General features: G+C 39.8%; 1 protein-coding gene across 1 annotated transcript; it reads right to left on the reverse strand.

Moving 5' to 3' along the window:
• Positions 1 to 53301: 53301 nt before the first annotated feature.
• On the reverse strand, positions 53302 to 56913 carry LOC104557220 (lymphotactin). Its single transcript, XM_010201364.2, has 3 exons — positions 56813 to 56913; positions 54223 to 54340; positions 53302 to 53607 (listed from the first exon to the last, which is right to left on the reverse strand). Exons 1-3 carry the CDS (start codon positions 56880 to 56882, stop codon positions 53502 to 53504), a joined length of 294 nt encoding a protein of 97 aa, XP_010199666.1. The 5' UTR covers positions 56883 to 56913; the 3' UTR covers positions 53302 to 53501.
• Positions 56914 to 72089: the final 15176 nt, after the last annotated feature.

Below are 72089 nucleotides of genomic sequence, written 5' to 3' on the forward strand. Positions count from 1 at the left end.
AAAAGAGCTCGTCTGTGTCAGGTAGAGCAGGTTGTCATTCTACATCTATATTATTAACCTGAAGAAATGATGGGATCATTGGTGCTGGAAATGTTTGTACTTCTGACTGTCTGGGGACAACTGCTCAATTAAGCTTTGCCCCTTGCTTGCAACTCCTTGGCTCCTATCCTTCTAATTAAGCTACAGCTCTTCTGCTTGTGAGGTACAGAGCAGGTAATGGCATATGCAGAGAACCTACACATCAAAGGCATGTCTGCAGGTTTTCCTGCTTCTGCTGCCTTCTTTTAGCTCTGGTGAGCCCTAGGTAAAGGTCACGTACCAGCTGTCTGAACCTCTGCTCGCAGTTCAGGTGCATGACCCATTATACAGTGTCATATGCCACGGAGAATGCAGAGCTCTGTCTTATCTCAGGGCTTCAGTTTTCTCTGCTTTGGTTTCCTCTGACTTCACAGCAGGAAATGCTTTCTGACTTGTACCTGATGTTATGGGGGGAGGCTATGAACATGATCTATTGTTATACTCTTACAGCCTTTTAAAATTTCCTTTTTATCTTAATGTACACCTTCAGAGACCCCAGGGAAATGATTAGTTGGCAAACTCAATGTGATAAATCCAGAATACATTTGTAGCAGGAGGTCTCCTTGTAAATGGAGCTGGGATGAAGAAGGCTTAAAGAAGGAAACTTTACAAATAGGCTTACTGATTACAAGCCGTAACATGCATGCCCTGTAGATTTATGTGTAGGACAGGTTTACTGGTGGACTTGGCAGTGTTAGGTTTACAGCTAGACTGAATCTTAAAGGTCTTTTTCAACATAAATGATTCTGTGAAGTCTGTTATACACTGCCACTGTGAACTTACTCTGACTGGAGTTTGCTTTCAGAGTTAAGGGCATCAAAACTGTAAAGAAGAGTGCTTAGCAGGTCTTGCTGAAACAGCACCTGAATGGATTTCCCCACAGTCTTGTTACTTATTGCTTCTTTATCTTACAGCATACTGACCACATAAGAAAACCTGCAACTTGACAGAAATGTAAGATTCTGTCTGCTGTCATGCTAGTTATAATGACTAACTCTAAGTGAATTAGAGAAAGGCTGCTTGATATCCTCATGTTTCTTTTGTAGCACCAGTTGAATTACATCATGAGAAACAGAGTTCTTCCCTTTTCATCCTCCTCCAAATTCCAAGAATTACTTCTTACCTGGAAAGTGCCCAGAATAACAGATATCCTGTCCAGGCAGCAGAATCAATGGCCTTAGAAACAAAGAGGGAAGGGCCAAAGTACAAATGTGAGATGGATGCCATTCAGAATGATGTGGAATGACGTGGCATAGCTCATGGACAAAGTGTAACTTCACCTACATAAATTGCTTTGGGAATTAGGAATACTGTGATGCCTGGTGAAACATACAGTATTAGTTTAGTCCCTTTCAATTTCTATTACTTGGCAACATTGTTTGAAAAAAATACATGTTTATATGCTTTTACAAAAATGTTCCATAATATAAAAACATTAAGTGGAGGATAAACCATTTCATATACACAGAGATCGTGATTAGAGGAAAACTCTTGTGCTGTTTCTGTTGTGTTTTTTTCACCTAGGATCTGGCATTGAAGAATTCTGCTAGTCCCAAATTTTCAGTCTCTCTCTCTTCTTAAACAGATGTAGGATCAATTTAGAAACAAGTTTTAGCTCTTACTCACAAGGCGATGAAATTACCAGATATTTGTATTTTAATAAGTCTTGGTGCTTTGAGACAATCAATATTCTCGGGGGAAATTACTGAATGCAGAGGTCATTTTGGAAAAATTCTCACGTAATAAGTTGTGGAATGGTGAAGAATTATGCCAACAGAGTGAATCTGAAATATAATGATTGCTCAGTCATACTGAACATGTGAATTGGCTAAGTCCAGAACTGATATCAGATACTGGCTGTTATATTAAGGATGTGGAAGTCTCTTTTGGGTGCTGGAAAAATCTTAAAAAACTAATTTAATATAAAGTTACAAAACAAACATCTGCTTTTTACAATTAGATTTAGTTTTTTAAGGTCTGATCTTATTATATGTCAGTCAAGGGAACTATTTTGAAAGTCTATATAGAGCAACTGAACTCAGTGCCAGATTTGCAGGGTGTGAACAGTATAGTGTTGGGGCTGTGGTCAGGGAGGAAGAGGTATTCCCAAGTCCTTGTGTACAGAAGAGCCTGATTTTTCTCTTTTGTTTTGTAGTGTTAATGCAGAATGGCCAATACTGTGAATTCACACCATTAATTGTGGTATGGAGCTTTGCAGCTTTTCTTTCTGTCTCTTTTGAGTGTAGAGGCTGCTCTCTACACATCAACTGAGAATATACTAAACAGCTGAAATGTTTATATTCTCAACTAAGAATATACTAAACATCTGAAACCCAAATTTGATAGAATATAGGAATAACTGTACAGGGTCAAATGCCCATCTAACCTAGTATCTGTTTCTGACAATGACCAAAAATGAATGCTAAGTGAAGTACAGAACAGATCTTGCATGGGTGGCAATTGGCACAGGATACTGTCTCAGACTTGGCATTGGATTACATGTATTCTAGTAGTCCTCATTTATCTTCTTTGAATTTGGTTAACCTCATCTTGAACCCACATGAACTTGTTCCATCTAGAGCACCTTGCGAAGTGGGGTTGAGTTGCATGCACAGCAGAGAGTCATCGCCTTGGGATTGTTTCCAGTCTGTCTCCTATCAGTTTCCTTTGGTGTCTGCAAATCTTTATCCTGGAAGACACAAGACAGAGCTGAATCTCTTCTACACAATCTTCACACAACCTAGGGATTTTACAGATCTCTATCACATTCTCTCCTTAGACGTCTCTTTCCCAAACTTTATTCCTGTCACAAATCTCTCCTCTGACTTGCAGTGTGATGTATTCCCAATACTATACTGTAAAAACAGAAGTGAACTAGGTTGCTAGGGCTGAATCTGTCTCCATATAGTGTGGCAGTAAAAGCCGTAAAAGCACTGATGATTCCTGAGAGGGGAGATATTATTCCCTGTTTCCAGGTGGTGGAAAGGTGATACTACCACCTGCTGTACTATACAGGCAGGTCTTGTTGGTTCCATTTGTGCTCTGGGTTGCCCAGAAGAATGCTATCTTACATCATCGTGATAGGTAGTGCTTAGCCAAAGATAATGTAACCCTGTCTCTGAGGGACTTTTAAGCTAGGACTGTGCATTGTGCTAAAGTGACTATGCAGCTTCTGGAAATAAGCTGGTTTATAACTGACTGGGTCAGGGGTTGTTGATAGCGTGTAACACACCCCATCCTGCACAAAGCTGTGCTAGCATGTCCCAAGTGATCTGCTGATTTCCACAGTCTGGTAGAGAAGCAGAATAAACTGTCTGTAGAGCAGTGGTCTACCGTTAGCCTCCTATTTTATATAGAGTTGGCCTATCTAGCACACTGCTGAAACACAGCTACTCTCATACCAATGTTACCTGAAAAGTGAAGTGGTTTACCTGGTGTATGAGATGCCAATATACACACACAGAACAGAGGTATTGCACGTTTGCACAAAGATGGGTGCTGGGCGTTTATCCACAAACCTAGAATGCCACACAAAAGAGCTTTCACATATTTATTCTGTTACATGATTAGCAAAATCGTGCCTAAACTTATACTTGTTGGGTAGTAATTACCATTTCTTCAGTTATTGGTTAGCTAAATTAGCCTTGCTTGCCGTGTAAATTAGCATGCATGCTCCTTACAGGGCTGGGAGGTGGTCAAGTCGTTTTTGTCCTGAGTTGAGTTGGCAATTGAGATCTTCCCCTGCCACCCTTTACCTTTCCCCCAGTTAATGCAAATGTTTGCCGACTTCATGCTAATTAGCCTTTGTGCCTCCTGAGGCAGGAGGTTCCCTCCTTATCAGTCTTTTGTCCCTCTTCAAGGAAACAAAATAGTTGGGTTCACATAATGAAGCTGTTGATTTATGGTCATCCTGACCTAAAGCATGTTACTGTAGCCTCGGCATTAACTTCTTCTAACTGCCAGATCCTGTTTCAAGAAATACTGAACTCCAAGTCCTTGATTAAAAGAAAATTGCATTCTATAAAGTACATTATCAGCTGCTTTGTTGCAACACAGACACATCCTGCTGCTCATGTCTTTGCAAGCAAAGCCAAGACAACTGTAAAATTAACTCCTGATTTTGAGTGGATAAACATTTGTGGCTTCAGTGCTGATTTTCATTACAAGTGCACAGCTCCTTTGGGCAGTAGATGTCCAGGGAAAACAAAATGGTCACAGCACTGTTGCTCCAGCCAAAGCCCTGAAAACCTCGTCACAGTGGCTGCTGCCTGAAAGTGAGACTGTGTGGGACAGTAGCCGCTGATGAGTGGACAGGAGCAGTGACATCTTTCAGCAGCAACCCCTGCTCACCTTAGATTTCTGATATCCTTGAAAGCAATGGAAAGAGTAAGTCTGTTCTATGGAGCTATGTGATGTTTCATTGGGTCCTTTCTCCCTCCTTTCTCTGCCTCTCTGCTTTCTGTCATAGTAGGGGCCTAGCTCTTCATCTTGGAAACAGAAAATAAATCACTTTTCCCTCTGCTGCTGTGGAGGATTTGCTGGAAAGGAGGATTTGTTTCTCCTTTTTGCTGTACTTTTGGTATTCTTCAAATGGTAGATATTGCTGAAAAAAAGAGTAAGAGCTGTGTGAACAGGAGGTTTCTCTGTCTTATGTGTAAATTAAATAAATGTAATCTAAAGAATATCTGTTTTCCACCTGCAATTGTATCCAGTCCTTGTTTCTCCCTTCTTTACCTCAGAAAAAAAGTTTGAGGGGCATTATGTATTCTTCAGCTACTTCTGACTTGAGCACCATCCAGCAGAAGGGATGCTGGATACTGCAGTAATACAAAGATCTTGCCAGTGGATTGATCTTTATTTTCAAGCTTCCTCCTTCCACCCAGAGAAATGGCTTGCAAAATTAAATGCTTGCTAGACATTCTCCATGGTCTCAGATAATCACTGCTCAAGGAAAGTAGGGAAGGACACTTGCAGACTCCTGGTCAGCTCAAGGAGAGAGCATGTGGCATTGCAGAGAAGTGGTGTCTACTCAAAGCTAGAGAGCTCTTTCTGCTGTTGTAGTAGCGTAGGTGGAAATCAGACACACACAGACGACAGGGCAATACTTAGCTTCAACCAAGGTGCCCAAGGGCACTTTGCTACCAGTGAGATGCTGGATGTGCTCCATTCTTTTTAGTGCCTATAGGCAGCAAGGGCTTCAGCTGCTGTTTGATACTTTCTGGGCTCTTAAAAACAGCATTAACTAGAACATGTGTGACTGCTATGACATTATGAGAGGAACATTGTTAGGTTTCAGTCTGGTGATATTTTTTAAAGGTTAATGTTACCTATGTTGTAATTGGACAAGAAGCTATTGCAGAGCTGTTTGCTGAGCAAGGCTGCTACAGGAATGCCAATGAGCAGTGGTCTGCTTTTTGTTGAGGGTGTAGAGAGCTATTGGTAAGCTGGAAGGAATTCATGGGAAAGAAAGGAAAGTGATATAGGAGTCTGGAAGGTTTAATATATAGGGATGGTTAAAGTGCTCAGTCTGTCAGACTAGAATAAGTGATAGCTGAGAAGGGACAAAACAAATGGTTTTGTAGATATGCTAAGAAAGAATTACTTAGGGCCCACTTTAAGGGTAGAAAAAGGGAGGTGAAGTACTGAAACAAGGAAAAAGAAAGGTACATTGGATACTGGGAATAACTTATAAACAGGACTGGATATCCCAATGAAGATTTCAGTGTTCACTTGGATATATGGTAGTGGTCTCATACTTGGGAAACTGCAGTTTTGGATGGACATCATTGCTGTTAAATCCCAGGCTGCTATTCTGCAGCAGCTCTTATGGAGTAGAACTGACATTTGTAGGGATCTATCAGAGCCTGCTTGTTCTGGACATTCCCAGTAAAAATATGCCTAGGTGACAGTGTAGGTAAAATGGAAGGTCAGACATTAAGAGAGGTAGTGATGTACCCAGACTCATATGACAAGCTGTTGATGATTTATGCAACAAATTAGGCCCCTAATACCAAACGTGGTGCTTTGCCTTTTGGGTCACCTACTCTTTTCAGTTTGGGATGACCTGTCTCCAAGACTATGAAATCACTACAGGAAGGTATGCTATTAGTTTAGTGAGAGACATCCCTTCCCTGGGCATCTTTGATACTACTTTGACACTACTATCCTTGTCTTCAAGTACTAAAAAAAAACCCCCACAATTACACTTTCTCACCAGGTGCTTGATTTGCTCAATTCTCTTCCCTTCTCTTTTCATTGTTGTGTCTTGGTCATGAATTTACACTTCTGGAAGAAGAATTTACTGGCATCCTTCTGTTAGTCTCTTTTCTGATTGGACTTTCATGTAACCTCTTTCAAGGTGAAAGCTCTCAGGATGTCAATGCTTTATAAATATTGAGGTGAGAGACGTACCAGATAATCTAATCCACTTTTCAGGTATTGACAAATTCTTTCCTAATGAGATGTCTGATTTAGTTTTGACATTTTCAAAGCAATGGACTTCTTGCTGTTTCAGTGGTCAGCAAGGCTTTTTTTTTGGTCTTTTTTTTTTTTTGTTCAGTTTTTCTTTTTGCTGTCACCTTGTTGTTTTTCAACGGTCCCTTGTGTGATGCTTGTCCATTTGCTTTCTTTCTTTCTTGGCTTTATACTTTCAAAAAACATGTTTGGATGTGGGATATTTCAATATGAGTTCAGTATTGGCATTCCCAGTTTAGAGATGAAGAAACTGAAATGCAGAAAGGAAACAAAATCACCAAAAGGCCAGTGACTGAAGTCCCCAAATCTTGTTGCCAATCTGATGTTGCTCACCTGGGTCTGCTTGTTCTGAAACAGTTGCTCAACAGTTGATAGGTATATTGATTGAATCAGCCCCTTTGACTTTACTGTCACTAATGCTGGATTCACCTGCTGTCTCTATCAGCTGATGTGAAGATTGAATGTGTCAAAGTATAAGCTTTCTCAGGAGGCTAGGCCACATCTTCTTGATAGAGGAGATGGAGAATCGTGGTGGATTGTGTGTCTATGCCATGGTAAGCGAAGCTGAGTCCTGATCAGGTTTATGCTGCACATTGCCATCTTCTAATTCCAAGTTCTGCTTCTCTATGATTATGTCAACTAGCATTGCATGATCTTATTACTATTTGTTTTACAATAACACCTGGAAATCCATCTGAGATGCCTCTTAGACCTGGCAAGTCAGCTGTCCCATCCAATATACCCTTTCCTGTGTGCAAGAAAGGCACACACAGTCACAGAGAACTTAATCTCTTGCTGCAGACCAGAGCATGGGCTGCAGTTTCAGGCTGGACTTGTATCACGGTTACTTGTCACCATCTCTGAATAGGAATTCAAAGCTGACTGTTTATCCTGCCAGCTACAGTGATCCCTTTCATGCTGTCACTTCTAGAAGTGGGTGTGACTTGTCTGCTTTTACCTGAAGAAGCACTGCTTAACAGTCTGGTTAATTATCTGACTTCCAGTAGTACCTAAAAACTGCAGTGAAGGACTACTGTGCAGTTATGTTTGTTGTCATATGAAAATGAGCACAGTGAACTTGTCTGTATTGACAAATTTGTCTTTGCCACCAGTGCAGTGAAAAAGCTAGAACCAGAATTCAAACACAGCTTGATCTTTTCCTTCAGTATCGTTTGTGCAAATTTCAGTCTGACTTTATGCTGGCAGAACATTGTTATCCAACTTGGTCTCTGTCCAGTGTGGCAGAGATAATGCACATTTCCAATGGACAGCTTAAAATGTATTATCCTATTCTGTGTGCCTGCTATTTTCTTCCTTCCCAGACAGGAGTAACCTTGCAAGTGACTGTGATTAGCACAGATGGCTGTGTCTCTGTTGTTCCAGCCCTCCCAGCAGCCTGCTCTGATCTCAACAGATGGAGTGGGCTTGGTGCTCCAGTGTTAGGAGCTGCAGAGGATGTGTATGCTTGGTGGAAGCAGCAGACTATGTCACTCAAATATTTATGGTGTTCTTCCTGTTGAAAAGATTACTGTGGAAGTGAAAAGTGCAGACAAAAAAAGCTACCCTAGAGAAGTAATTGTGGTTTGCAACATACAAACAGCAAAACTGTGGAGATTGATCTATGGAGAAAAAAAAGAAGGAATTCTGCAGAGCTCAGCTAAATTATGACAACTGTGAGGCCATGAGGAAGACAAGCCACTGTTTAAAATGGGTCATGAGTGCACAGCCAAATTCAAAGGAATGAAAACAAGCATGTAAAATGCTGTCTGAACGTTGCAAAAACACTCTGGGCAGTGACACTTTTCTTCCGCTTCCTGAGGGGAACAGGTAACAGCCCCAGCACTCTGGATAAATTGGATGTGTAGTGAATAAAACAAGGCTACATCATGTGTTAGAACTTGATGGCTGTGCAGGGATGTAACAAGGGCGGAGATACAGCCTGTTCAGACCTCAGATCTGTCTGTGCAAAGGCAAGTACTTGCTTCTCTGGTGTGGAACAGGGGTGTGAAGAGCAGCAGGTAGATGCTGCAATTCTTTGTCCTAAAGCATCCCCCTCTCCTTCTCCCTCTTTTGATGAAATCAGGGAATTGTGGTAACTGGCTCTTTTGTGAATCTCTCTTTTTCTTTCCTTACAGCCTGAGCTAATACTGGCTTGTATAACTTGCTGGTTCTTCTTTGAAGCTTCTGAAGGGATTAAGGTTAAACTGGAGCCAGGTGCTTGGGTTTTCTAAACATGACAGATTGACTTGGAGATTTGGAAGGTAAGGCATGTGATATACACTTTAGGAACAAATTGAGGGATCTAGAGTAAAGTTACCCCATGTGCACATGCCTGTGACTCTGAGATGGTAAGGATCATACTCCTTTAGTTTAGTTCACTCACTGCTAGGAAATCTCCCCATCCCCGGTTTCCTTGGAAGAGCTTCAGCTCTATCCTTTCCCACAAGGTAATTGGTGCAGTCGTATTGATTCACTGAGTGAAACGGGCTTTGAATATCAGGTAATGTACCACCCAGGTGGAAATCAGTAGCAATATAAATCAAGTCAAAAGTTTGTTGAGTTTGAAAGCAGTAGGAAAGTGGCATGAGACACAACCATTTAACAATGAGGCATTTATGATTTTTTGAAATATCTTTTCCTTCCTGGGAAGCATCCTAAAGCAATATCTGATAGATCAAAAAAAACCCCAAACCCAAAATTCCAGAAGACAAGATTTTAGAGAGTAATGTGCACAGGGAAATCTTAGTCTTATTCAAACACTTCTTTCAAGTTTGGTTTTTCCCCCTTTACTGTAGCCTATATCCTAGCTCCCTTAATGTTGCCTTCTGGATAGTCTGACTTCTTGCTTTCTGTTAAACAAATCAGCCCAGTAGATGAAGAATCTGGACATACTTCCAGGTATCCTCCTTGTTCTTTACTGGTTCTTGCATAGGAAGTAAACCATTCACGTTCAGCATCCATGCCAAAATCTGCAGTTAGATGCTGTAGTGCTCTCTTACCATTCTAGAACATATTTTCTCGGGGAATAGCAAAGCCATGATGAATATCACCAAATTCTGATTGTGCAGGTACAGAAGCAGGCTGTATGATCTGTGTGTGTCCTGTGTGCAGCAGCTCTGCACAGATCTATTGTGAAGAGCAGAACAGCTGCCTCCTGCAAGGGCTGATGCATGTTCCTTAGAAGGAGGTGTAAAAATCACTTCTCTGTTTTTATGACCCAGATTGGATCATTGAATAACATTTCTTTCGTACTTTGTTTGGAGTGCAGCTTTGTTGTCTGAAGTAGGAGAATGGAGAGTAAACTAGCATTTTGTTGTTACTGGTGTAACAATACATACTGTACTTCATCACTTGGTGATCTCTAACCTTTTGTTGGCTTTTATAAAATTACTGTGCTATACGTACTGCAGTCATATCCCATAGCAATCCGTTTTCTATTTTTCTCTTCCCAGACTCTGTAATGTGTAAGGATTACTCCAGTTCCTGCCATTTAATCTGGACTTGGAACTAGATGAAATGTCACAGTTTTAGCCTGTGGAGGACTTAGAATGTCATATTGGTGAATCGGACTTTTTCTTTTATTGTTCTGTAAAGTATTTCTCTAGTTCACTTACCCTCTTTTCCAGAGGATGCTAACACTTGGAAACAGAATTGTATGGGCAACAAGCCCTTGTTACCTGCCCTGTATAGGTAACAAGAGACTATCTACCCTCCTACTCTTCATAATGTCACAAAAAGTTTGCAACTGGGCTTTGCCAACTGATGAGAGGCTGAGACACAAAGTATAGAATTACGAGGATAAATACTTATTCATGTGCATGGGATTTCCAAGGCAAACTGGGATGCCTCAAACGTAGTTTTACACAGGGTTCTTATACCCTTCAAGCACAACATGATTTGACTCTTCATGAACACACACATACACACACACACACACACACTACTACTAATCATAGTAATACTTGATAAAGCAACTATATTTCTGCTTCTTGGCTATTAATTCAGATGTCTCTGGAGTCAGTTTTGTTGTATTTATTTATCTATGACGACAGACAACACTAGGAGGATTTCAAAGATGTGTTAGAGGAGCTAGGATGCTGGTGTTGTCTTAGTTGTCCAGGGGTATCTTTTATCCTTCATGGAAAGTTCTAATATTCTAAGAAGCAAAGTCTTTGTTTCCAGTGCCAGGATGTACTTTGTTTTACATAAGCATGAACACTACCAAAGCCTCTAGTAAAATTCGACTACCTCATTGCATTGCAGTGTATACTGTGAACTAATATATATTAACAAAGTTAATACACTGTCATACTATACAGAGACTGATTGATCTTACAGTTAAGTGAGTTTTCCTAGCAACAAATAATTGTAGATTTTTTTTTGAGAAACTTTTCTGATGAATTGACTTTCATTTTCCTATCAGCTGCTGTGGCAGGTTTTTGTGACTCTAATCCATGATGATAGTATTGAAAATTTGTGTTTTAATATTTATATTTGTCTTTCTACCTAGCACCTAATATGGTCTTTCTTTTTACATGACAGGTAGAATTATTTACGTAGAGTCATAGAAGGGTTTGAGACCCTATTAGTTTTTCTGTAGGCCTACTTTAAGAACTGGAAGGTGGCTCTAAGTTCCTCCTGGAATCTTCTCTTCTATAAGCTGAGTAGCCCCAACTCTCTCAGTCTGTCTTTATATAAGAGACGCACCAGCCCCTGACCTACGTTTGATGAGTGCCTTTGAAATAATGCTAACTATATATTTTGTCTTTCTGTTCTTGATAAATGAGCTATTTTATCAGGTTTCATGTGTGAGCAGGAGTCACTCCCATTGACAGAATTATAGAATGGTAGGGTTGGAAGGGACCTTTAGAGATCATCTAGTCTAAACATCCTGCAGAAGCAGGTCAAACTAAATCAGATCACATAGGAACATGTCCGGGCAGGTCTTGAAGACCTCCAAGGAAGGACACTTCACTCCCCTCCTCTGGGCAGCCCGTGCCAGGGCTCCCTCACCTGAACAGTGAAATAGTTTTTTCTTATATTTAAGTGGGACTTTTTGTGTTACAGCTTCATCCCATTACCCCTTGTCCTGTTGCTAGCTATAAGAGAAAAAAGGGATGCCTCAACCTCCTGACACCCATCATTTAGATATTTGGAAGGCCTCCAGATGAGGCCTCACCAGGGCAGAGTAGAGGGGGAGCAGAACCTCCCTCGACCTGCTGGCCACACTCTTCTTGAGTATTGAACAGATCTTGCCAATATAAAGAAAAGCAACACAATCTAGATATAATGGAATATTACAAATCCTATTTCTTACTTACCTGTAACGATCACCTGTGGATGGTGACTCAGTCCATAGAGAAAACAGTAGAGTTGTTACATGCTCTTGCTATATTCCATCCGTACCTGAAGACCACTGGCTAATGTCCCCATCCCCAACATGTTCAGTGGTGCAGAGTTCTTAGGGGCTTGGTTATTTTTGCTAATAGCTCATAATATATGATCATCTCCCAGAGATTTGTCTCTTCTTACCTGCTTCTAAAGGTCTTGCAGGAACTTCTCAGCTTTTTTTGCAAGAAGGTGCCTGCTGATTTGTCAGTAGTCAGAAACCAGCCGTGTGGTTGGCATGTGAGTGCATTCTTCTGAATTTGCCTTTTGCACATAGTGATCGTTTCATTATAATGGAGTAACGTGTACCTTCCCTTGATACTACACTTGGGCAGGTCTTCTATCTTTGACAGCTTTACTATGAGGCTTCTTCCCCAGTGGCTTCTCTTTCTTGTTCTATGTCTTATTTCAAAGTGCAAGGAAACTCTGGAGGGTTTTTCTGTCACTTACCTGAAGCACTTCTCCAGTAATAGTTTCCTCTGTAGTCGCTTTCCCAATTTTATGTTTAATAATGGAGTTTCCTCTCAGTGTTACCAGTTAATTATACAGAAGCTCTAAATATTTCAGTCTGTTACTGCTTTGCTGTCATCTCTTCTGAGCCCTCTCTTGAGCTTGCATGGGCGGAGAATAAGAGATGGTTTCTCTCTGTCCTTCTGTTTTGGGTGCTTGTTTTATCTGTCACTTGTTTGAGGAGTTGTCACTCATTTGAAGAGTAATTGCTCATTTTAATCCCCAAGCTATATGATATTAACCTTCAGCACTATTTGTAATCAGAAGTAAAAATAATGATTTTTTTTTTTCCCCTATGGTGACTTTTCCAGCCTTTGCCACATTAAAACATGGACCTTAAACACCCACATTTGTCATCTATGCTCTGGTGTTGCTATACTTAGCCCTTGTAGCAAGGCTGCTGCTGTTGCAAGGCTGTGGAACCCCACACAAACATGAAGGACTTTGTTCTCCATTCAAATCAAGGCAGCAACCACCCTTGTTCATGGAATTCTCACAGCTGCTTTCCCTGACAGCAGTGATGGCCAAGGACCTGGGGTACTACAGCAGTGATGTCTGAGGCTTGTGGTATTTGGAGGTCAGGAGACAGGTTGTTCACCTTCCTCTCTCACCACAAACCAGTTTTCAGGCATCAGTGCAAAAGCCACTTCTTCCACTATGCTATCCCTACATCAGTCTCTCCACAGGCAAACAAAACCAAGACAGTCCTTGGATGTGTAGCCAGCATTTTCTCCCAGCAGGTGAGCTAGGGAGGAGTGAGAGAGAAGAAAGAGCATGAAAACTTGGGAGATAACTGTATCTATGTAAGAAGGCCTGAGTGCATTCTTGCGGTGGCTTTTTTTGGGTGACTTGAAACCTGAGGAATCAGCGGGCCAGTAAGACACAGCTGATACGATGGAGCATGGTGCAGGACAACCAAATCATGTTGCAGATTCGTGGGCCCTGACCAGCAGGACAGAAGTGATCAGCAAAAATACACTTCTTTGTCTGCCTTCAGATGTGCCAATGCAGAGGACCTGACTTTGGTCCCTAAAGCCCATTTGATCACCCATTCTTCCTACCCACAGCAGATAGGTGGTGCAGAATTTGGTATCCTTTGATGAGCAGTTCTGCCCTGGACACCTTGGAAAGGATGTTTTTCAGGTGGGAGCTCAGTGCAGCAGAGATGTTACCTGGGAGCTCCTTCTCCTGGCTGCTGGATGTGCTGGAGGGTCCATCCTGGCAGTCATGGGAGGGCAGTGCCGTGACATACAGCTCATGGCCTCTTGCTGTAACCCAGAGCAGGGCAGGCAGGAGCAGTGCTGAGTGTGTTGAAAAACAGGGGCTGAAAATCCCAAACACCGGGCTTTGTCTTTACCTCAATAAAATCATCAATAAAAGGCAAGCACAGTCACAGTATTGGATTTTCAGTCTTGGTGATGCACGCTGTTGCAGTTGACTATCTGTGTTCCATTGGCCAGGGCTAATCAGCGTCTTGCCTTGATGCTTTGTGATGAGAAGCATCATAATTTCTGTCTCATGCTCCTTCATACTTAAGATAGGGCAGAGGAAAACATCTCTGACATCTCTCACCTTCCATACCAACCATTCAGTCTTGCCTTTCTGGGTTCATTCTGTGCTTTGTGTACTTGTTGTTCTGATAGCGACTCAGTGTCTGTAAGATGTTCTGTGAAACAAAATGGCCTGGGAACAGACCAAGTTACTGCATCTGTGATGTTTAATGGGTGTATTTTTTCCTGCTTTTGCTTCTTGCTGTGTATGACTGCAATCTCCATGTTGTTTTCAATTAATTGACAGAGCAAGAGACTTAAAAGAGCTAGTAATACATTAATTTTGAATGCCACCAAAACAAGTAATTTCACCACTGATAATTTTAAAACACGATGGAGAAAAGCTTGTTGATGTGAGGGTAGAGCTGATCATTTCTGGCAGAGTAACAGTGTAGATCTGTTGAGAAGGATAATTAGGAGGAGATTTGTTACATAAGGGTGGAGGGAATATTGACCAGGATAGCCCTGTGTGTATGGAAGTTGATTGGTTTTAGAAAGACAAAATGTGTCTGTGATCATGACAGAAAAAAAAATGGGAAGATGATGATTTTTGAGGAATGTCATGATAATAGGAATCTTGTATGACTAAGGATAGGACATGACTGTTTTGAAGGGATGTGTATGTCCAAAGAGTTGAAGAAGCTTACTGAAAAGATAGGTGCCAGATGACATCCTGATGCTGAGAGCAATGACATCTCTGGTGAGCATGATGTGATAGGAGTACAGTGCTAGAAATTTTTTCTATGTGGATATGCTTCTGAAATATGTGTGAAGTGTCATAAAGTAGAGTGGGGTAGCCACAAGAATCACAGGAATGAGCCACTCCGTGGCTTGACTATTTGTTCAGGAAAAGTATTCTATGGTGCTTTTTCTTGCTTAAGTTGCTCATGATAAATGGATGACCTAAAGAAACAACAAGATATCTTTCAATATAATAAAACAACAGAAACCTTGGATCAGGTAAGGGGCAGCACCAAAATAACACTAGCTGCTGTATCTTATGTGATATTGGGTCTGTGACAAATGTAACTTACTAATCAGATCTAGCAAAGAGCTCATTTGAAGACTTTGCTTTCTGGTGACAAGTAGTGACTGGTCAGGGCTTCCTGAGATTGGAGACTTGGTAAAAGTTAAGTTTCACATTGGAAGAGTGACAATATAGTTGTTTTCACAGACTCTGAGAAGTCCTACTTCCAACATATGACCTAGAGCCCTGGCACCATTCACATGGGAAACACGAACTGGAAAGCTGAGGCATGCTGAGCAACAGAAAGTTGACTCCCATTCCAGGGTGTGTGGATGGCATCTATATAGAGTAGATTATCTTTGTACAAGGATATGAGGGTCACTCAGGGAGAGGAAAGTAACCCTTAATGGAAATGGCTTGTGAGAACTGCGAATGTGCTTACCTTCTCTGTCAAGAGCAAGGCTTTCACTGTCTCAGGGAAGTGACTGTTTTCTTTCTTCCACTGCAGTGCACTTTGCCTCAGTGCTGAGGTTTCAGCCCTAAATTTGCAAGGCATTGTGAGTTACAGAGTATGCAGCTAACTGGAAAATTAAAGCTGTGCCAAAGATACAGAAGACTACTCATTGGATCATTGCTCTGAGACACTGAATTGAGAGAGAGAAAACCAGAAGAGGAGAATAAAGGACTTGGGAGAGGAGGGGAAGAAAAGTGACTCCAAGCCACTTCTGTTACTTCTGCTGGGTGGCTCATTTAATCCAGCAAGTCTTTCACATATGGTCTGTCTTTTCTGTGTCTAAATATGAGCACTGCTAGATAAAGACCACTGTGTTCTTGAGCTTGCTCTCATCATGGCAAGAAAAGTAGAATGGTGCAAGAAAACTAACAGTGTCTGCTCACTTCAGTTGTATGTCTGAGAAAATCATGGCTTCCTATGGCACTGTCCAAATATTTCTCTCTTGAGAACCCTCTGTTCAGACACATGATAGCTGGCAAGAAAAGTCTCATCCAGAATCACATTATGGAAGCTTTTGACTAGCATGGTGTTTGTATCTCTTTGAAATTGGATGAAGAAAGTGATATTAGGAATTACAGAGAAATGACCACTTAATATAGTCTTCATGGGTGTTAATTCCTCTTAACTCTTTTCTATCCAGTTAATCTAATTAATTGTCCAGTGGTCTAGTAAAGCCAACAGAATAACAGGGAGAGATGCATCTAATATTTCTCTTTTTTTGTTGTTGTTTTTGTTTTGCATTTTCCTGCATCACACTTTGCAGCTAGCTGCTTAAATAATCTTCAACATGAAGACAAGTTCATTCTGTGCTTACTCTGGAGGGTCTGGTAGGTTAATTGTTTGCAATCTGTGAATCTGATCAGTAATACTCTGTATCCTTTTTAGCAGCATGGAGAAGGAAAGATAGAATAAGCTAGAGAATTTAACTGGTCGTAGTGGTTTGCTGTAGCTGGTGAAAGCTTCTGGTTTGTTAGACACTCCAGGAGGAATTAAACATCTTGACAGCACAGTGAGAAATTAAATTTGATATGGGTAAGGCTACAATAATGCCTATTCATGAAAGTATTCCAAGTTACTCTTGACTTGCCTGGACTCTGAATTTACAATCTGCTCAGAACATTGGGACAGATGTTGTCAAATACAACTTAATGAAGTATATAGCTACAGTTTTAAAAAGAGAATGGAGATGCTTGCATATTTGAAAAAAATAAAGCATTAACACAGAGCTAACTTTGATGCATGAAGATTCTGGTAGAAAGTTAATGAGGAACACACCACAGAATTAAGACTGCAGTTCCCTCCTGCTGAGAACAAGAGCTCAGAAGGTCAAAATATATTATTGGCTTCATGGATATTAAAAGCGCCTCAGATTAAATGATAGGAGATAAATACTTAGAAGGCTGTTCCATCTATATTCTTCAGAGGCATCAGCTAACTCCTCTTTGAGGCATGGGAGAAAGTGTTATAAACACAGCTATTTATTCTTATTTCTATAGCAAAATTACAGCCTTTTGCCATATCAGTAAACTCCCAGATAGTGCTTTTGGTCATCCTTCCTTTAAAGAAATGTACTGACATCTTGATAAATGCTAGACTTCATTTGACAGGAGGTAGCTTCAGAAAGTCTAAAGCTCAAAGGTGAAGTTTTAAACAATTTTGGAAAACTCTGCACTCCTGAGAAGAGTCAATTTTTGGCTATCAGTTTGGTCTGTCCAGGAACGTGGCCCTGCAGACTATGTAAAAAGTGTTTTGACCTCTTAAAGCGAGGAGCATAAGGAAAAATCAAAAAAAAACCAAGGAAAATCAAGGGCAAGCACTACATTTACAGATTGCATAATGCTATTAATGCTTATAGTGGCTGTTTTAAACCTATGAAAGTATGGAATACAAACATTTTCAAAACACATTTCTCCTCTTAGAAATGCATAGGGTAGACATTAGTGCCTTTCGGAAGTTGCACTGGGCTTTAAGTACCTTGCTTCTTGAATTGTCATTTCAGTTCCAGGTTACAGCCCAAACACTTTTTCCTGGAGCTGTAATCCTTGGAGAGAAATTATCACATCAGATTGGCACAACTTTGGCTTGTGGTTTTTTCTCTGTCTAGACTTGATTTTGTTTTGCAAGCATTACTGTGCTGGGAAGAAGTGTTGTTCTGACAGTCTAAAGGTGGTGGTATTCTCCTTGCAGGCTATAGCAGCAGCAGAAGAGTCAAGGAATGTTCCCAGTGGGCACACCTGATACCTGGGCATGAGAGAAGAGTTCAGGGCCTGGCAGATCCTTGTACTGGTAGGTGCATTATGGGCACTGCTGACATGACGGTTTTGGAGTATGGTCACAAAACTGAAGCTAACCATTCCACAAGGGCCTTTGGAGACTCAAGGGTTTCCCATCACAGATCTGAGATCTGTTCCTGCAGAGTACCAAGATGAACATGTTGAGTGTTCTTGCTTTCAGGCCACAGCTGCCGTTGTTGGATGAGTCAGTGCTGGTTGAGAATTTGGAATGCCTTGTGTCATGTCTTCAAAATTTTGTTGGCATTTAGTGATCTGGCTGGGTGCTCAGATGACTTTACCTCAAAGCTTCTGCAAAATGCTCTAGGACAAATTTTGTGGTAGAATCTCACGCTTGGCTGTTCCCAAAAGGAACAGTGAGAGTTGGTTAATAAGCACTTTAAGTGAGGGGCACCACTAATGACTGAGCTTTGTGGCACTGACCTTGTACACATCCCGTTCCTGAAACACTAGCCTGATCTATTTAGTTGTTTTCTTTGATGAGGGAAAATATAAAGAAACCTTTTTTCTCAAAGTTTTGTTCAATACGTTCATCACTTTAGTTTGCAAATTGCATACCTTGTATAAAGCAGCTACATGGCATGTTCCTTGAGTTTAAGTAATCATTTGTTGAGGAAGCAAATCAAAGACTGTGGCTAGATCCTCAACGGATGAAAAATGGAATTTGAAGTCAGTTTTTGCTAGCTAACCACTTGATTCCTGCTCTTTAAGAGCCTAATTCCTTCTTTTTTCTTTTTTACCATTTCTTATGATGGGAGACAATTATGAAGTAGAAAGAGAAAATACATCCAATTGTTCTCATGTGTGACTCTTCCAAAATACAACTGAAGGGTGAGAAGGAGGAGGAGGCATAAAAATGTTTGCATGAGGAAGCAATAAATCTTTGTCACACAGCTATTTTCTATTGTACTGTAATAGTGTAAGGACTTTGAAATCTGCTGTTGCCATAGAGGAGTGTTTTTTTTCTCTCTAGCAGGAACAGCTATAGTCTGTAGAGGGAGGCTCTGGGTATTTTGTCAACCATTCATAGGACTGCCACTGAGTGCAGGATACACAGCACTGTGTTTGAAGCTATGCCTGCAAGCAGTGTGTAGTCCTTAGTGACTCTACCTCAACGCTATTGAATTCTGAGTAGGTGTTGTTCTTTCTGAAAAGAACATTTAATTGGTTAAAAGATATAATAATATCAACCTCTTTTTAATTTGCAGTCTGTGCTCTGTACTTGCAGCAGGCTGATGTTTACAGCAGCCTGTGTGGTTAATCCATGAGAGAGAAGGCAAAGAGTCACAACTATGCCTCTGAACTTACAAAGGAGTTAACCATACATTTTCTGCTGAGTGTCTTAGAAATGACAGTAAGGATTAAGGGGCTCCAGCCAGGTAGTATCTTGCAATTACATATCATTGCCTCTGAGTCAGTAAGACCACTTGTGGCACTCTGTCTACCACTGCACTTTGGTGCAGCGTGGCACTTTGCAGTACATGGGTCACTGACTTACCTAGCAGTTTTCAAGATACTAGTGTAATGATCTAGATTTCTTTTTCTCATTGTGAAACTTGTGTTGTTTAGGCCTGGGACCTCACAAGCTGTCTGAGTGTCCTATGACCAAATGATTTTTTTTTCTTCTTTTTTTTTTTTTTTTTTAAATAAATAAACCAGACCAGTTATTTTTCTTTAGCTAGAATTGTACTTTTTATGTTAAGTGTTTGTTTTGAGAAAAAGAAGGCAGGTTCTTGAAGCAGCTAGTCTAATTCTTGTTTTGCTGAAAACTATATATGCTTCCACCAGAACTCCTGCAGCTTGCCCTGTGTAGTTACTGTCCTGTTGGCAGGCTTAGATAAAAGTGCTGCTAACCCCATACAAATGGGAAAAGAGTTGTCTGAGCCTACAAAAAGAAGAACTCAAAGTATTCTTTATTGATGCTGTTACTGTAGAGGTACAGAGGCAAACCCAAGAATTTTTACCATATATTTTTAAACACTGCCTAAGTGTGTTTGCAAAACACTGTTATTCCTGTTTTTCCCATAGACTGATTGGATCCATGGCTCTTTCCTAGTGTACAGTCTATGGAAGTTTCTCACTCCCCTTCAAGGATGGCAAAACTTACTTAACAGCTACCAGTGGAGGAGAATTCAAGAGACTTGCATTGTTATAGTAGGCAATGGGCCTCTTTTGTACAGGAATTGAAGTCTTACTACACATATATACAGTGTCTACTAATGACCCTGACAGAAAGCAAAAGCAAATACTAAGCCCAAACCTTTTTTTTCAGACAAGTACAACAAATGAGAGGAAGGACTTACCCTATAAACAAAGATCAACCCGCTGAAGTTCTGAGCTACGCACAGAAATAAATTCTGGATTGAGGAAAAAGACAGAAATAAAATTCTGAAATAAAATTCAGAAATAAATTCTGTCTTCTAAATGTATCAGATAATGGTTGGTGTATTTTAGCATCCAAATGCTTGTTTCACTAATCAGGAACCAATATCTACCACGAGATGTAGAAATGGCTTTGGCTACATCTGCTGAGGAAGACATAGTATGTCCAAAAAGCATGTGATTTACCTTAAAACCTGTAGTGCCCCCTTGCATTTTCAGAAGGTTTTATATTTAAATGGGAAAATAGAGAGATGTGGAACTTGTAAGATCTCATGCAAGAAGACAAATGAAAGGCATTGCCATTGTGAGGTCTCTGCTACCTGTCTCAAGGTTTTGCATGTAGCCAGGCTGGTTGGTATGCACTGAAATTCCCCCTAGCTCTGGGACTGGCTGCCACAAAGTCTGGTGAGAAGTCTGATTACTCAGAGTTGTTTATTCTGAGGTGGTTAAGCAGACACATGACACTGTCCACATCCTTTTTATGTCCAAAATTTGACTGTTAGGTCTATTTAGACTGTCTCTTTACAAAGAACTTGAAAGCTGTCAGCCAAAACTCTATTTTACAGATGCATATAGTGTTTCCGTCACCTTTTTAGCTAAAGAGCACATTGAAGAGATTTGATCTGTGGTCTTACTGGGAGAAACTTCATCTTCCATGGAATATGATTCACATCCAATATCTCAGCAATTTATGCACTCACACAATGGTGTTATGGGCAATAATGCATTTCATGTTTATATTTTTTTAATGGATACCTGGACCAAGAAGGAGTGTTAGAGGAGATGAGTTGGCTGAGGAGTGGCAAACAAGCCCCCCCTGCATTAACTTGTCCTGGCTCATTGACAATACCCGATAGTCACAGATTGTTTTATGGTGGCTGATGCAAAGAATTGGTGTTATCAGTTAGATGTGAATAAACTGGCACACAGGCATCCACTGTGGAACATTGCAGTGAGCTGCTGCGACCAGCAGAAAGGCCAACCTCCATTACAGACCCTCAGCACAGAGCCACTCCTGTCTGTCTCCTGCTAACCTTTTTCATCCACAGAATAGAAGCCACTCTGTGTGGGCCCCAGAGGCAGGGTCAGAAAGGGTAGTTCTTTGCCTGGCACCAGCAATAAAGATAGTAGAAGAAACTTGGTTACTCCCACCTTTTGGTGGGACTCATCTTTCCCTAGAGACCAGTGTTTTTCATTTAGGAAATCATTCCTCTTAAGTCGCATTTCAGGCCAGTTTATATTGTTACTTGTACCTTTTCTGCTGATCAGCAGAAGATTTTAGTTTCTAAAATTTGTCATTGTCACTACAATTTGCTCACCAGCTCTCTTGAAATCACAGAGGTGGCACCCAAACCCAGGAGCTCCTTGTGAACTGGCTGCTAATACTCTCAGGAGTTTGCTCCTGTAACAGAAATGGCAGCACGAGGAGAGTCTGGGTCTCACAAGTGAAAGCACAGCTTGCTGAAGATCACAGCGGTCTTGTGGCCAGGAAATAGTGTTTCTTTGTGGTGTCAAATACGTGGTAAGGTGGAGGAAAATATGTATGTGATGCCACACACTTGGAAGGGAAATGTTAATAAGTGAAGGGATGGGCTGTGTGGGAAAGGGTCTGTGTGAAGCACATGGGTAGGAAAGGGTTTATGTGCAAGGAGATTTGTGTTAGTGTGGTGAATTAGTGAAGGAAAGAGTGGGCTTTGCTGAAGGCTTTGTGTGCTTAGTAATGCCTTGGCTTGCAGAGGAGGGTAAATGTGGAGAAAAGAATGATGTTGTAGGGCTCTTTTGATCTAATAAGTAACCTGTGGTTTGAGAGGACTTATCTATAGCCATGGGTGGCAACCTGAATGATTGGAGAGATGCACATTGATTCAGTTTCCTTCCATTTCACTAGTGTCTGTAGCTTTTAAACAGTGGTTTGGGGTAAGGCCTTTCTCATGAAGAGTCATGGAGAGATCAGAAATATTGACCCCAAACCATACCCATTTTTTCCTTAGCATTTAGTCTATAGAGGATAATCTCTGAAGCATGGAGGTTTCCAGAGTTTACAATTCAACTTCTGAAAGGCTGATTTGTCTCTTATCTAGTGGTTTTGAACATTAGAGAGCAACTAATTCAGACAGTGAGATTTAATAGGATTTGAATGGTTAACTAATCCCAGTTTCTGGATCTTGCCATAATTCTTGAGTTTTCTGCAGTCTTTTTGGCTAAAACCCTTCTAATTCTTCAATCCTGCAGAGGTTCTGTCTGTGTGCTATATCTGATAGGGCTATATTCTTCTAGGACAGCTATACCTCATTGGTTGCAGACAGGGTCTGTCAATGCAATTTGCCTCGTTTATAGATGTCTGTTTTGCAGTTGTTTGTATAGTATCCAGAGATCAGTTCAAAAGCTAAGTCTGGTGCTGACAGCGAAGTGCTACCTCATGTAATCCTGTCCCTGAAATTGCATGCTAAAGAGCAAATAACAAATTTGATGACTGTTAACTACAAAACCTTATGTTGTTTTCTACCTTTTTTTTAATGAAGGAAGTTCAAAGCACAAATGAGGATGCCTGAGAGGTTTTATTTTTAAATGAAAAAGAAGCAAATAATTCATACCTGTTGAGGTTAAATCCAGCTACTTGCCAAATAATGCCTTAGTTTTATAAAGGCTGTACGTATACATGTTTACATGGCAACATAGTCACAGATGTCTGTGTCAGGTCTGTGGAACCTGATGCTTTCTAATATTTACTATGCTGCAGATACTTTACTCATTCCCCAAAAGGCATCCTGAGAAAGCCAGCTTGTGAACTGAAATCTTTATACTTCCAGGCTGATAAGTCCACTGAAAGAAATGGCTTTGAATTGAGAGGGGCATTGAAAATCCATGAGAGGAGACAAATTGTGGTGTACAGTTGAAGGGCAGGTTTATGTGATCCTGCCAGCTTGAGTATGGTGACTGCCTTGGTACCCCATCCCGTGGCCTTCTTTTTCACTGACTTTGCAGCCTCTGTTTCCAAGCAGGTCTGTGACAAGTCCTCCAGCTTTTACCTCTTGCTGAATGCAGGTCTTTTTAAAACAGCAGTAAACTTTCCAAAGGATGAAGACATGGAGGAATATGTGAGAGTTTTGTCTTTAGTGCATCCCATTGATTTAGACACATATAGAGGGAACATGTGGCTATTCAGTTTCTAACTGTAAATAGAGGGAAAGCAAGACTTCAGAGAGGTATTTGGTACAGGCATTTGTAAGTCCTCATTTCTGTAGCACGTTCCCAGGTTTGGGGGATAAAGGACAATGATTCAAGAGAAGGTGAAACAAAACTTGCTAGCTAATATGGTGCTTTTGGTTCCACTGATTTATTTATATTGAGGGTGTGGTACCTTCTGTTTCTGCTCAGCTAAGCTTAGTTTTATTGTAACTGCTTATTATATTTGGCATGGGAGGCAAGGGAGCAGCTGCAGGCTTTGTTTGCTCTGATTTTGAATTTAACTTTTGGCAAAGGCAATTTTGTACCCAGGATCAGTCATTTCTTTTCCATCTAGCTGTTATAAAACCAGATATATAAAAGTTTGTCAGCACAGAGGTTGAAGGGATGGAGTCATACTATTGGATGTAAAGCTAAAGAGGATGAAATGAATTAGGTACTAGTTTTAATAAACCATTTATTGATTATAACACAACAGCATAATTCCTGTCTTCGCATAGAAATGGATTGTGTTTCTCTGTGGAATAAAGCATTGTAATCTTCTCTCACTTAAGATTAGGTAGGTAGGATAGGCTGAATAGAAAAATGAGATTTAATTCTCACGAAAAACACATTTTTCCTCTTAGTATCTGGGTCCTGGTCAGGAAGCAGACAAGAAGCAAAAGAGTATGAAAGTAGAGCTAGAAAACCCATGTCCAGGTTGGATCTGGAGTCAGTGAAAAGGGATAAATCTAGAACCATTTGTGTTGCCTCTTGTTTGAAAAGATCTTTTTTAGGTGAGGAACAAGAATGGAGAAAAGAGCTAGTGGCATGAATACACAATCGTTGTAGCAGCAAGCTTTTCAAAGCTTTGTTGGAGAAGGCACAAGTTTAATTTTGACCAGCTGAAATATTATTAAATTTGTTGCCTATTCATCTCACTGAATCTTGTAAATAGTTAACTGTATATGATGTGTTGTGCTTTACTATTGGTGCATACTCCCTGGGAAGATAAGTGGATATCTATGGATATTTCTGTCTACAGTAATATACTGTGCACTGTGGGCAAGTAAAGGAGGTAATTAAAAATGTCTTTTTTCTTCTTAAGCCCCATTTAAGTCCTCAACAAATTGACCGAATTCTGTGCTATCTTAAGATAGTCTTGTCATATTCTTTTCTATATTCAACCTTTACATAGGCTTTTTGACATATTGCTTATGGTCTGCATGAGATATATTTTGTGTATCTGTTTGTGCTTTGTGAATTCTCAGCTGTGTGTGCTTGGTCTTTCAACCTATTTCAGTTCAAACTGGTGACTTCAGAGAACATTACCTAGACCCATGGAAGGTTTACTGTATTTGAAACATTTGACTTTAATAACCAGAAGGAAAATAGTGTAACATAGATCCACTATAAAAATAGGCATATGGGGTATGTTCTTTTAGGAAATGCACACTGGGAATCTTTTCTGCTTTTGGTAACAAAGCTATTCTTTTGAAAGCCCCAGTTTGAAAAATACCTAAGAATATTTCCAAAATGAAACAGGATATACCCTCTTACACTGAACAGCTTGACAGTCTGTAAGGCTTGTCCTTTAGGAACATGGTATATCTTGAATGTATTGTTGCACTTTAACTCTGGCCAGTAACTAAGCACCACACAGCTGCTTGCTCATCCCCACATCCCCCGCCCTGTGAGCTGGGTAGAAGAATCATGAAAAAAAACCCCCAAAACTTAAAGCTCATGGACTGAGATATTACTTTAATAGATAAAATAGAATATTAGAATAATAGTTATTAAAATAAATATGACAGAGAAATAAAAACCAAAGGGGAAAAATACCCAGACCCCAGTGCTACCCAATGCAATTGCTCACCACCTGCTGACTGATGCCTGAGCAGTCATCTGCACCTCTCCACCAGCTCCTCCCAGTTTCCATACTGGGCTTCACAGTCCATGGTCTAGAACAGCCCTTTGGCTAGTTTGGGTCAGCTATCCTGGCTATGTGCCTTCCCAGCTTCTTGGCCCCACTAGCCCACTTGCTGGCGGGGCAAGATGAGAAACAGAAAAGGTCTTGACACTACACAAACATTGCTTGGCAACATCCAAAATGCTTCTGTGTTATCAACCTTCTTTTCAGCATAAACCTGAAACAGGGCCCTGAAATTAACTCTATCCCAGCCAAAACAAGAACATATACATAGTAAGGACAAGGATTAGCTTAGAAACATCCAACCATGATGCTCAGCTGAACATTGCTAAGAATATGACCCAGAGCTGGGTTATTGCCACAAAAACTGTTCCAAGTCCAGAAATAAAACTTATTCCTTTTCCATTTGGTGAAACAGTTAAAAGGCGAGTTGACAGTTAAGCAGATGTGACATATCAATGTCAGTTTCTGCAGATGAATAACGAAGCTCTTTAGGAGTGCTAAAAATAGTCATAAGCTATAGCTGTGAAGAGACAATCCCTAGTACCTAATCTATAAATAAGTAAGCTGATGACTAGTATGGTAGGTTTATATCTTTCATATATTTTAAGCACTTTTGAAAGCAGAGGTAGCATCATCTGGAGATAAGAGCTCAGAACTGGGGACTGTTTCCAGTCTGAGCCTGGCTTTTTGGACTTTCTGTAATCACTGCCATAAGTTTTGGGGATCATGCAGATCAGTGGTACTGTTTTCAACCTTCACCAGTTTCAAAATACAGTCAGTTGAAATGGATGGGACATTTCAAAATGCAATCCCACCACTAGATGGGGGGAGTTATCTTGACAGTACTTTGTAGTCCCCCTTATTAAAATGAAAACCAGAAAAGCTTTATTGTATATGCTTCCTTACCCTACATGACATTTTTAACACAATTCACTTGACCCAATGTGGATGCCTGCAGTCTTGAGTGGGTCACTTGGACTCTCTTTGTATTAGAGAACAATAGCCACATCAGAAGTTCATTTTTTCTTTTCCTAAGGTAGATCTCCAAATACATAGGCAGCTGAATCACATGTAGAAGTTCTTGTTTCCCCCATCCCAAGCTGAAGAGGTCTATGTCTCTCAGATGGAGACAACTTCACTGTGATGTCAAAATGTGGATGAAGCAAGCTGCACACCATTTCTTCACTACTTGCTGATGCTGCCTTTCACAATCTTTTTTTCAGGGAAGCATTGCTGTCTACCAGATTGAAAGATTAGGGAGGGCTCTCATCTGCCTTGGAAATCTGAAAGGTCTGGGAGAAGTCTGTTTGTTTCTCTTTCACCATCTGTCTACTGAAACAGAGTAATCTCAGGAGAATACAATTGCTTTGCCTGTATCCTGGGGATTCCACTGTGGCCAGGGCTTCTGCATGCTGCAAGTTGCTTATTTTGCCTCATCAGTGTCACATGTGCTCCAGCTCCGTGGTTATAGCTGAGGGAGACTTAGAGTAATTTCCACACCTACTCCCTTCTTCAAACAGCTTTCATTTTAACTCATGAAATTATACAAATGTTTGAGGGGGCTTAAAGATGGAGTATTGGAGCCTGACGTGGTTTAACCCTAGCCTGCAACTAAGCACCACACAGCCCCTCATTCATTCCTCATTGTTTCATTGGTGGTGGATAAGGCTCAGGATTCAATCAACAAATCCAGATGGGCTCTCATATTCAATATTCCCAACAAAAGTATTTGCAATTACAGTTTAATTGGAAGCTGTTACATTATAGAAAGCATAAAATCTCTCCCAATCTCCATTTTATAAGGCTGTCCAACTTGTCTACTTCCTTGATGTCTTTGTTCATGCTAAGATGAAATGACAAAATTTATTGTGACCTTGGTTGCGGATTGTTTACCTTAATCTCTTTTTCTACCTTCAGATAGTCTTACATGAGAATGGGCACAATATACCTGCAAATAACTTCTAAATATTGCAAAGGCTTTCTGCTTCCTTTCTAACGTAAAAATGTGGTTTCCCTTGCAAACAGTTCATGGTGAGAAAATGGTCAGATACACCTTTGTATTTAGAGATTACTGGCTTGTATTCAATATTTTTTTTTTCCTTCAGAAGTGATAGACAGGAAGTGCTTCTAGTGGTCCTGCAGGCTCTTAATGAGGGTCAGTTTCATTCCTATGTATGTATACACACATACATAAAATACATAAAAAATTTTAGGTGGCTCTGACGAAAGTTCCTAGTTTACAATGAATGGAGCTTCAAAGTGTAGCTCATTTAGAAAGATATCTATTTTTTAATTTTGTTTAAAAGATATTTCTCTCACATTGTCACTTTAAAGTAAAAAATTAAGTCCAGTTTTGACAATTTCAAAGCAAAATAGTTCTGTTTCCTGAGAACTAAAAAAAAAATATAATTTTCATCCAAATGTGCTTTGTGATTTCATAAATATTATTGCTTGTCTTGAAGACTGCAGTTCTGGGGAAAATAAGTACTGAAGAGAGAGGAAAGAAGAAAAACCCCAACCCAAAAGCTCTTACAATGCAATGAACAGTCTCATGGTGCGAGCCAGGGAAAGGTGTCATTGTAAAAAGTAGAGTAGTTGCTTCAGATACAGCTAAAGCATACTGACAGAGCAGGGAATATTTCAACTGCCAAGGCTGAAGATCTTGGATTTTTATTGCCATTATAACTGTTGTGTTTTTTTTAAATAAGATCCAGTTGAGAAGCTGGACATTTTTTTTCTATGATCAGATGTCCAACTGAGAATCTTATAGAGTCCTCTCATCCTGTTGCGACTGAAACTCTGGCTGGATATTGTGCAGGATACCGTGTTTTCCTTAGTTGTTAGTTTTCCATCACTTTTAAATCCTATTAAAACTGAAAAAACCCACCTCCTTTCACTGAAATCATAGGAACTGTGACAGAAATATCTTGCTTTTTCCTTGTGGGAAGGTTATTTTTCTACCTGAGCTATGATATAATAATACTTTTAAGCTTTCTATTGCCTGTCTCCCAGTCAGGACAGGATTGCTTTCTGAGGCATAAGTTCCTCTGTTCTGCCGTGAAGGTTCTGAATGAGGAGAGAAAGCATGATTTAGGAGTTGAGCAGAGAGCCAGGAGAGCTGCAGAAGTTAACAGTCCAAGGGACTGAATGCAAGTCACTCTTTGGCTTTGTGCCATCTACGAAATGGGATGAGACACACTCACTTGCTGTTTGTCTCGCCTCTGTGGGTTGTGAAGCATATGGTGCACGAATTGCCTTGTCCCCGGTGCCAAGGACACCAGGGAGCCAGATCACGGTTGTGGCTTCAGATGCAAGCCATAAACAATAACAGGAAATTAGATTTTTGTCTTGCCTTTGTTTTAGAGAGATCTTGTTAAGAAAGTCTTTGTGTTCCTCCACTTAATATGTAAAGATTCTCAGTTAATTCTGAAACAGAGGCTAACCAATGTAAAGATGAAAGGGGATTGCCAAAGTTGTCTTCTTGCTAGGAGAAAGCTTCTCCTCTCGTAACTCTAATCCTGACAAGTGAATGTTTGTTTTTCATGCCAAAACTGACCCTTGACTTGTGCAACTGCAAGGAGGGAGGTGCTTTACCAAGTAAAGAGAAGCCAGTGAGTAGGTATGGCAAGAGTAAAGAAATGAGATGCATAAAGGAGCATAAATATTAGGTCTCGACACGTTGAGCAACATGGGAGCACCAATAGGACAGACAAGAATCTTACATAGAGGAAGAGAAGGATGTGGAGGAAGTCTGTGTTAGTGTATTATGATAGTTCTGTACAGGTGAATTAAGAGCTGCAGAGTCCTGTAGATTGCTCTACTACTGGCAACATAGTAATTTTACTGTAAATTTCCACAGGGAAATGGTGTCTTTGAATAAGAAGCTGGAGTTTCCTTTGAGGAAAAGATACCTGAAAAATTTCAGGTTAAAAGAATATTTTGGAGAAAGGCAATGATTTTCATTTTGCTTTGTCCTAAAATGCTTTTTTCTTTTCTTTGTTTATGAATGAGAAATATAAAATACCGTTCTGTTTTAAATTGGAATGGAACAAAAATCATTGTTTTACATGAAACAACAAGCATAAGCGTGAAATGGGATTTTTCTTTTCTATTCACAATTTCTTGGTGTAACAGTTGTGAATAAAGGGGTTTTTTTCACTTTAACTTAATCAGTGGAAAAAATATCTGGTTTTCCAGTTCATTTTTAACTGTCACTAAGTTGCACAGTACTGTTTAGGCACATCTAATGTTTCTTGACAGTTAAGAGGAGAAAATATTTTGTTGGGAATGAATGGCTGCAGTGCTACATGCTTATGACTCACTTCTTGAGTTATTGTGGCTTGCACAGTCTCTGTCCTGCTGAATTTGAAGGCACAAACCAGGTGCAGAAAGACCACCATAAAACATCATTGATAGGCCACTGGGAATTGGGCGGCCTCCAGGTGTTACTGAAGCCATTCTGCTTTATTATCTTATGTCCTTATCTGCAGGGACAGCTGTAGGTGTGAGAAAGGCAAGCAGCTGCTGTGGGCAGTGAGATGGCTGCCTGCTTGGCCTGTGCAAAAGCCCTGCAAGGCTAGGCTGCTGTGGTAGAGGTGTGAGCCTCCACCCTCTCTGCTATCAGCCATGCAGCTGCTGGAGCTTCATGTCCATGGTTTTTCATCCCAGGTTCTTCCTATCTTTTCTTGTGGTAGGAGCATCTTGTCTCTGGTCTCATCCTTGGGCATCTGAACTGGCTCTGTATAGAGATGACAAGCCTTAAGTTGGCCTTTCTTGGCCATGCAACAGACAGACTTGAAGAGTCTGCTTCTCATTGCATTAGGCAGTTCTGAGGCATTCATCACCTGAAGCTGCTGATCAAAAAGAGGGAGACCTCTCCTTGAAAATACCTCCCTGCAGATTAAATTGCTTGAGTCAATCTGATTTTTAGCAGACTACCATGAATCTATGTGTATCTTTCTCTTTTTTAAGACAGTATCGTCCTCTTTCATTTTAAAATAAAAAGCTAGAACAAAGTCAGGCTGGCAGTAAAAATAATTCCTTATGTGTATAAACAGTTTGCATAAAATACACTCCAGCAATATTTGCTCTCTCAGTTGGAGAATAGCACATTTTTTTTTTCAATTACACTTTGTATTTTGGGCTCTTACATACCAGGTATTCTGGAAGAGAGTGCTAGGCTAGTTATCTCTGGGTTGAAGCAATACATAAATAGTTCCATTTTTGGTGCAGATCTGACATCAAAATGGAAGTCTTTGAGATGTCAGAGAAGAAACTAATTATGGTCATGAGTTTTGAACTGCTACTCTGCCTTCACAAACAGCATGTGTAATTGGAGGCAGAAGAATAACCCATGCACTCTCTTATCTTGTTGGAAAAAAAAAGTCATCTATCATCAAATAAATATCTCCTCTTGCCAAATGACTGCTGAAATGAGAGTTGTATATCTCAAACATTTGCTGTGGACTATATGGAAATAAAAATTCAAAGCAAAATTAGTTATTGCCTTAACATTATATACACGCAGGAATCTCTAAACATAAAGTATCAGGGAAAATGAATTAGAACTAAAAAAGTATAGCAGCATTTGGAACTCAGATATATTAGTTTGGTCTTCTGGCTGTTGGGAGCAAAGGCCATGTCTCTTAACCTTAAAAGCTGTCTGGTGTGTGCTTGGATATGACCCTTTTCATGGGAATCCATACTTCCCGGCAATGATTTATTCTCTCTTTCAACCAACCCCAGACTGATGCAAAGGAACTTTTTTTAAGACATCATGTTGGGGGAAATAGCCATCCTTTTAAGTGAGAACTAAAACCGAAGACTTACTTTTATTCATTTAATTCCATTCAATCCTTCAAAGGTTTGTGTTTGCTGTAAATTTTGTTTCTTGCTGTGGTAAAGTCTAATTTGCCTGATTTTTTTTACTCTTTTCACATGGTTTTGGACATGAGTTACTCTCCCTGGTGCTCTTGTTATCTTTGTATTAAGCTGAAGCCTGTCCACTTAAAAAAGCTCTTTTTGGAATTGAATGTAACAAGTGTTTTGGATGTCCCACTCACTTTGTGTGTTTGACACTGCCTTCTAGCAGATGGCTTATTGTGGAGCAGAGTCCTAGTAAAATCAGTAGGTTTCTGTTGTTGTTCATAGTTGGATAATAATGGTTGCCACACGGAGATTTGAGTCTTATTGTACCAGAGGTGCATCTCCCATAGAAGGACCAAATATTCGGGAGTATCTGGGTGAGTCTTTGCTCCTTGACACTTGCAAACAGTCATGTCCTCAATCTGATCTTGTAAGATAAATTTAAAGGCTGTCTTGAGGGGATATGTTTTGTAAAGCATTCTTTTTGGCCTAAAGCATTAGAAAGGAATTGATTTTTGATGATGTTCCACTGAAGAAATCCAACAGAAAAATTTCTAAGTCAGGCTATATTTTTTACTGAAAAATAGGTATTTGTGATGGTTTGTGTGAAATATGGTGTTTTCCCTGATAAATGTTTGCTTTTCATACAAATAACATACATGATGCTGCTTCTTTCTCTGGCTACATTTGGAAAAATAACCTTTAAAAAGCCATTGAGTATTGACCAAGAAGTCAAGTCTTAGAAGCATGTCCAGAAATAGAGCCTGCCTTGTGGTTGTACCAAAGAGATCTGAGGCAGCATTTTCCCAACTTTGCTGCAGTATAAATTACCAGAGCTTATCTGCTAGAGTCCTGAGGCAGAAATAAATTAGCAATGTGAAATGTCACCTTTCCCTTGCTGTTCATTGTTCTGTCAGCTTGCTAGATTTCATAGTTGTGTAACAACACTTACATATCTATATCTTCATGTCTTGGCTAGTCCAACTTGGTATTTGAGTCTGGCCTATACTTCTAATGAAAGTGTGCCTGGACTGCTTTACTGGACTGGGAACTGGCATCGCAGCTAGGCAGATGTGCTAGTCTAAGTTGGTATAAAGTTGGTGGAATTACAGTAAAAAATAAAACAGGCCAACTCTGTTGCTCCTGATTTGGGCTTGGTGTACTTGAGCCAGCTGAAAAGGGAAACATTGCCAGGTGCTGGGCAGAGTTGCCATGGATTTTTGTGCATTTTCATGTAAAAGAGGAAAAACTTCTGCTCAAATGTTTGTGTTCCAAAATCTTGACTTTTAATCTGAGTAGTGGGTAGAGATTGAAAAAATAATTTTTGAAAATATTCATAAGACAATTTAAAAAGTACTTTGAAAAAGAAAAAAAGCTCCACAACAAAAAGTCCTACGGACTATAATTGCTGTTTGTTAAGCTTTCATGTTATGGTCTATGTCACTTGTGCATTTTGCTAGGGCTGTTACAAAGTAGAAGACACTTTAAAAATGCTCTGTTTAAATCACATCATTGTCCATGTATCCCAGTTCTTCACCATACTCAAATTAGTATGGCTTAAGACTAAACTTAGTTTTCCCTGAACTGCTCCCTGGGTCCAATTTTATTCTGACTTTTGGGGAACCAAACTTTGATTCGTTACTTATATGGCAGTATTAAAGTTCCTCATACTTCCCCACTAAAAAAAGATAAGTCTTTTTTTTTTCCTGGGAAGATTGTAATTTTCTAGTCTTCAGTTGTGTTCATGCTTCTGTTGAAGTTAGGGGAGCATCGCTGGTGACTGAGACCCTGAGCCTTCAAAGTTGTTTCTGGGATCTCTGTTCTATAACCACATCTCTGGAGGCTCACATATGCCCAGATATCCTTAAGTATGTGCCTAACTCCTGCACAAAAAAGATAGAGAGCTGGAGAACAGTGTGCTGAAGTAAACTTGTTCTGGGAGTCCTGAGATAACACTGCTTTTTGTGGTCTCTGCTGACCTAAACCTAAAGCTACCATGAACCATTGAGTGGTTTTGGTTTGCATGAATATGCAAACATATTTAAATCTATGATGGGATACTTGTATCCTCAGCCCTAGGCTTGTTTTTCAGGAAGTCAAATGTGAAGAACGGAGCTAAGGGCTATTGATAGGTCATGCTCTACTGGTTTATCATGCTGCTGCTTTTTTTCTCCTTCTCTTTCTCCTCCTCCCCATGAACAATTGTAGAAGGGATCCATTCAGCTTCTTTGACCAACTCCAAGTGGTTTCCTTAGAGATGTTTCATTAATGAGATAACTGCTGTTTGCATCCAGAAAACGTTTAATATTGAATATTTATTTAAATATTTTTAATATTTTACTGGTTTTATCCATTTTTTCTTCCCTCTGTGGGATTCCTCAAAGAAAGTAACAAGCAGAGAGATTCAATTCAATGTCTGCTTGAGGGATGTGCCCACCTGCTCCATATTGCTTTTGTTTCTACTGGGGTAGATGGATTCACATTTCATGAAGCTGCCACACACCATGACTGCCCTTCCAGTAACCCTATCTAATCATCTTTTCCTCCAGGAATTGTGCATGGGTATATCTTTTCATTAATAAGTAACACTGGTTCAGGGCATGGGCTGTTGCAGAGTTTGTTGCTTCATTATGAACAAACCAACTTACACATGACTGAAGTCTGAGATCATGGGTGCCCAACATCAGAGGTGCCCAGATTTTAGATATGTTCTTTAGAGGATTGGACTTACTTTTGTCTCACATCTATAGTTTCTGGCAAGTGTGGGTGTCCAGGCCCTTCCCAGCTTGCTTGGGGGCCACACTGTTTTGCAGGGAGATACATTACCTAGTGTATCCTTGTCTTTTAGGACAAACGTTCCTGCAGCACAGAAGGATCAATGCCTGTTTCTTAGGCAAGAGATGCAACAATAAGGCTGCATCTGGAGTACTGTGTCCAGTTGCGGGCTTCTCAGTTCAAGAGAGGTAAGGAACTTCAAGAGAGAGTCCAGAAGTTCATCAGAGGACTAAAACATCTCTCTGACAAGGGAAAGATGAGAGACCTGAGATTATTTAGCCTGAACAAGAGAAGACTGAGGAAGGACCTTATCAAGGCTTCTAAATGGCTATAGGGCAGGTATCAAGAGGATGGAATCAGTCTTTTTCCTGTAGTGCCCAGTGACAGGACAAGGGGTGATGGGCACAAACTGGAACACAAGAAGTTCCACTTAAACATGAGGAAAAGCTTCTTTCCTGTGAGAGAGCCCTGGCGCAGGCTGCCCAGGGAAATTGTGGAGTCTCCTTCTCTGGAGGTTTCAAAACCCACCCGAACATGTTCCTATGTGACCTGATTGAGCTGAACCTTTTTTGGCAGGAGATTAGACTAGATATCTCTGGAGGTCCCTTCCAACCCCCATCATTCTGTGATTCTGTGAACAGCCCTGTTCCTATCTCTTAGATGCAAGGGGGAAGGCACATTTTACAGGGATACATTTACTGCTTGGAACAAACAGGACATTGGGACTGAATCCAACTACAGAGTGATTTGAAGAGATTGAGAGGTGGGGAGCAAAGTACTGCTTCCTGCCTTGTGCTTTGAGAAGGCTTGAGCTCCCACTGTACTTTCTTCTCCCTCTTCCTGGTTTATCTGTTCTCTAACACCACACTGTCTGACACAGGAAAGCTGGACTGACCTGTGAAGCACAGGGACTTGGTGAAGGGCTGAGCAATGAAAACTAAGAAAGGAGTTCAGAGTTTGGCTGTAAGATTTGTTTATAGGCTTGCTCTTGCCTTGGGCAAAGCACAGTACAGGAAGAGGTGGATCTAAAAATAAGAAAGATGGGAACTTATATGAAATAGAGAAAGCTAAAAGGAGGGTGACAGAGAAAGCAGCAGAAATAAATGGGACAGCAGCACCAACTTGAAACAGAAAGTGTGGTAGGAAAACTAAGGTGAAAGCAATCACTAAAGTCCCCTCTTCCTACATTCTTACACGTATTTCTACACAAGGCTCACCTTGTGTTCACACAAAACACAGCCTGTTTCCTGTGGTGTTTTGTGTAGGAGTAGAGATCCATCCTCGGAGCTGTTTGCCACTTAGCTAGCTCTGCTTGGGGAAAGGGATAGTTGCCAGGAGAGAACTAGGGACGGAAAAAAAGCTGTTACCAGGATGTAGTCATACTTGCAGCAGCTCAGCACCAGCAGAGGACAAGCTTAGCCCCTGTAAAAGAAAATGAGATTGCCTCTCAGGAGACTGAAGAGACATACTGGTCTCTCCAGTATAAGGCAGAGGTTTGATAAAGGGAAAGTACCAAGTCAGCACTATGATTTGGTGCTGGATTTTTTTATCCCATTAAGAACTCTAAGCCTCATTTCAATAGTAGAAAAATGTCTGCATTTTAAATAGGCTTTTATCATAATAAGATTGTAAAAGCTTTCAATGAACATCTGCTGCATCTGGGAAGGCTGGAGGGACCAACCTTCAGATTTCAGAGCCTTCGATAAGCGATCTGCTGACAGGGCTTTAAAATAAGTCACAAAAGAACAGACTGTCTCGTGAACCTGAAATAGACCATAAAGGGAAAACACCCTTGCCTACTCACTGGAAAAATCTCAGGATAAAAAGCCTGATAATTGCTCTGTGCAGCTGAACAGCCCATTCAACTCCTTTGTGGAAAGTTAAGCTGGAATGTCAGAAACGTGTGGATCTTGGCTAGCTAAATCTGTATTTAATGATAGACCTATTATATAGGTAACATGCTGTGGGCTCGTGTACTGTTGCCAGGAGGCTGCTGTTACCCTTTCTGACAGTGCACAGTGGTAAGGATCTTACTCTGTAAGTATGAATGCTTGTAAAATGTATCTGTAGCTATTTATGTAAAATGAGGAGGAGGTTGAAACAGTGCTGGTTATTTCTGAAATCTTCTGAAACAAATCATCTATGCTTCTATCTAGATAGTGTGTATCTGTCTGTCTAATACACCATTTTAAATTGTTTTTTGGAAATAGATTTCATTATAAACACGCTGCCCTCACTGAGGATGGAGATGATGTCCTTTTTTTTGGAGCCACCATTTATCAGTGGTTTTACTTGCGATTTTTTTGTGTCATCTGAGACAGGATGTTTCTGAAAGCACATATATAAGAAAAGATACTTCAGTGGTGTAAGGAATTTTGTTATACTTGATGATATATACTTCGAGTGTTCTACTTCAACAATATAGTAGAGCTTACTGTAACACCTTCTGAAAACTTCCCTTAAGTCATGGATTTCCATTAGGCTTGTGACCTTAGAAACAAAGTGGTTAGCCACCCTGGCTGGAGGTGATCTGCATATTTAGTGAGTGCAATGTTGACCTAATGAAAAAAAAGAGACAATTTATCACATTTTTGTAAGAGAATCATCACATAGAGGGTTAAAAACCATTAGTAAACTGTTTTGAAAAAAAATTCCTATGGTATCCCTCCCAGGTCATAGAAGTCTTTGAGTCTCTTAAATATATATGTCTGTATCTTAGCATCATAGAATCCTTACAGTTGGAAAAGACCTTTAAGATCGTAAAATCCAACCTCATACTGCCAAGCCCATCACTAAACTAAATCATGTCCCTCAGAAGTTCTAGTTAGTACCAGTTCAGACTGAGTGTTAGACACCACTGAATAGGAGCAGTTTTATGACTGATTTACATGGAACCCCAATTCTGCCTACAACATTCACTCTCTTTCCAGGTATGAAATGAACCAAAGCATAGAACAATGGAGAATCAACTCCATTGTCAGACTCATATAGTCAAACTAACATTCTTCCTAATGTTACATGTATGTTTGTTCATCATCTCTTTTGTTTTGGTTTTAATTTAGAAAATATTTCTGTCCTCTGTGATGTACACAAAAAATTGTATGAAAAATGCATAAAACTCATGTATGGATGGATTGAAATGAAAATTCTCGTGCTAGAAACAGATTACAGCAAGTCTTCTCTGGAGATGACTGAGACTTGACATGTTTAGCGAATTCACTAAATACTAGGTAAGCAACTGATTGTTTATAGTACTTGAAATTCATGTGTAGTACTCAGGATATTTTTAATTAGATGGATTGTTACACAAAGCAATGGTAAAGATGAGTTTGACAGGTTGGAGTGTTTTTTGAGACTCAGGTATGACTTCAAACAAGGATTTTTGCTCTGCTCTTAGGTCTAAAACACTTGTTTAACAATAGATGTGCCACTAAGCTTCTGTGTCATTTTAGTCATCACATGATGATAGCTAAGATTTATCAATACCTAATTGCTGGAGTTGTCATAAAGTCTTAATAGGTGTTCATTGTGCAACAAGACACTCTCAGGTAGGAAAGGCTATTGAAATGTTAAATTTTTAGAGCTAGTGATAGTGAAAACTCAAGATTGACCCTTGGAAAATGACAAAATTCAGGAAAGAAAGGGTCTTGCTACCACTTGCAAACAGAAGAAAGTCTAGAACTTTCTGTACAACTGAAAATGTTGGTTTTTTTCATTTTTAGGAAAAAAAAAATCTTGAGATGTTATATTTTTTATTTGAAACATCCCAGCTTCTCTGAGACTTCAGGTCTAGGAATTCTCTGGACTACTGCCAAGAATTTAAGAATAGCTGTTTCCCCGTGGTATAGAGAGTGGATTTAGTAAACCATTATCATGGTGCCTTGAGCAAGGGTCCTTTGGGCTCTTGGATTTGCAAGAAAGTCTGTGTATCCAGAGTGCACTTGCTTCAGAGCAATGCTAGGGTATCTGCTTCCCTGGAGACCCCAAAGCTTTAATAATCTGAAACTGGGTTTTCAAAGTGCACCACCTCAAAAGAATCACAGAACACATGGGCTGTCCTGGGGCCAGGTCACATGCCACTCATGCATGATCTTCTGAGCCAGAAACACCAATTACTCTGAAGAGTCATTGTCTTTCCTTTTGGCCCCATGGAAGAGGCAATGGAAGCCCTGAGAAATCATATTTCAGCCACAGTTGTCAGCACTTCCTCCTCTCCTTACTGCAATATGTCCTATGAAGCTCTAAGTGCTAAGCAGTCTCTTGTTAAACGCTTGGGGCTTGAGGGGAGTTTTGTGGAAGCCTGATGAAGTCTCTTGAGAGCCTGTTTGGGCAGTAGGAAGGAACTAGGCAATGGATCAAGAAAAGCTATTTGGACATTTCTGTATTGAATTTTTATCTTAGGAGATCCCAGTTTTCTTTGTTAGGAAAGATGTATCAAGCTGTAATTCCAGTTTTGTAATAGTGCAACTTCAAGTCAATATGCTGGTCACTGTTGGACTTCAGAACAACTCTGCCAGTGTTCCCCAGCTCAGCAGCAGGCTTTTAGCATTTATCTCTCCATCCTATGCCATTGAAGAGTGTTGCTAGAGAACCGTTTCACACAACTGCTGAATTTTAGTGCTCGCTAATTCTCTGTGTGTTTTTGTGGAAGAAGTAAGCCAGTACATTAACCTTATAAGCATTTGTAAGGCTTCATTTGCTTGGAGATGTTTTGGGTGAAGGATACTGTAGGTGCAAAATAACAGTAATAGAAGTCTACTGTACCAGAACTCATAGTGAAAGAGCATTGTTATAACAAAACTCTTCTGTTTATCATACTCTGCTAAACAATGGGTAGCATCAAGATATAAAGAAAAACACTGACTGATTTGAATTGAAAATGAAAGAATAACAAGTTCCTCTTACCATTGATTTAATAAATAAACATGGAGAAGGGGTTTATCTGCCCCTGGCAAATTGCTGAAAGGAATATTTCAAAATAAGACTTCTCTTTTTCTCAGCAGAAAGCATCCTATTTATATTGTTAGCTTGGCCTCTCCGTGGTGCTCATCATCTGGTTTAGGAGGGAGAAAGCACCATCATTTCCAGTCACCTGAACTTAGCTGGTAAAGTACATGACACAAAGCATGCACAATTTGAATTTCCAGCCTTGCATATATCATCCCACTTTCTCAGCTGTAAGAAGCATAAGGACTGTGAAGATTGCTGTAAAAACACAACTGGCATCTTTACTGTTACAGTCCTTGTCTGCTTTTGCTGTTAGTTACAACCTGGTGACCATAGAGTGGTCTCCTGTGTGAAAAGTATTTTGCTTTTATACCAAGATATGACAGTATTGAGATGATCTAGACTAGGAGGCCTAGAACATGATGGCTTCTCTCCACAGTGTTTCCAGCCTGAACATCTTCAAAACTACCCTACCTTCTCAGAATTTACAGTAGTGTTTAATGGATACCAGCAGAGGAAGCAAGAAGGGAGATTAATCTATAGAATCCAGATCTATGCTACCCAGAGGTGTTTATGATACGTAAAAAAACCTGAGCGATTAGCATCTCAGTTCATCCAGAGAGTGATTGTGTAGGGAGATAAGTTCTGGGCCTTGAGTTAGCTCTAAATCTTACAGTAAGATTCAAAAATATTGGCATGGATAGCTGTCTGTCAGCTGACCAAAAGCACTTCCTTCATGGTGAACAGCCTGCTAGGAGTTTTCACAACTCCTTGTTCTTACTTGTTTGCAAAAGGTACTGTCATGCCACTCATATAGGAGTAATATCATCTTTTCACCCTTTAGCCATCAAATCCTATGCATCACAGCTTGCTAAACATAACTTCATGACTTTGGATGTGGATTGTATAGTTTTTGTTGCTAGGAAGGAAGGATTCTTAAAGTCTAAATCACTCAGCATTAGCATGCAATACACTTAGATAGATGCTGTGTTTTCCTCATCACATCATATATGGGAACTATTGTTTCACTGGAAAATTCCCCTGCTGAATAGTTAACAAAAAGCAAAAACATGCTTTTGATGACAGAAGGACCATTTGTCTTTATGTAAGGAAGGAGACTTTTGCTTACACTCAGCTAAGCAAATAAAGTAGCAGAGAATTCTCTCTGGCGTAATAATGGCTTTGTAGAAACCCTGATGAAGACACTGTGCAACACTGCATTCTGAAGGAGAAGCAGAGAATCTCAGAAAGTCACTGTGCCTCCCAAATGCAAACCCCTTCCTTCCCTAGCAAGACTGAGCTTCACTAGCTATTTCAACTGATAATCTGTGGGCATCTATTTGGGAGCTTTGACTTTCTTCTTGAAACCTGGTAACTTAAAATCTGTTCAACAAGTGTTTTCAGAAGACCAGAAAGAGGTTAAGCAGTTAAAGTTGTAATCTGTGAGTTTAAATTGCAGGAATATATTTGTCAGTGAAGTTGAAAGTTAATAGGACATCCACTTTTACACTAAAGAATCTGGCTTATAGCAAGGAGAAGCATTCCTTTGCATGTATGGAATGGGTTTATAAGTGGGTTACAGCTAGCTCTGTAATTCTAGCTGATTTGATCTGAGGCCAGGAAAGAGAGATGGAGCAACTCACCTAAAAATGCAGTCTCATGTAGTATTATTTCATTCTTGGCAGTTCTTTTGCGGCCTTGCCTTACCTAACTGTATGTGGAGGATCAGTAACTCCTGTCTGACTGTAGCAGCTTGTATTTGGGAACTTGGAAGGGTGGCTCTGGCTGAAGGACATATGAATCTTGTGTGACTGTGGTTGCCCATACCACCCAGGAGCAAAAGCAGAAAGGCAGTCATTCATACAGTGCTGAATAAATCCATGAAAGAACCTGGCAGAGAAAAGGAGCTAAAGGTTCATTGAACAAACTTAAACACACACCACCTTTCCGTCTCTTCCCTCTGCTCCCCTATCCGACCTAAATTAACTCTTCTGAAGTGTGGAAGTGCTTTCTAGTAACCCACTTGAGCAACAGTGAAAAGAATTCCCATGGGAACAATAAGCTAAGAGAGCTGTGATTTTGGCCAGTTGAAATTATGGGGCCAAATTCTGTAAGTGCTTTGTCTGTATTCTGCTAAATTCCTGCTGGTGGCAAAGACAGTAATTTTGCCTGAGTAAAAGGACAGTGATTGTATGGTGCTGCTGGACTGTTCTGGATCTGTTTAATGCTTGACTGCACCAGCAACACTTGTTTGCCACAGGAATGAGCAAGAAGCCATGATGGTCTTTGTCAAGTAAAAAGTCACACCAAGTGATTATTCTGCCCCAGGATCACAGATGTACTGACTGACAAGAACTAGGGAAATAAATAGGACTACATGATTTGTCCCTAAGATCTACAGCTTAAAAAGAGGGTCTGGCAACATTTTAAAGAATGTTAGGAAACTTGGAAGAATTTTGATCATATTCACTGTAATCTGGAAAGCTTCTCAGCCTCTTCCTCTTTTAATGCTTCCTGTAAGGACTACTCTGTTGATAGCAAGAGCAAGCCCCAGATGACAGTAGATTGTGGGTATAACCAGACAGAAAGGGAGGCTTCATGAAGCTCTTGGAACCAACCTTGCTTGCTCTAGTTGAATTACAGGATAGGGTTTTTTTATGTTTATTGTGAAAGAGTGAGGGTAGATAGGGACTGCATCCATGGGAAGTTTAATTTGAAATAATAGAAGGGAGAGGGAGAAAAACCTCACTAGAGTGTAAGGCTACACAAACTGTGGTAATGCTCTGCTCCAAGTGCATTAGACTACATTAGAACAGTCTTTCCCTCTCTCTTTTGATGCTGTTCTGCATATGAAGGGAGTTTATATTCCCTGGGAGAATGTAGTTCATTTAGCAGCTTCCTCAAAGTTGCAAGGGAAAAATTGTAGCTGAGTTAATTTGTTAAATATATTCTTTAGTTGACTCCAGAATTGCAGGCTTCCTAGGTTTAAGGGTATTCTTCTTTGTTTACTGAGTTCTCTAAGGGATGAACTAATTATATTTCTGCAAGTTCAAAGCAGCCATGTGTATGCCCTGGGCAGCTCTTAAACATTTGTTGAAAGGTATAACAGGTGGCTAGGTGGTAGGTGGTCATAAATAATCCTTTACTGTATTAAATTAGGATTCAAACATGCAGCTAAGTTGTGTTGTCTGTCTCCTCTTCCTCCTATCATGTAAAGACGGTGTCTGTATTTTTCTTTTTTGAGGGCAGCACCCTGTAGGGATCAGGACACTGTGGTGAACACTAAAGTAAGAAAGATAATTTCCACAGTTCTTAACTGAGTAAAAATGAGGTTTTTTTGGACCTTCCTCTAACCACCCTCATGTAACAATTGCTTTGTTCATTGTGGCTTCTCTGATATATTTTTCCCTCCATTAGCCCCCTTTTGCCAGCCCACTTCTTTGTCATATGTGTAAATGTCAAGTGGCTTTAAAAATGAATCAGAACATTATTTCTGTCACCCTTAGATGTCAGATCACCTCTGCCTCTGTACTTGCTGTCTAAAATACTCTCTGTAATTACTCGACATGGGCTAAGTTGGATTAATTTAGTAACAGATAAGCACAAAGTGAATTACTGGAATTTACTTGGTTTCTCAGCCAGATTTTAGACTTCTTACATCTGTTACCTTAGTTCTAACAGCTAACACGTTTAGTACCTCATCCCACACTATATTAACATCAATGCCAGGATTTGTGAGGTTTTGCAAGAGTACTCATTCCTCATTTGGTCTCAAATTAGGCTAAAATGCAAATCTCATAGAAACAAACTCCGTTCATTTTTTCCAGGAAACAAATCTTTGTGATTTATTTTGTTACCAAGCTTTTAAAGAGATTTTAAAGGTAAACATTATATTATGTGAAATTTTAAATATTTTAAAGTAAGATGTACTTATAATTGTAAAATTTATTATGAAATACAAATATACACAATTGAAACAGTTAAACCTTTCAGGATTTTTGTGGGATTTACTATTTGTAAACTTGCCAAGGTGAACATGAATTTGCAAAATGTTTTGCTATACCTGAGACAACTTTTTTTTTAAATTTCATCAAAGTCTCAACCAAATGTCATCTTCAGCTGCATGAGCAGGAGACTTTACTGGAGTGAAATAATATAACGTTGTGGCTTCAGGGAGCTGTTTTGGCTTTACTTGAAGGGCTTGGAGAGCTCAAACTTCACCTTTCCACCTAACTAGCAATGGTCAGTACAGTATATGCATTCACCTATCACATGATGTAGTTAGAGCTGGATGGCAATTAACGTCGTATAGTAGTTGACTCAGACAATACAAGCAGAGATGTAGGGTTGAATGGAGCTCAGGTTTGTTCAGAGACTTTCTTGGTGCCTAGTGAGTATCAGTTTCAAGTAGTTCAAGGTGTAGGTGGTGAGTTTGCTGTTTCTTGCTATATTTGTGCCATGTATAGTCAACTGCCATAGGTTTGCACTGTCATTTACAAGTGGGTTTAAGAATGTCTGTAGCTCAGATTGCATTTTGGATAGACTATGTGGTTAGGAATGGATATAACTGTAAGAATGGACATGGAGTTGGGAGTTGGTTTGGGAATGATCCTGACTCTGAGGATATATTTGGGTAAACATCTGGGGCTGGGAGAAGAATGAGCTTGGGAGTGAATTTGGCTTTATGAATGCATTTGGAAGATGATGTGGTATCAGGAGTGGACATGGTCTTTGGACAAAATACAGTCCTTGGTGTGGTCTTGGAGGTAGTTTTTGGACTGACTTCTTCTGAGAGTTTGGGAGCTTGTCTTGCCGTTTTTATGTGTTAGCACTGGCATTTCTGGCTCTGGTGGAAGGTCTTTTTTTGACCTGTCTTTCATCAGGTATTTCAATGTCATCTTTCACCCATTAAAGGTCAGAGCTCACATAGGTCTTGTGATGTGTTGTAATAAGGAGCTTACAGAAGAGAAGCAAAGCCAGACATCTATTACTTCTGGTTTCTAACCCAAGATTCATGGTAAAAGTTACAATGAGTCCTTCTAAATTAATTGATTTGTTTGTCATCACATAGTCCATATGAAACCAGACAGCAATACAAACTGTTCATACATTGCACGTGACTATAATTATATATGAGTAAAGAGTATATATGAGTATATGTAAAATGATACTCATGCACAATGTATGAACAGTTGATGTTGCTGCCTGCAACTGTGAACCACTCTGGGGAGTCCCATGTATGGCAAATAAGTAGTTAACAGCTGGTGAAAGAGTTACTAAGCTAAAGCATGGAAGTACTTGGCAAAAAACATCATCTATGCTTAGAAAATAGATGTGTTTGTGGAGCAGCACTAAGTACCACCAGTGGGAACATTTTGAAAGGATGTGATGGAGATAACAGCCTAAAAGTCTCGGCAGTTATTACCAAGAAGCTCCTAGCATCTGTGAGCATGTCCTCAACTCATGCTGCAGGAATCAGCTTTCCAAGAGAAACCATGAAATGCCATGAGCACAGAGGTCCACATCTGTAATTTCATTTTTCTCCTTTTTTTATCTCCTGTTGTTCACTTTTCTGATCCTTTTTTGGTTTTTTTTTTTTTCCTTCCTCCCACACTCCTTTGCTACTACTATGCTTGCCTGTCATTCCCTCTCCGTTTCTTCTTTTCATGACAGGACCAATCCATCTCCACTCTTTTTATTCCTTGCAATTCATTTCCCTCAGAAATGATATGTCTGCCTGCTGTGCCTTTAACACAGGATTTTTAGAAAAAACAAACTCACTGAGCAATCAACAGTAAATTCCTGGAAAAGTTGCCTTACCACATGGTCTCCAAGCCATGTTTTTTTTCTCTCTTTTTCATTTTTTTTGTTTTGACAAAATCTCTCTTCTTTGGTCCATTAGTTGACAGAACTGTTAGCTACCTTGGTTACTTCTCTCTAAGTCTTGTCACCTCTGTATATCACTTATACTTACAAAAAAATCCAGGGTATTTTTCCATAGACTTTCTCTGGCATGTGTCTCCCTACGTAGGAATATTTTATAGCAAATTATCCACCCCAGAAAACAGAAGCACTTGGTTCTGAAGCAGCTGCTAACAATGCTGCAAACAAGGAAGATGAGATAGAGAGTTACTCTTCATGAAATGCCTAAAAACAAGTAGCAGCAAAAAGAGTGGCAGTAACCTCAGGTTGCACATGGGTCACTTAATGAAAACCTTAGAGGCATCCATGGTTTTGTCTTTCCCTTGTGTTGTACATGTGTATTTTTTGTGCTTTAATTTTTGCATTTTGATGGGTTTGCATGAGGCTACATGTGATCAGTTCATGCCTGTGATTTTTGTACTCTCAAATCTATGTAAAAGTTTTTCTTCCGTTTGTGATTATGCACACCCGTGAGAGCAGCAGGCAAGACCCGTGAGTGTGAGATTATATCACATCACCACTATAAATAATGGGCAACTGTGGTTTTAAGGTCTTAACTGTACAAAGTCAGGAAAAAGATTTCATTATATAAATCACTTGTATCCCCTTTTCTTGAATGCTTTTTTTGTTTCCTTCATCCTCACATCTATAACTTTTTTTATCACCAAGGTGAGAACCCAATAAAAAAGTAAGATCCGTTGTCAGAAGGCTGATGGACTGGTAAATGAGGATTCTAGAAGGTTAGGTATATACATATATTAGAGAAGGGCAAATAAGAGATGAAATATAAGTAGGCACAGCAAAAAGGGAAAGACTGTATCTGAAACTGACTTTATAATCTTCATCAAATATCATTAACCCATGCAGTTCACTGCCATAAGGCATCAATAAGATTAAAAGACATTATATATACATATGGCTCCAAGATTTCATAGTTATAGGAGAGCAAATAAGAGACTTCTAAAGCACAGGAACTCTCCTTGTGTTATTAAGGTGGAAGCTCATCACTAAGATGACTCTTCCACACTGGCAAGCTACGCTGTAACTGCCTTCAACATGGTTTCTTGCTGTTTGATTGCATGAATCCACTCTGGCTGAAAATAAATCCTGAACTCATCAAACTACAAGTGCAGCATGGTTGGTAGTTCCTATCTTCCTATTGGCTTGCAAATTTGCATCTCACTTCGTGCAGAGTGAAGACATCAAGCAAAAGGCGACTAGAATATCTGTGGTGTGGAGTTTGCTAGTGGCTTCTGTGTCAAGGTAGAGAAGGAAGTGATTAACAGGAGCCTCCTTTCATGGAGTTCATGTATTATGATTTTCTGAAAAAAAAGAGAGAGTAGAATAGTGGGAAAAGTGTACACACGCAGAAAACTTCAATTCTGGCAACAGAGAACCACATCGTTCTGCTCCATTATCTGTTACTAAGCCCTCTTGTGAAGGCCTTTGCTGCTCAAACCCCATTGTGGCTGAAGTTCTCTGAATTAAATTTATTTTACCCTGTTTTAATTTAGCTACTTTTTTGCTGTACTGCGCTGTTGAAGTTTTTAACATTGTACGTGAAGAGTCCCATAGAAACCTAGAATGACACTCTCTGACCAACAGAGCGCTGACAAAGAGAACATGTGTCAACGGAAAGCTAGTTATAGAAGTGGAAATGAGATGCCTCAATTGTAGTGGCTGTGTAAGCCAGCAGATACACTCAATGGTGTCTTTTGAAGCAGCTCTGGATGGGATATCACATGTCAAAAGTTTAACGCTTTCCCCTGACCTTCAGGGAGCTCAGGCTGATACCACAAAGTGCTTGGGCTGACTGAGGGAAAGCACAGAAGACACTCTCACCTGCATAACATAACTCCCACAAGTCACCTTGTGAATCATGCTTTTGAACAGAGACCTCATTAGGCAGCCACAGGAAAGTTTGTGGGGCTTCAATGCAAAATGCATGTTTTAGCGAGTTTGAAAATATGTTCATTAATTCCTCCTATCAGTTGAAGTCCTGAAATCTCTTAAATGATTTTTGAGATGGAAAACACCCAGCTTTATTTCTACTAAAATCTTCAGCTATTACCACAAAGCTTCTTCCAGGATTTTCTCTGAGTTATTTTGTATGATTGTAGTTCTAAAGACTTTAGACACTATTGGAACTTGAATTTGCTGTAAGTAGTCACAATAGGAAGTAATCAACCAGTTGGAGTTAAAAAAGTGAATTTTACCCAACTATTTTTCTCCAGTTGAATGATTTTCATGCAAAAAGTTAAAACTGAGCGCATAAAACATATGCCTTAGAGTAAATTTTTTATAATCATATTACTAATTTTATCCATTAAGTAATTGACACTTCACTATTTTCTAGTATAATAAAAATCTAGAAACAGAGATCTAATTTTTTTTCCAATTTAGTTGCTTAACTTGATTGTTATGATTACAGCAAATACTTCTGAGCAGAAAAGGTCTCCCTCATGAGAGATGTTAATGCTAGAAAGCCTTAATAAGGCACAACAAGAATAGTACCAGGTGAATTGGCAACTGACAGCATGGCAATTCCTGTTCAGTGTTTGTTTATAGCAGGATTAGGATGATGCTGGAGGAAGGCTGAAGCTCTAACAGAGACATTTTCTTTTCACATCACACAAGAAGGCACTAGACAATTATCACTGTAGATTTTTTTGTGAGTCAGTGTTGTCCTGCTGGGGTATATGAAGGTAACTTTCTAATGGTCTCTGAACAGTGGGCTTGTAGGAGCTGGCACCATGGTGGATATTAGGTAGTAGATGACAGGAAACAAGAAGGTGTTTTTCCCACCAAGAAGCCTACAGAAGCCTCATCTTGCACATTCATGCATAGACACATCGATGCACACATGCATGATGTAAGACATATGCACACTTACTGTCACTCTCTCCAACACCATACTTTCAGGAAGAATTCAAGTCTTACTGCTTACTCTTACATAAAACACCTTTTTACCTAATGGTTCTTGAGGAAACTGTAACCTCAGTATGGAACTAAAAGACTCAGAAACCCAGAGGAAGCAAAAAGTTATCAGATTTGTTTCAGGTGTTATAATTTCTAAACATTTTTTGAGTTTTGAGTTGTTATTTTTTTTACTTCAATTTTTAAAGGTTTAATGTAAGAAATATTTACTATGATACATAATAGCCCAAATCAACAAAAATTAATAGTCAAGTCACTAGTAGAGCAGGATATGAGCTTGTATTTTTGGAGCCTTTTTCTTATGTCAGGACTGACCTCTGCCTTTGCATAACAAACATGCAACAATTTGGTCTCGACTCTTTTATTCTAAGCCACAGCCAGATGACAAGGAAACCCAAAATTCCCCCAGGAAAAGGCCTGCTGTGCAACTTCATTTTCATGGTCTCTTTAAAGGAAGACAGTAGGGGCAATAAATAGGCCTTGAACCATCACATGCCCTGGAAATGTCTCAAATGATCCTCACTAAGATAGATTAATTTAATTTGGAATTGCATACTTGGTTTGGGAATGGTTATTTACTGTTTCACACAACAGGCTTTTCAAACTCCCTGGAGACTGCATGCTAGAAAGTGTGTCCATAGCTTGCTCTGGTCATTTTCTAGATGAGGTCTTTTGTGGGCTGATGTATCCTATTTCTAATGATGGTGAAATTAATAGTAGAAGAATTTCTTTTGCACTACTCTCTTTGTTTGGAACGTAGAAAGACACAAGCAGATGGTATATATGTGGAAACACTATCTTTTGTCAGTCGGAACCTGTTGATTCAATTATTTTAATGTTTTATAGGCCAGAAGTGAGAAGGATAAGGTTTTCTTCTCTTCTTTGTCATTAGCTGTTTGTTGCACAATTTACTCTCTCTCTGCTATATTTGTCAGGTGAAGGTTTAACTGTCATGGGGGAAGAGTAAACCATGAGACCCTCTATAGGAATTGTCCTGACAGGTCTGTTCTGTTTCTTCTTGGATCTCCTAAAAATATACAAGTTGTGGATGAATAGCATGGAGTGGAAAATGACAGAAACAGTTCTCAGTATTAGTAAGTGCACAAGAATCATGGTAGTCAATAAGAGGGGGCCAGAAGAGTGCCTTTAGAACAGGTCAGGTATTGCTGCAGGAAGGTTCTTAGATGTACACAGAGAGTGGATGGGCTTACTCGGTTATGCAGCAGTGGTGGTGCTGATCAGAGAATGTGCTATATACAGTTTTATTATGCTGTCCAAATCAAACGCCCATCTAAATTCACATTTACACTGACAACCACTTGCAGTGTAGTAATTTCAGATATTTTCAATTTGTTGATTCCTAAAAACTTGCAAGTGGAAGAGTATAGCTTGAGGCTTCCAGGTTTATGGATATCTTTCAAGCTTCTGTTTCCCCAAGGTGATGAGAAACACACATGTGCACATGCCATAGAGCAGAAATGGTAAATCAAAAGAGCAAGTGAGCTACCAAAAGGCTATGACTTCCGAAGGCTTTGATGACTCCTTCCTCATACCATCTTCTCCTGAAACAACTCCCTGTCACTCTTTTCCTATTTGTTACTTCTCTACCTTTCCCCTCACTTTCCATAGTAACTTGTCATAAAATTTGATGGGTATGATTTCTGTAGCAATCCCTAGTGATTTGGGTTAAGTCAACAACTAATTTTCAAATGAAAAGATAAGACTTAGCTTTCTAAAATCCATGCGGTGCAATATTCCACAGGGATGAGAGAAGAAAATGTTTGTATTTGCTGAATTAACGTGCTTTACTCGTCATGTCATGTCCTAATACCTGGCAAAATGGCATCACTGATGCATTAGTATTTGTACAAAAGTACTCAGTCCTTCCCCCCCTTCTTCTTCCCATGTAGGGTCTTGAGCAATCTGTTAAAGTAGGTGATTAGTGGATAAAAACCTCCAATGTAGAACAAAGCACAAATTATAGTCAGAAGGCATGTAAAAAAAAAATCAATGAATATTCCAGCTCATCGAGGGTTAGGGATTGAATGTTGTAGTTACAGTTTCCAGGAAAGCTGATGGTCATTGTAAACCCTTAACTTTCTAGTTCCTTAATTATAAAGAAGCAGTAGAAATAATGTAGCTGCAACTACATTCGTCAACATTCATTATTCATTTGTCATTGGAGAGAGTCCAGCTCAGGGCCACCAAGATGATCAGGGGACTGGAACATCTTTCATATGAGGAAAGGCTGTGGGAACTGGGGCTATTTAGTCTAGAAAAGAGGAGACTGAGGGGAGGTCTTATTAACATTTATAAATATCTAAATGGTGGGTATCAGGAGGTTGGAATATCCTTTTTTTCTATAGTAGCTAGCAACAGGACAATGGATAATTGCATGAAGCTGGAACACAAAAAGTTCCATTTAAATATAAGAAAAAACTTTTACTGTTCAGGTGAGGGAGCCCTGGCACAGGCTGCCCAGGGAGGATGTGGAGTCTCCTTCCTTGGAGGTCTTCAAGACCTGCCTGGACACATTCCTATGTGACCTGATCTAGGTGAACCTGCTTCTGCAGGGGGGTTGGACTAGATGATCTCTAAAGGTCCCTTCCACCCCCTACCATTCTACCATTCCGTGATTGTACCATAACTATGTAAAGTCATTGTCCAGGAAGTATGCTTTTTTTCCACGCAAAAAGCCAACATGCTGAAAGGGATGGGTAGTTGCACTGTCTGCCTCTGTTAAGTTAGTGAAGCTTCGACTACTCAACACACGTTAAGAGTTTGTCCGTTGTGCTCTCTGCTGTCTTTCCCCTGTACTAAATATTCCAAACACGGTGCATCTCTTCAATCTCTTTGGAAACTGTGTGAGTGGTGTGTGAGAGAAGAGAAATTGTGGACTTGTTTCAAATATTACTGCTCCCTGGTCTGCCACATAAATTTGAGGGATCCTTTCTGGCAAAGTGGTGCACAAATCTTATGAAAGAAACCAAAGGAAATTAATGTTCATATTACAGGCTGCAGTCCAACAGAGGATGAGCAGGAAGAAAAGCAGTCACCATGAGCCACCTGCTCCCTACCTCACTTGGAGAAGAAATGGTGGGTAGTCAAGTGCAGGGAGGACATCAGTGCAACCACAGCCCCAAATCTTCAAATGTACCTTGGAGCTTAACTTCCTGTTTTTCTAAGTGAGATGTTTCCTAAGGATATTGGAGACCAAGACTATGGTTCTTACTTGCCTTCAACAAAACAACAGCACTCTAGTTCTTCCTTTTGCACTTTTGTGCCTGTGTGAAAAAAGATTTAATAATATTTTCCATTCTTTCTAAACCATTTTGAGAGCCTCGGGGAAAAGTGCTAGATAGGAGAAGTGCCATTACAGATAAGCTTCAGTTTACGCAGAGATGACAAAAATAGCATGTAATTGGGACCCCAGCAAGGATTGTGGTATGTAATGGTCAGGGACAGGCAGGGAAGTCCCAGGGGTTTAGTGGCTGAGTAGGTAGAGATGCTGAGAGTGCTGATCACCCATAGTAATTAACTCCTAAGAAGTGCACAAGGATCGTTGCAGATCTTGCAAAGCATAGCAAACAAGATGTAATTATTAAGTAGCATGATTCACTCTTAAAAATGTTTATTAATTGTGCTATGTACTGTGATGAGGATAAGCAGATATGAAATATTAATTACTATGTGCTGGTTAATATATATCCTCAGGTTGTGATAGTCCTAATTAAAAAAATATATATTCACTTCAACAAGATTAATTCCAGGATAAGACACTATTGAATGTGAGCAAAGGCATTAAAATTCTACCTGTCAAAAGAATGTTCATTAGTTCTGGTCCTGGATGAATTTGATCAGTAGAAGCTGATGGTATTCATCTGAAAGAGCTTATAGGTGACCTGGTTTTGTAGTCTGCTGATGGTCTGATGATGTTGAAAGGAGCAAAAGTGTTTCCATTGCCTGTAATATGATGGACTGGGGCCTTGAGATTGATGATTCAAAAGGAATGAATGCCAGTTTTTATATTGCTGTAGTCCAGAAATATCTTATCTCAATGTTTCTAACTTTAAAGCTCTTATAGAGTCTACAGCAACAACTTTTTTTTTTTTTCTTTAGTGCAGTTGACGTCAAAGACTTCAGTAAGGAAGCATCACTCCATATAATGGAGGCTCAGCAGACTGCCTTGGTACTGTTCTGTAGTGTGACACAAAGTCATCCTTCTCTTCCCTGCCTAAGTGGTAACACTGCTTTAAAACCTGGATACTGAAAATTAAATGCATTTCCCTACAGAGAACTGAGCTATGACAAAATGTGAGCCACAGGAGACACAATCTGTCTGTAGACTTGATCAAAGCAGGGACGTGTGAAGACTAACTTTTAGAGTAAAGCGCTCTTATTTTTATAGTGTAGTTTGGAAATGTTGTAGTTTCATGTGTATTACCAAGAGGTTATTTGTGATGAAAAACCCATAGTTTAGCAGGCTACATACATGCAGTAGTATAAGAGGAAGTTTGGTCCTGGAGTCTCTCTGACTGTGCCTCTACTCTACACCTCAAGCTTCTCAAATGCTGGTTTATTTTCTCTCTGCCCAGAGCTATTCCATTTCTGTTTCTGATAAGGTGGGGATCGTCCAAGCATTGTACAAAGCCTGACTTTTAAGTACCTGAAGTTTTGAAGAGGTATTAGAATATGGGCTTCACAGCTGAAATACGGTGTAGAAAGCTCAGAACAGGATTGCTTTTGAAGACAGTCATGAGTTGGTAGTAGTGTCAGATGTAGCTGACTTGTTGCCCAAAAGGACTCAGATTTGTACTGTCATCTTGGTATTAATTTCAACAGTCTCTATATGCACTACATTCAAGCAGACAAACATATAATTTGCTCCTATGTTTATAGTAACTTTATTAAAATACAAAATGTTCTGTTAGTAGAACTTATCAATTTAGAAAATACATTACTTTAAATATACGTAGTTCTCCAGGGCAAGGAGTTCCTATAAGTTTATGAAATATAGATTCCAGTCATCATTTGCTCTTCCATATTCAGAGAAAAACAAAGGAAAAAGTAAATCGATTGTTTCAGGGTATGAGGGTGAAATGGAAGTAACTTTACAGAAGTCAGTGGGTAGGATAAATCTTCCCCACTACAATGTTGAATAGGGTTACATTCATAGAGCTACACTGAGTTACTCCAGGTCATCTTTTGGTGAGAGTATCCATACATCATTGCAGACTAATCCAATAGTTCAATACTGTATATAAAAATAGTGGGCCCAAGGATGTTCTTCTGAATATTGTTCTGACCAAGTGATAGCCTGAAGCATGAGATTAGCTTACTTACAGATTATATAGGTATGAGTAACCATTAAATTATATAGCACATTTCCAAATACAGCACTCAATGCAGAACATTCTGACCTTCATCGGGATAGAGATCTACATTCATTCAACTCTGTGGAAGATAATCTTCTCTACAGTATGTGAAAATATTTACCATTCACCCTTAAATACCATTCTAGTCAGAACAGCAAGGATGAGAAGATATTTACATTCAGTTGTAATTAAATATTAGCAAGCATTTCAGAAAATAAACAGTGTAACAGAGTGCAGCTATAAAGTGAAAAAGTTAGCAGACATACAACCAGGGACGAACAGATTCTGGCGAGTTTGTCTTTGTTCAGAGATTTTATTGCCAATTAATAAATAGGAGTTCAAAGCAGATACTAAAACTTTCTTCCCTGTTATGTGCAGTGCTGATGATGATTCCATTTAGTTGGCCTTGGATGCTTGCTTAGGACAGGTTATTTGCCTTTGGTGGTACGTTTTTGATCTATTTTCTTCATAGCAACCTGCACCCATTTTTGATTCGGGCTTACGCAGATCCTGATACCTTTTGTGGTGATAAACCTGTAGGAAGAAAGCAAGCAAACCAGACAGCCATTAAAGTTCAGTCTTTAAACTGAGGTTTACTGCTCTTGGTTTTTATGCAGAACATGAGGAACAATGTGGTAAAACCATATCATATGCTACAGTTTGTAGTTGTTAGTTGGAATGACATCAGTTTGCAACTTTAGTTCCCTATTTATGATATATGTGTCTATGTACCATGTGTAGCTGTGCACATTTTAAAAAAGCTGCATAGTTGGTATTCTGAGATTTTATTTGAAATCATGATGCACATTTAATGCCCAGGAGTGGAGCTTGCATTTGATAAAACAACCTTGACCCCTCACTGAGATTTTCCCCACTTTCTGGGCACAAAAGGTCTGGCTGTTCAGTGAGATTTCTATCAGATTTCTGTTTGTGAGAAGCATACATCTCTCAACACTCTGAGGCTCACCCGTCTCCCCTCGTTCCCACAGCTGCCTGGTGACTGCTTCTGTGGGGACACTGAAAGAGTGACCTGAACTAGCCAGGTTTAGTGAGTTGGGTCATGCATTGTCTTCAGATACCCTTTTCTTTTTCAACAGTAGCTTGTTTACATAGACAAGTCTGAAGGTGAACTGTGCTCTGGATACTTACATGATGGCATTTACTGGAACTTGTTGCTTTTCATAGTTGATAAGATTTCGGATGTTCAGTTGCTTTGTAGACAGACTTACACAACTGAGATTGCGCATGGGCTGACTTCCAGCACTTCCTAGAAGGGGTAAAGTAGATAAATGACAAAGGTAGTCAATACTATGTTCATATTTGGCCATAATTAATAAATTATGAATTCCAGCAGATTTCCAGTTGTGGTTAGAACATAAGTATCTCATGATGCACAGCCACAATACCAGGTATACCAGAGAGTTTAAGGTAATTTTTGTGATGCACCTAATGATCTCTGAAGTGTTACTGCTATTTCAGTTAAGACAATAACCTTCTCCTGTTCTCCTGAACAATGGTATAATCATTCAGCCTCTAAGGAGTCACTACTTCCATACCAGAAAGATATTTGACATCATTCATCACTAAGTCCATGACCTACTCTAGGTAGTCCTGCTCTGACAGGGGGCTTGGACTAGATGAGGTCCATTCCAGCCCTTGAGATTCTGTGATTCTGTAATCTGCAAATAAGTGTCTGTATAAAGTAGCCTTTAGAACTGGCATCTTCACCATGTGGATTTCCAAATGCCCTCTGAATGTGGATCAGTAATCCTGCTTACTTGTCAAGTGAAGGACAGGAAAGCAAGAATACTTATTTCACATTGGACATCCAAAACTGATGCTAAAAACCAAGTTTTGAGAGAAAGGGAAGTATATCTGCCAGAAGACTAAGTACTTGTATACTCTTGCTATAAGACTCATTTCATAGGTAATTTAATCCTATTTTTCCTCCAACAGTTTCATCCGTTTCAGGGAAATAACACTGGTGATTAATAAATAGGATCAAGATAACAGTGTAAAATTCTCTGCACAATTGCTACCTTACATGATGATAACTAAAAATAGGAGCTCATTTAAGTGAGATGAATTATATGTATTTTTTATTGGAAGCTTCCACTTGCTAGTTTCTGGTTTTCTCCTACCCATCAAAGACAGGTTTGGGAAGACATCAGGGGGAACACTGATGTATTGAAGTTTCTTGTTAAAGAATTTATAAACTGACTTGAGGAAAGTCTAAGATCTGTTCAGATACAACTTGCTGAGTGTAAAATCTGGTTCACATAATCTCATTGTGAGGTTTTTTCTGAAATAATCAGAATATCTGAGGCAAACACATACCAGGCTTTGGAGAAGCTGTAGCACAGCCAGTGTATGAGTACTGACAGAGCTGCTAATTCTTGAGATTTTGTTTGCCTGAAGGAATATCTCTTTTGATCTTGCTTTAGTCACATGGAGTGCAATGTATCTTTTGATGATTCATTACAAATATGTATCCTACTGCCTCAATCAGATTGGTTTTCAAAATGTGGCATTAAATAGCTCAAAGGTAGCCAAGCAATCCTTACTAATCCTGGAAATGTTCTCTCTACTACTAAACTATCTCCAAGGAGTGTGTGCAGGGAATACCGGTAGAGCTTTTCTAAGCGTGGGAACAAAAGCAAACTGCTCTGCACCTGTAACTACCTCTTCTTGTGTTTTTTTCCTTCCTTCTGTGTGTGTTTGTGTGTTTTGTCTCCTGAGATGAGCATCATTAATCAACATAGGAGAATGTAGTATGATTGAGCTCTAGGAGCACTAGGCCAATGTACTCAGTGTGTAGCTACATCATCTTGTGAATGCTTGTCAGGTCTCAGTTTGGTTTCGGTGTGGTTTTGTGAAGATGTCTTTTCTGTGTGTTTGTGTATTTTTGTGGGTTTGCATAAGGCTTGCACATGAGTATTTTCTGTGATTTTTATGTGCTCGTTTCTGTGAATCTGATTGTGTATGATGTGCTTATGTGTGTATGTCCATGTTTCTGCATGATACGTGGATCCAAATCAAAAGTCACAGACCTAAACGTCATTGTAGGCAAATATTTAAAGCATAGCTGATAAACATGGCACATCTCAGAGATTATAAATGATCTCAAACAAGATGTTAAATTGCATGAAATTAGGAAGAGAGAAAAGACATTGTACTAATCCATTGCTCTCCTTTGTAATTCTTTTTCATATTTTGCCTGTCTGTACTAAAATATTTGTCTAGAAACAAATAGGTAACCTGTGATATAGAACTGGAAGAACTTCTTAAAATAGGGACATTGGAGGAACCAAAGTGATACAGTTGAAAAAGATATAAAAAAATAAGATAATACACATAAGTAGTATATCTGGAAAAAAAAAGTCTTAAATATTTTTCATGAAATGTTATTATCCAATAGAAGTCATTGCTATATGACATCAGTGAGATTAAAAGACATTGTGTCTTCAAGACTTAATGATTTTAAAAGCAACAATAATTCATAGAAACCCTTTAAGTATTCCAAGGCACAGAAACTCTCCTTGCATTACAGTAGAAGTCAGCTACTAATTTACAGGTCATCAGATGAAATCTCCCATAAAACTGTCTTTCTTGTGGTTTTGATCTGGATTACTTGTGAGCTTTATCTTATGAATCAACCTCGTCTGAGAATGAATTCTGCTCATCAGGCATTGGTGCATTATGGAGCAATTTCTGTTTTCCCTTTGAGCTGTAAACTTACCTTTCACCATGTGCACAGTGAAGACACCAAGCCAGAAGATGACAAGGATAGTTGCAGCATGGAGTTTCATTGCTGATGGCTTCTTTGTCAAGGCAAAGAAGAAAGCTGCTATTGTCAGCCCTCTCACAGAGTTTATATATTACCACTCAGTGGTCAGTTTTTGTGTTCACTTTTGGGGCGTCATGGTGGGGCTGACTGGAAGTGGAAAAAATTGAGTGGCAGTACTTTTTCTGGTGTTAGAGAACCACCTCCTCTCCCCACCCGTCCTTCACTAGCCCCCCTGTGAAGGCTTTTCCTGCTCAAACCCTGCTGTGGTTGCACTTGCTTCTATGTTGCAAGTAGGGTTTATTTCAAGCTGCAGAAAGTGAGAGCTCTTATTCTGCAGTGGAAACCTTTAATATCTGTTCCTGTCCTTTCACACCTCAACTTAGAGAACTGTAGCTAAACCACACAGCAGAGGCACAGAGTAACATTCAGAGTTACCTCTTTGACCAATGGACCACTTAAAAAGGGAACTGTGAGCTAAAGGATGACGGAAAGAGGAACGCCTTGGCTTTTTCCATAGTGGCTGTAGATAGTTGATCACTTCAATACTTAGCTTTGGAGAGATATCGCTCCTTTTTCCTATGTGTGGAGGACTGTGGAGAATCTTGTCAAACCTCTTCTGTTTTCTCCTTGATTTCATATGGCTAAAGCTGATATCATTGTGTGCTGGGAAAAAGAAGAGAGAACACACTCTTAGATACAGAGCCAGATCCACAAGCCCTCCTGCTAGTCAGACATAGCTAAAGTACAGTGGTTTCAAAGAGGAACAAGAGTTTATAAAGTTTTTGGGTATTAGAGAGTCAGAGATACACAATTTATAGGAAAAAATTAAAACATTCAGTGCACTCCCATGTAAACATGGTGTTGATAACAGATATGTCAACTTGGTTCAATTGTAACTCTACCAAAAATGTCCTTTTTATCTTGCAGTCAGTACTAGTTCTACTTCCCAGTTTTAGGTATCTTTTCTATGTTGTGGTCTATGTTGCTACATGCCAGCAGTTTTGTGCCTGCAAATATTTTTCAAGGGAGCTGTGGATCTCCAGGCCACACATGAAGCAGCATCTGAGCTGGCATCATCATCCAGAGCTTCTGAGCAGAAATCTTCTCTTGTGCTTCACATTCTGGAACACTGATGTGTCTGGTAGAAAAAGCCATGCCTTACTGGCCAAGGGCGATCCAGCTGGGCTTGGCATGAATAGGTACGCACTAGGCTGCCTGATGTTTGACATTGCAGGGCAGTGGTATAGAACCAGTGTTATAGAGCCAGTGCAAAGCCTGGAGCAAGTGTCCATTCATGTGAGTCTGAAATTTCCCCTGCTGTTAACTCCAGGCCTCACCTCAGCTAGTTACTTACAGTTATCTAAACTCTCGATTGTATCAACGTAAATTACTTTGCAAGGGGGAACACAGCAGGTAGAAGTCAATTCCCTGAGATTCTTCAGGCAAATTAAGATTGAGTTGAGAACTGAGCTCAAATACTTGACTCCTAGGTTATATGTAACAGCTGGTCTGTAACCTTAGGAGCAGTCTATAGGTCTTACAAGTAGAGAATATACTGCTTGATTTACTTGTATATACATATGTTTTTTGTTCCTTTTGATTTGATTCCTTCATCTTACACACACTGTGCAACCCAGGGAAAAACAATGGCAAAAGTAGACACTAAGCAGGTGGAAGGGACTTACTGCTTTATTTGAATTTGCAGCACTAATGAAGTTGCAACAAAATGGAAGCCACAGCTTCAGCCAAAGCCTCTAAAGGACCTACCTGATGCCACATAGGGAAGTAACTGTAATGACCTCAGCAGCACTACTGGGAAATCTGTTAAACTTAACAGATTTGTCTCCCAGCAGGATAGCAGTCAGGTGCTTGGCTGAATGCTGCCTGAAATCACTTCTTAACTGAGATATTCTAATTTGTTTGTACTTATCAGCTTTGAGATGCAAGATAGCAACTTTGTCATTGATGGTAGAGAGAAGTTTTATCCCCATTAACAGAGGAGATGTTCCTCCACTTCTACTCGCTGGTATACGTACACATGGATATATATATCCACTGTCCATAGCTTTAAGAGGAAGGGTCACTATCTCAATTAAATATGAGACAGCACAGAAAAAGTCAGTCCCTCCCACAGAAGCTTCTGGAAGTTGTAGATTCATCCCTGAGGTGTTATTAAAAAGCCTGTTGCTTCTTCGGTTTTCCAGCTTTCTTAATTGCCTTGTGGTGAGGTTTTTTTCCCCTCTTTGTAGTTCTCATTTGCTGTGGTCTCCTGGGCTGTCATTCTTATAGCTGACTTATGTCCAGTGAAGCCTATGTTCTGGAGAAGAGGTTTGTGGGCTTGAGTCACACAACCCTACATGAACATATTTGGCTTTCTCTGACATTCTAGTGTTGTATAAAGGTTCATTTTGCATGTACCCTAACACCAGTGTGCCCTTCCTCTGTGCTGTGGCAAAAACTTAGTGCAAGCTGATCAGATGTAGAGTCTCTCTGTTTTCTTGCTGGCAAGTCGTATTAAAATTACAGTTTATAAAAGTGCCCAAATACTTTTCCTATTACTGCTTCTCAGTTCTGCACAAGTCAAATGCTAGTGGTTGTTGTCCTGGGGCTTGTCTACCTCTTGTATGGCCCACTCATCACAGACTTCCTTCAAAGCATTCTGGAGTAAAATGATCATTTGCAGCATGTGGTACATTCACAGATGAAATGGACAATATAATTACAGAATTATGTCACAGTTTGTAAAGTTTGAATTGTGAATAAAGATGACTAACTTTTACATGATGCATCCCAAACCCTTGGCTAGAGATATGATGTCTCATGAGAGCTCTGCTGAGAGGAAGCAGATGCATAGAGTGGATATCGACTGTATGGATGTGTACATCTATCAGTATTTAACCTTTGGAGACTGTTTACCTGCAGAAAACCACAGACTTTGTTTTCCTAGAGTTTCCTAGACTTCCTATGCAACAGAAGGTGAGGCTGAGACAGACAGCCCTGGGAGAGGACAGCAACAGTAAGCTCCTGCTTGAGTAGTTTGAAGGCTCTCCTAAGCCCTTCAGCCCCTGTTCATGCAAAGCAGCATGCCTCCATCTTACCAATACAGTGGCTGGGGCACAGAGGGATGAAGGGACAAGTGAGACTGCTCACCCACAGCAGAATGCAAAGTCAGGGCCTGCTCTAGCATAGTTACTAGCCTACTTCTGAATGCAATATTTTTCTTCATTTTTAACAAGGTCAATTGATTTTTACTGAAGTAATTGTTGTATATACCCTGTTTCATGTCAGCAACCCATATGAAGGAAAAGAAATATACAATGAGCAGTCTTGGGCCTAATATCAGAGTTTATTTACCAGGGTAAGCTGTTTGAAGTATTGCATCTTCTCATATTGTATTTTGCTTTCAAAAAAGAGAGCCCAAGATCGTTACAGGTAAGTAAATTCTTATGTACTTCTAGAAATGAGCATCTTCAATGAATGTTCAGCATCCCTTTGAACTTGAAGATTTGCCACAGGACACTGTCACTTTTGAAGATGAAATCAGGGCAGTCAATAACTGTAGAAGGAAACCTAAGAATCTCAAGTTAGGCATATCTATATCTCAGACAACTTTTTTTAAGGTGCTAGATGTCACCCTCAGGAGGTACACATCTGTCTCTGTTATACAGGAGCAATATACCCATGTATTTTATGCTGGACATGGTAAGAGAGCCAAGTTAGGTGAGATAAATCTGACTCTACTGTATTTTGGATTTGCATTGTTTTTCAGCAATTGGAGTACTGGTTTAAGAATTACCAGCAACTGACATGAAGCTGTGATATTTACATGACTTTCCTTCCCTCTTTCTTTTTTGCTTTTGATCATTTTTGCTCTACAGACTTCATGCTGATTTCATAGGTACCTGACATAGCAGTTTATATTCCGTCTTTTTCATTCAGGTTGTAATGGAGTAGAAACAAACACATGCTTAGTGTTCACATCTCATCTGAGAAACAATGCTTTTTAATCTAAACTGATCACTTAAATCCCATTTTTAATTACTTCTGTTTTATGCTGCTTTTGGGAGAACTCCTCCTTTAGAAATGTAACCTTATTAACATTATTTTCTCTTAATCGTGATAGAGATTGCTTGTAGACCATCTGTTTCCACCACCATACTGCCAGCTCTTCCCTGCCAGCTTTTCCCTGATCCTGCTAATGTGCTTCTCCCTTGATGTGATCTTAACAAAGTTAGTTGTATGAAAATCTTTCCTTTAGTCATCCAACTTGAAGCATTCAGATACATACAATTATAATGAGAATGTAAGATTTTAAAGGGATCTTGAACCAAACACATAAAGACTGCTCTACAGTCTATAGTCAACTGTACAGTCAGCTGCATGCATTCAGAGAAACACAGAATCTTAAGGGTTGAAAGGGACCTTGAAAGATCTAGTCCAACCCTTCTGCCAGAGCAGGACCACCTAGAGTAGGTCACACAGGAACTCATCCAGGTAGGTTTTGAATGTCTCCAGAGAGGGAGACTCAACAACCCACCTGGGCAGCCTGTTCCAGTGCTCCCTCATAGTGAAGAAGTTTTCCTTATGTTTCTTTGGAACCTCTTATGTTCCAGCTTGTACCTGTTGCCCCTGGTCCTATCACTGGACATCATTGAGAATATTCACCTGTTTTGCTGATGTTTTAAACTGACTTGACATCAAATGTCACATTCTTTGTATAGCAGAGGTCTTTGGTCTTTTTTTCGTTGACATTCAGTGTTGTTTTAATTGGCAATTTTGTTGTCGTTTGTTTTTTTTCAGTGAGCATTTACAGAGTCATCTAAGAGTTCACCAGAGGAAGACTCTGATCCTTATCTTTATAATCTTAATCTTGTGTGTTTGACTCTTTGAGAGATCCATATCAGGAAGCTAAATAAACACTGTAGGATGCCAGTGCTGCAAAGAATCACAGAGGTGGCTATATCTCAAATCTGTGAAGATATCTAAATATTGTACGTGCTGAAGCAGCAGCCAAAGACCTTAGGAAATTTGTGGAATATTCCCAGTCCATGCTGTTGTTTTTTCTTGTTTTGTTTTGGGTTTTTTTGTTATTTCTTCTGCTTTCTCTTCCTCAGCTTTCATGTACAACAGAGAATGCAAATTTTGTTTAGCACTTCTTCCTGTGCATGCCATATCTGTAGAACTAAGGATGTGGGCACAAAATATTATTCTGTTAGTCTTCAGGAGAAGAATCAAGCCTGTTGTGTGAGAAATAAATATATTTCTTGGTTAACAATCAATAACTGGTGTAGACGATGGATCTGAAGTAATATGTTGCTTCTGGGTAAACCTGAGCTTTCCTCAAAAGGCTGAAGACACTTAGGTCCTTATGTGTTCTCAGTGAGGGACAGCTCCTTGGCCAATCTGTATGTGTTTGGATTCCTTTGCTCCATGACAGTCACCAGAAGTAACATGCTGAAGAGCTTAGACTGTTACGGGAAAGGGGGAGTTACAGGTATAAGAACACACAGCACTGATATTTGTATGCCTCACTGTCATCCGTTGTGCATATGCTATTGTTTACAAGTTCACAGATTTTTTTTCTTATCATTGTCATTAAATACGTCTGCAGTCATATCTATTTCCATGAATGTTTAGAATTGAGGCTGTTTAAAAGAGAATTGCAAGTAAAGCAGCAGGTTGCAGACAGCAAAGCAATAAGCAGAACCAGACAGTCTGGATTCAACTTTCAGCTCTTTATCTGCTAACTTCTCTTGCCACCACCCAAGAATTATTCTATCTCTTCTGCATGTGTCTTTAAGTGCCAAAGAAAATTGCGTATGCTCTCCACGTGCTCATAGCTGTCTAGTTCACATGTGCTGACAGACCTGCTGCATTGAATACCCCTATTCTGATGGCTTTCGCCCACAATGGAGGTACCAAGTTGAGTCTTTCTGTTGTTGAGACAGTAGGTTTTGGAAAATTCATAAGGACTTCTGCCTTTTGTTTACCATTGGTTAAAACTGGCCAGTGGAGTAGAAAAAGAAATATTAAGGGAAGACAGACAAACAATACAAAAACATCACCTTCTTGAACTTTCCAAAAGGGAATCCTGTGGAATTATTTCTTCTGTTTTTTTCCCCACATAGCTGATTTCAAATAAATGCATTGGTTTAAAACAACAATAATTATACTTGTAAGCATTTTTAATAACCAAATCTTTATTTAAAAACTTTGACAAATTTGAATATGCAGTGTGATGTTAATCCCTATTGCTTCCAGCAAAAATAAGAAGAAAATAAGGTAGGAAAAGGTTATTCTAGAATCTTTGCAAGAGAAATCCATGGGTTTTTTGTGGGTTTTTTTTCAATTAGGATATTTTCCTTCCTTCAAAAAGAATTATATTAGTCTTTGGAATAGGTACTTTCCTACTTCATCTCTCAGATGAAGAACTGTCGCACTTTCTAACCACACCACTGGTGAAATACATTGTCTTACTTCACACTGGTTACTATAATCTGACAATTTTGGGCCACATCCTGTTCCACAGAGTGTTATAGAATTTCTTAAAACTGATCACAGCACTTGATCCTCATCTGCCCCATGAAATGAATCTTGGTGTTCATGCTGCTATGCCCTTAAACACATACAGACTGAGAAGAAATGTTTTCCTTTAGGTTGGCTTTTATATTTCCTTAGCCATTGCCTCAGTAAGTCTGTAAGAGCAGGAGGACCACCATACAAATTAAGACTTTAATGACAGGGGCAGGAAAAAAGAGCTCAGCTCACAGGGGCCTGCAGCAAACACCCACTCTTGAAAATGTTCCACTTTGCACTTTCTAGAAGAGAGTCCTTGGGGTTTAGTACCTCTCTGGGTTTTCCCTCTCATAGTGACTATGAGTGTGTAAGCGTGTGGTAGACAAATGCATCGGTCTGTGTTATTCACCTGAGCTCACTGCAGTGAGTGCTGCAATGTGGGAGGCAAGAGCCGATGGGAAAATTTCTCCCCCCTCCCCATAGTTAACATTTATTTTATTCTTTGCAGTTTCAGAGATCAGGCTGTGACTGTTAAAAGCTGTTTCACTTTTCCTTTGCAAACTACTTTTATCTCTCACTAAGGGCTGTAGAAACCCCCACTGTGTCTAAGACAGCAATAAATTAAGAGCTCCCTCCCATGGTTATCATATTTCTTGCACTTAATTCAACTGCTTTCAGTGTCGTCATAGGCCACTATATCCCTTCCCTGTGGTTCAGCATGGCCATGCACACAGCACTCCACCCAGCCTAACAAAGTGTGCCAGACCTTGGGAATGCCCATACTCTACCCTTTTACACTGACCCAGCATAGATTAGCAAAATGCCCCAGTGGCCAGTAGGGCTACCTGCTTGTGCCAGATCTACTTTCAGATTATCAGTTTGCTTTCTGTGCACTAGTTTATTTACTGACATAAGTCACTGGTTTCTCCTGTCCCCAATACCACTTTCTTTTAGACAATTATTTTTCCCATTTTCTACCCAGAATGAAAAGAAGGTTACTGTTACTATACTGTTACTATACTGTCAAAGGCATACATGGGAATAGGTGATCTAATACCTGCTTGATAGGACAAGTTGTACTTCAGAGTTATGCAGGCATTGATGCAGCCCCAAATTAAATGAGATTAGAGTGAGATGATTGTTGCTAGTTAAAAAACTCAGGAACTGCCCTGCCTGTTTATCCAAGCCTATCCTTTGCTGCAGCTCTTCTGTTGGTCTACCCTGTGTGCTGTTTTGCCTCCTCTCACCATGTGCAACCAGCAGATTCATTGTAAGTTATGACACTGCTTTCATGTAACGTTTCTCTAGTGAGGTTCTCAAAAGGTTGTAAGAGCATTGGAAGATATAACTAGCTCTTCTATCACGAAGAGAAAACATGTCTGGCAAAATGGTGAAGTAGTGCTGTAGTAGTACACTGTTCCTCAAATCGACTCTGAAGAGGGTGTTGTAGCTCTTGGGCACCACTTGTCTTTGCTGTATTTCTGTGCTGTCAAGGGATAGGGGTCAATTGTTCAATGAAATGTAAAATAAACTGTATGTCCTGGGTCTCAAAGACCAGGGGAAATAACTCCTGTGAAATAAATAGGAACTGGACTCTTGCCTTGAGATAGAAGTAGTCTTTTTCAGTGGCAATTTGCTATAGTTGTTAATGTTATCTAAGATTAGTATGTTTGTTTTATTGTTTGGCATTGAAGCCCACAGAGGGTGTGCAGACCTAGTGCTCCTTACGGAACTGCAGGAGTTCCTTCACGGAGAACAAGAGCTGCACAGTTTGCAAACTCTTTGGCTCTGCCCCCAAATGTATGCCTCAATCCTTCCATCAGAGACTTGGCAGACCCTCACAATCCTGATTTGTTTATCAACTGTGAAGCACTCTCAGGCTCTCACCTGAGCTCTTTTTTCTTTTTTGCCCCATGGGTAAATATATCTCATTCCTGTGTTCTTAATTTGTGAGGGAACACAGCTCTCATTGCAAATCGTCTTGACAGCTCATCAGCTGAATCAGAGCTGTCCAAAGCTCTACCTAATTTCTCTAAGCTCTTGTGTATCCATTTGCTTCTCCTCTGAGTGGGGTGAGGCAGGTGGGTCATGGAGGCTGCTCCCCTTTCCTACAGACCTTGGCTTGTTACACAGGGATTGTGGGCTGTATTACAGTGGCACTGTGCCAGCCTGCTACAAGGACTCACCACCTCAGTGTACAACTGGTGAGAACAAAGAAAAGAGAGGAAACATAGAACTTTCAGAGAACATTGTAAGAGGAAGTGGATGGAGATAGCTGCAGTCTAGTGCAGGTAAGTCATATGGCTCATCTGCTCCCTTATTACCTAGTCTCTGTTTGGTAATTTAAGCATTACCTTAGGGAAAGAAAAGGTTGAAAGATGAACCCAGGGCTTTAGGTTTGGGAGAATCAGGTAGCCTGAGGAACCAGGGGAAAAGAGAGACTGCAAAGAGAAGAAACTGTCAGGCAAGCGTTGAGCCTCCCATCCCTGGGCAGACGTGTTGAAGAGAGGAGAGGAGGGACTTTCAAGGATTTAGAGGCTTGCTAGCCTTGGGAAAATGCAGCCTAATAAAAGATATTTCAAGGGCAACTTGAGCTGGCTTATTTTGTCATGAGGGAAAAAAATGAATGTTGTTGGCTGTATTGTAAGCATCCCTCATTCTTCCCCATCAGGAACTGGAGAGTCTGATCTTGGACCTTCTGTGGCCTGCCAGTACCTCACTGCCAGGTTAGGAGGAGGTGCCTTTTCCCAGCAGCTATTTTCTGCAGCAGCTTTTGTTGTGCAGGAGTTCAGGCTAGATGGTCTGTTGGTGCTTTCTGGCATAAAAGACTGCTGAAAACCATTTCCTCTCAAGCAGAGCTTGCCTTGCAGCAATTCAGTTTCAGCTGACTTTGGGAATGACCTTTTTTAGATATCTTCATGGTAGGGAGAAGGAAGTTCAAGTTCAAACAGGTGAGAATCAGATTTTGTGCTTTCATGATCCTGATGGCTGTTGTGCCTTGGAGGCTCCCTGGGTTCTGGTTTCTCAGTGTGGGTAGCTCTAGCTGGAGCCCAGCAAGGCAGGAAACTGGTGAGGCAGAGGTGGTTAAAAATCAACAGGGTGTACCAGCCAGAGATCGTTTACTATGGTCTCAGAAAGGGAGAGAAATTACTCTCAGAGTTGACTTTTCCAGACCTTAATTCCATGTAACAATGCCTGAATATGAAGCTCCCTGTTTTTAGCAACTGACTGTTAAGAAGCATCTCCTTCTGAGTTTTATTTTCTAGGCTGTTAAGTCTGTTTACAGGCAGAGCTGTGCAGCACAGAGGGACTTATTCTCCTTTGCTTCTTATGACAGCAGGGCAGAATTACAAGATTTTCCACAAGCCTGGACTTGATAAGCTGCCAGTACCTACTGAAGTGCAATTCATTCCTGCTTGAAATCAGACTGGACTGTGTAACAGCAGCAACATCAGCTTTGCCTGCCCACGCTGACACTGTGCAGCCAAAGCCACTGCCTGCAGATAGAGTCTGAACTCTCCACTGCAGACAAGGTCTAAATAACAGGCTGTGGGGCAGCAGAATCTGTCAGCACATCAAACCCTGCAGTGCTAGGAACTCTGAGTAGTAGAAGAGGTTTCTCTGAACTGCTTCTTAGGCTTGTGCAAAATGGGATTGAGGAAAAGCTGACAGTGGATTTGGTTTCATTGTGTAGAGTGTTTCCCAAGGGCAGGTTTTTTAGCAGTGAGCTCGTTGAAATCACTGCACTTGAATGAGCCACAGCATAGGCAACTAATTTGATTTGGGTAGAAATACAAAATGGTGTGGTAAATGAACCTCCTGACTTTGTGAGTATCACTTGGGACATTTCTAAAGGCCTCCTGTCTTTGTTCCCTCTGTTTCCTACCTGAAGGTTCAGCTTGTGTGCAGAAATGGCACTGTTCTGCCCTTCCAAATGCAGTTGCCCAGCAGGTTCTTTTAGAGGTTAGGTTTTGGTTTTCCTTCCTGTCTGACAGTGGCTTCAATGAAAGATTCTATGCCAGGTTATTGCAGTTGTTCTTCATGTGAAGAAAGAGACTTATTTTTTCAGAAAGCATTACAAATGTATTCTGAAAACCTGTGTTTGTGTCGTGTAATACCGATTTCCTCTTGTAACCTTTTGCATGCAGCTTACATTGGCTATGACTGCCCAGTGGGGATATCATAACTTTATTCCTCTTCTTTACTTAAGATGTATGCTCTTAAGAGACTTAACTATATGATAACCAACTTTTCCAGTCCTGAACTGAGACTGAAGGCCCCCAAAACATGAAGTTAGATTAAAAAATCACAACACTATTTTTTTTTTCCCAAGGAGGGATTTATTTTCATGTGATGAGAATTTGGAGTATTTAGGGATATGGTTGTATAATAATGTCAAGATTTTCTTCAGGATTTTGAGGGAAAGATTTATTTCCTCTAGAAGGTAAAACACAAACCAAACCCTCCTCTTAGCTACCATGAAGGAGTATGGGCTTACCTCCGGAGTGAGTAGGGAAGTTTGGAACCATAACTGTCCTCATCATACTGGAAATTCTGGCAATGTTGAATGTCAGGTGACAAGTCACTTGGGCACTGCTCTAAAATAATGCTGGTTTTATGGTTTCCCTGTATTTTCAGTTGAGCATATGGTTCATGGCAATGAAAAAAAAAAGAGACTGGTGTTAGCCTGGCATGTGAAACTAAAGCTATACCTTTTCTTGCTGTTTGTGCCTCTGACTCACTTTGAAATTACATGCTGAGCACAGGTCTCTTCCATAAAAACCAACTGGGTGGTTTGAAATGTTAAAAGGCACCCTGGAGCAAAATTGTGCTCATGTGGCAAAGGCTGGACAGATTTCATAGTTTTTCCTTTCATCACATTCTGTTTGAGCTCTGAGGCCATTGGCAAATAAATGTTTGCTTGTGCACAACTGCTAGCTTAGCATTGTCCTTGGTGCTGGCTGTTTTTTCCTGCACTTGTACTGTTATAGTGGCAATTCCAGGAGTCACTGAGAGCTTGCTTTGTTTTTTAAAAATTTTATTTAAAAGCCTAGGCTACAGAGAGGCTTTAATCAAGGTGATCTCTCCTTCCTGCTCTGCATTACCTGTTTTCCATGCAGTTCACAGACAGGGAGCAAGGTGCCTCACCAGGCAGGTTGTAAGCTGACCAAGTGGATGACATTAGAGTCCCAAATGCTTTAAAAACTGTGGTCCCACCCCACCTGAAACTGGCCATTCCTGTTTTCCCTGTTAATAAACTGCATGGTAGTTGGTGACCATGATCTTTGGGCCATTTTTACCAGAGGGTGCAGACCTTGCCAGTGAATTTTGGGATCCTGTTCTGAGAATGTGGAAGGCTGTCAGCTTATATAAAGTCTTATGCAAGAAATTATTCTAGGGAGAATTCAAAGCTGCATTTTCCTCCCACCTGTGGCTATCCATTACATTTTGCCTACGTGTTCTTTCCATGCCTTTTTTATTCTTTAGTGAACTTAATACCTAAGCTTCTGAGCACAGTAGATATGCTTGATTACAGCCCCTAGCTCCCGTGCTTCAGTGCTATAGCTCTGTTATTACAGAAGCGAGAATATCCTTGGCCTCTTGGCTGCTCTATGAGCAGGAAACAACACCTCATTAATATCTTTTCTGGACCAGTGATTGTTAGGTGTTGCTTTGTGGAATCAGAGAAGGAAAAGGCTCTTTTATGGTATTTGGCCTATGTCCTGGATGTTTATAAGTCTATTCTGTCTATAAATAAACTTATAATGGGAATTGTCTCAGTGCAAGTTATTGATGGACTTAGTATTGTGCCAGCATGGCATCTACTTTGAGCTGTTGTAGGCCTGATTGAATGAACGTTCTCTGGAGACCTGCTGCACCACTGATACAGAATGCTGGGGGCATACGGAGGGGGCAACTTGGGGAGTGTGATGCTTCCACTCCACAAAGCAGGGGGCCTCCACAGGAGCACTCTGACAGGGCCTTGGGTGTGCCAAGGAGCACCTTACAGCAGGTACAAGATCATGAGAGATACCTATTACTGCTGGCTTCTGAGCCTGCTTTCGCTTCAACCTAGAGCAGGATGATACTGGTATGAACTAGTAGGACCTGTGCTCTACAAGTTCTTGCCTGTCTCATGTGCCATATATTAGATTAAACTGATCACATGCAGTGATGGAAGCTTCTGTCAGAGCACGTTTTTATCTCTGCAGAGAAAGTGAATGATGCTGTACTGTAACAATAAAGCATAGAAGTATAGACAACAGCTTTTGTGGGGGGCAGGGGGGTATTACACAACCTAATTTATATTTACTCTCCTGTATACTTCTTCATGCAGGATGGATCTCATGGAATAATGAATTTCTTTCATTGATTCATCTATTTAGAAGGACTTTCCTTCTGGGTGATTAGTGACAGGACACTGTGTGCTGCTTCATCTGCACTTTACTTTCAGAGAACTGCTGATGTTTCTATACTAATTTTGCACAAATATTGCACCACTGCTGAACAAAGGCAGCTGCCTCTGGGTTCAGTATGTTCTAATGGTCAGGAGTGATTTTCATTTTAATTTTGCAATTTATCATTAAAACATTGGTCCAGATATATTCTGAAAGAAAAGGACCTCCACGCAAGTTCCTGTCATACTGTTTTCTCTTGCTTCTTAGACAGCACCTGTGTGGCTATTTGTCAGAGCTCTGTGTAAAAGGCATCTAAGCAAAGGTGGCTAATAGAGAATACAAATGGAAAAACATTCACACATGTAGACATTTCTGCTTGAAAACTAAACCTAAGAGTTGTGCTTATCTGGTGTAGAGATAGAAGGTTGCAGTGTGGCATAATGTATGCAGATGAGTCTGAGAAAATTCAACTCAAGATTTCAGTTTTGGATTCTCAGAGATAACGAAAAATGATCTATGGATAAGACATTGCTGACCCACAGTTATTTGATAAATAATATTAATGATAATAATTTTGCTTAATATAATAAAATAGTTCAGAAGTTTTTTCATAAATGGTTCTCAAATTAGGATGAAGGAAACTTAATTAGATTAAATGATTCTACCAGTAGCTCAACAGGATCTACAAAGGACTGATTTTAATGCACTTCACTTTTAAATCAGTGAGCTTGAAATTGTCTTTTAATGCGATGACTTCAGTGTGGGGGTTTTTTTTAGCATGTGTATTTTCACAAATCAAGAGTTATGACGCCATCAAATATTTTTATTTAATTGTTATAATCAAAAAGCTGTACAGAAGTGGGTTTCTGAGCAGTGTATACTTAAGTAATTATATAAAAACACATTTTTTCATTCTAATATTCTCCTTGTAGTAGATTTAAGGAAAGGCAAATGAAATGTTTAATATATATGGCATCACTAACTTTCTGCTTGGCATTTGTATCAAGTTCATTTTGGAAGGAGACTGGAACACACATTCATATGTTGAAAACTAATGTTCTAAAGAACTTCTAATATGACATAAGAGGTTTTGCACACTGAACAAGTTTTGAAATCTTGAGTAGAAGTTGCACTTTATAGAATTCTGGAAAACAGGCGTGAATATGCCAATATAGAAACTCTGTAGGTGCTGACATTTGAATGAATAGAAACTTTCTTAATGCAGGAAATGGTTTGTTGTACTGTATAAATAAAGTGGAATATGATAATTTAGTTAAAGATATTTCACCCCATTCTTTAAAAATATGTAAGTTGTTTAACTACTTACAAAAGCTTCCTGATTCAATAAATGACAATTTTCAGTTGATTAATTTATAGTATTTAGTTAATTAATAACGTTTGTTGGTTTAAGTTCATTTGAGACAAAAAATAGGTTCATTTTTGAAAGTATAATAGCAGAATCAGAACAAGATTTGACTAAAATGAAAACCTGTATTCTAATACTTTGACTATTGTTTTTTTCTCTGCTTTGTTTACTTATAAGAAACTCAAGTTTCAAAAAAGATAAAGCTGCCTTATTAAATATAATTAAAGAAAATAACAAGTAGTCAGCAGTGATTACAACAAGCTGCTGTGGGTGGTTTTGCAATAAGAGCTCAGTTTTCTAATAGCAGTAGAAATCTAGTTTTCCCTGATGTTGAAACTAAATGAAGAGGTTTATTTATTATCCACCTGTACTTTAAATTACCAAAATGTATTTAAACTCTGGGCAGGAAATTGTTGTTTAACTAGTGTTAGATCTGTGCCTGTTCTGGATGGTAACTTCAGGTGGCAGTAGATATTCTCCCTCCTCACATGACCTAGAACACATTTGCAGCATGATGCAGTATCAATGGAAAGAGCATTGCTGGTGGCAAATCCACCTTTGCTCACTTTCTTACAAGCAGTAGGATTGTGAAGTTTAAACTTCTGCTTCATGTATGTCGAGTCAGTTAGATATATAAACATCTTAAAAACTGGAGCCTTATCTCACAGTTCAATTAATTTTAAAATGTATTTAATATGTTTAATTTATATTCTGCCCCATTTTTGGTACTGAGAGGTTGAACTGGCCAGTAGAATTCTTGGATATTGCTTTGTTTGCCTCATTTTATTATTTCCCTTGTTGTTTCTCATGTCACTCTTTGCAGCTTTGATCAAAGAAAGCTTTGAAACTTTTCTTCTTCAGCATTTAGAAAACTATAACTTTAGTCCACCTAACAATAAATGTAGAACCCAACTGTCTCCTGTTTAAAGAAAGTTAGCCCTTCTCAGCA

Source organism: Colius striatus, chromosome 1, assembly GCF_028858725.1.
Source record: "Colius striatus isolate bColStr4 chromosome 1, bColStr4.1.hap1, whole genome shotgun sequence".
Classification (NCBI taxonomy): domain Eukaryota; kingdom Metazoa; phylum Chordata; class Aves; order Coliiformes; family Coliidae; genus Colius; species Colius striatus.

Excerpts from the sequence above, each read along its gene's own strand:
- LOC104557220 (XM_010201364.2), bottom strand. The coding sequence starts at position 56,882 with ATGAAACTCCATGCTGCAACTATCCTTGTCATCTTCTGGCTTGGTGTC. Across the intron at positions 54,341-56,812 it reads CACTGTGCACATGGTGAAAG|GAAGTGCTGGAAGTCAGCCC; the intron begins GTAAGTTTACAG and ends TACCCCTTCTAG. Across the intron at positions 53,608-54,222 it reads GTTCCAGTAAATGCCATCAT|GTTTATCACCACAAAAGGTA; the intron begins GTAAGTATCCAG and ends TTCTTCCTACAG.